Genomic DNA, 72,089 nt, shown 5'->3' on the forward strand with positions numbered 1-72,089 from the left:
TCAGAAACCTTAATGAATGAGAGCTGAAGAAAGAAAGGCCAGGGACCGTTACACCAAACACCACCTTATATCTGATGTGAGCGGAATTCATGACTGACAGATAAAACCTATGATTCTGACTACTCTGTCCCCAGCTTGGCTGCAGAGCAAATGCAACTGCTTGAAGGCTGGAAGTAGGGCCTAGGACCCTCATTATTTTCAGACTTGGGTCAAACTTATCTAAAAGAGAGCTAAAGTGATTTTTCACCATTGAAACCAAGCCAGCGTTGATGGGAAAAACAATTTCCTCTCTACTACAACTGCTTTAATTTCTCTATTTCCTCTCACTATAAAACTCAATTGTAAATATGAATGTTATCAACTTTTTGTCACTGTGACAAGAACTCAAGAAAAACAAGTGAAAGGAGGAAGAATTTATTTGGCTCACATTTCGAAGTTTTCAGTCCATGGTTGCTGTCTCCATTGCTCTAGGCCTGAGGTGAACTAGAACATGATGGTGGAAGGCTGCAGCACAGAAAATCTGCTCAGCTCATGGCAGCTGGGAAGCAGGCAGAAATAGAAGAGAAGGGGTAAGACCAAGGGACGAGGTGTAGTCCCCAAGGACATGTCCCCAAGGACCCACTCCCTCCACCAGGTTCTACCTCCCACAGCCTCCTAGACCTCCCAGATCCATCCCAGCTGTCCATGGATTAATTCACTAATGAGATCATGTTCCAGTGACTTCCCAAAATATCCCACTTCTGAACATTGCTGCATTGGGTTCCAAGCCCTCAACTCACAAGTCTTTGAGGGACGCTTGATATTTAAACCATAACACTGTGGGAGTATATTTGAATAGTGACTGTGCATATAAAATTTGGAGTTTGCATATTCCTTTAATTGAATATGAATTACTTTAATTGAACCATCTGCTTATTAATTACTTAATTATGAATGAGGCTCTGTACCCAGGTGAGATGGTACTATGGCCAAAACATGATGTTGCTTCTATTTTTATTTTTAATTTTGGAATGCTAAGGTATCTGTCCACAAACTCCCATTCTCAGGGTCTTGCTACTCAAATTGTGGTCCACATGCAAGTCTAAGGGTTGGTTCTTTCCTGCCCAGCCCTCTCCCAGGTCTAAACTTTTATGCCTGGCTCTGGTTCCATGTGATCATTTTCTTCTATAACTCTTAAAACCCCAAGAGTTGTCTTTCTACTGTTTGCGTTCAGGAGAGTGTCAATGAGGTTTTCTATTTTATTTCACTCTCTAATCAGAGAGGAAAACTACTAATCAGCCTGAGCAGTGGTGGGAAAGTTGCTGGAGAAGAGCTTTGTGCTGGGGAGTTTCTTGGGTCTACACCCAGACTCTCCACTTGGAACTTTCATGGCTGGAGTTTCAGAAGACCAAAGTTCCCCCAAATTTTGTAAGCTGTGAAAAATTGAAACTGTTTTTTTTTTTCTCTTTCTGCCCGTTTCCCAATAAAGGGCTTGGATAACCAGAAGAAACTAAAATAGAAACCAGCACTGTACTCTGAAATCAGAGGTCCAGAGACACATAGGCATTTACCAATTGTAACCCATTAAGACCTGTTGCAACACCAAGCTTGGCGTGGACACCACCCTGAACACTGAACGTGTGGTTCGGAGGAAGGGATGCATAGTGGGGGGTCTGCCACCTGGGAACTGGGAGACCCCAGTTCCAGCTGAGAGACTGCACCACTTAATCTCTCAAACTCAGTTCTCACCAGTGAGGCAAGGACCAGAGCAGTAGCTCCTCACTCTCACTGGGCAGGCAATTATCATCACCCCCTGGAAAATGGGGAGATGGTTGTCAAAGGAGACAGAACTTCTAGGACACGGAATTTGTAAGCCCTAGAGGTCTAATGTCCTGTGATTTATCACACTGTATTATGTACTGGATATCTGCTGAGAGTGGATCTGACATGTTCACACACACACACACACACACACACACACACACACACACACAGTAACTATATGGAGAGATGAATATATTAACAACCTTTATCACAATTATCAGTTCACTATGTATATGTATTTCAAAATATTACACATTGTACATACAATTGGACATACAATTTCAACTAATTAAAAAAAAATAAGCTGGGCATGGTGGTGCATACCTGTAATCCCAGCTACTTGGGGGACTGAGGCAGGAGCAACTTAGCGAGATCCTGTCTCCAAATATAAAATAAAAAGGGCTAGGGAATGTAGTTCAGTGGTAGAGCACCCTTGGTTTCAATCTCCATTACCATAATTTTTTTAAATTAACTAAAAACTATTAAAAATCAAAACCAGGCTTGATGGCACATGGAAACAGTCTCACCATGTGGGAGGCAGTAAGAATTGCTTGAATCTAGGGGTTTAAGGTCAGCCTGGGCAACATAGTGAGACTGTCAAAAAATGTTTTTAAAAATCACAAATAGAGAAGGCTGAGCCCATCCACACAGGTCTGCACTCTAGTATGGAGCTCAGGCCTGGGAGGTCCGAGCCTCACCTCCCCTGGTGACACACTGATTGAGTGTTTAGGGGGAGGGATGCATAGTGTTTCTCCAGGTTATGTTTCTAACGTGGAAAGTTTAAAATCCAGAGCCCCCAGGGCACTTCTCTGGGTGTGCTTTGGTGTAAGGTCTCCTGGGTGGACAGGCCTGGACTCTGGCTTACTGCCAGACCCTTCATCAGTGCGGGTCGGGGCAGCAAAGTGCCCTCATCTGGAACCCTGTCCAACTCCATTGGAGTGCCATTTCTGCTCTCCATTTGCTGTGTGACCTTGGGAGTTACCTGCTCAGCCTCAGTTTCCCCATGGATGAGACAAGAGATACCAGTACCTCCCTGTTGAGCTGTTATTAGGACAGAATGGACTCATGGTGTAGGTGAAGTGCTAGGCTGGGACAGGGTGAGGAAAGTGCTCTGTATAATTTCTCAGAAATGAGACCTTTGACAGCAGGGAGGGGTGAGAAAAGGGCCCAGGTGGGGCTAAGGTATGAGGGCTGCAGAGTGACCCACAGTTGCAGTGTAGGAAGGAATCTTGAACCCTTGCAAGACACTCTGGGTTCCTGACAGACTATTTAGAATCAGGGACAACTCCAGTGGTCTCAGTCTCTCCTGTCAAATTTTACTGAGATGTCTCTCTGCATTGTTTACCCCAAACCTGATTTTTTTTTGATTGGATCCAGAAATTTCCATTGTAGGTGCCATATGTGCTCTCTAGTCTAGCTTTGTGGCAAGAACATTGGCCACCCTCTCCATGGGCTGCATGAAGAGCACAGGAAATCAGACCACAAGAAAAGGCTCTAGAGGCAGATGCACAGGAAAGGGGGACAGCTTTATCCTTGGGGACAGACTGTACATATTTTTAAATATATTTAACCAGTTTAACAGTAAGAGAACAAAGACCTTTTAATTGCATGTAACTTTAAATATAGATCTGTTTTTTGTAGTTATAATAAGTATGTAAATTCCATTCTCTGTCACATACATTTTTATATAAATCTTTTCATGTGCAACTGTTCCCCATATTCTTTTCATAGTATATCATGATTGGTATTGCTCAGCTTTTCCTCTGAAAATTTCCCTGAGCATTTTGTCTGGATTCTCATGATTTCACTATGATCAGTGGTACAGGTGTGAACATCTTCGTGCAAATGACCCACACCCCCTGTGCGGTATGTTTCCCTCAGGTGGAGGACGAGGTCAACATTTAAGTTATTTTATATTTAACTAAGTTGTTCTTCAGGAAGCCAGTGCTGAGTTCATTGGCAACTGTACCAGTTTCTTCATAAAATATAAATGTAGGTGTTTTTTAAAATATTATTTGTCTTTAGGTCTCTTGGCTTGTTTGATGAATTTCTAGTGATTCCTTAAAGTATTTATTTTATTTGCAGTTTTAACCACTGAGGTGTTGCCCATGTATTTTTCATCTTCCCAAGTCTTTCACATACAGGTGGTGTTCTGTTCGCTTGACAGGGCATCTAAATTGGTGTTTTATCCAGCTCTTGTTAAAATGAAGGCTGACTGCTGCAGTGTACAGATGGGGGCATTGTCAAGTTGGATGTTTTCAGTGTTTGTTTACATGAGGCAAGTTTTTGGTGCAGACTGCATTTGCAATGAGTGGCAGATTGGAGGCTGGCAGGTGGAGATGCTTGTTCAAGGGATGTTTGTGTTGCTTCTATGGTGGTGATGGATGCACAGGACAGCACCTGTGCTGTTAGACCTGTGTTTGTGCTTTTGGATTTTTTAAAAAAGAAAAGTACTGAGTCTTCTTTTAACCACCAATTGTTTTGGGTTGTTTCTTTATTGTATCCTATGAGATGCCTTAAGAAAGCTCTATGCCTCTGACATTGCCACACCTATTAATAGTGTTGAAAGCTCACCTTTATTTCAGGGCCACATGGCTAGATGTTGATAAGCTTACAGTGAGCAGTTTGGGTTCTATCAGAATTCTGGAAAGCAGGTTCCTCTGAGCACTTCTTGGGCACAGAGACAGAGGCGCGGGCAACCTGAAGACTTAGGTTCTGTATGAATGTGGGGTAAGATGGGAAATCTGAGATCTGGTCCAGGCTCTGCCACTTAAGAAAGGAGGCCCTAGGCTGGCTGGCTTTATTGGGTCACTTTTTCTTATCCTCAAACTGGGAGGGACATCTGCCTTGGGAGACATCGGCAAATTAATAAGGGTACAAACACATTAATGGGTAACTGTCATTCAGTTGGCCTTCCATGTCTGAAGGTTCTGCATCCATGGGTCCAACCAACTGAGTATTGAAAATGTTTGAAAAAAGAAAAATACCTCACATGTACTGAACATGTACAGAGTATTTTTAACTTGTAATTATTCCTCAAATAAAAGGGTAAAACGACTATTGACATAGCATTTACATTATATCAGGTATAAGTCATCCAGAGGATGTGCTTAGCTTAGATGCTAGTATGTGCCATTTTATATAAGGGACTTGAGCATCCTTAGATTTTGATTATCTGCAAAGTTCTGCAATCACTAATCTGCAGATATTGAGTAATAATAGTATATATATATATATATATATATATATATATATATATATATATATATATATATCTCCTCCTCCCTTCTATCCTCTGTGTGTTGCATTTTATTTTAAACCTTGACCTGGTTAAAGAAATCAGACTCATCTTATTTTTTTTTTACATGGCAGCTCAATGATCATAAGAAATCTGTAATCCATCCTGCCTTCCCCAGACTCACTTCTCCTTTTGGTCTCAGCGGTCTGCATCCTGCACCAAGGTCCCTAGCTCCCAGGGATTCAATTTCCACACATAGAACACAGACTCTTAAGCCTCTGGGCCCTTAGCAGGCAGTGCTGAGCTGGGACTAAGTGTGCAAAGCCAAGGGGAATTACTATTCTCCTTTTCGAGATTTTCTAAAACCCCAACACTGCATTAATGTTTTGTTTTGGGCAGCCACATCACAGTGACTAACAGTGAGTTTACAGTTAGCTTTAACCCTGTTTTTTTTAAACCATACTGCTGCTCAAACCACATCTTCCTCATCAAAAACTGGGGAGAACTATATGTTGCTGTTTGCCTTTAAGAAGGCTACATTTATTCCATTTTCTAAGTTACATTTTGTTACATGGGAATGTCCTGCCAGCTTGTGAGGACTTCAGGGATCCTTTATTTATTGATTTTTACTTGTATATGGACAAACATCCTTATTTTGTTGATTTGTTTTTACATGGTGCTGAGGATCCAACCCAGTACCTCCCACATGGGAGGCAAGCACTCTACCACTAAGCCACAATTCCAGTCCCTGGAATCCTTCTTGATCCATGGCATGAGTCATTACCTCTCCCAATCCTTTACTCAACTTGCTGCCTCTCATTGGATGACCACAAACTCCTTCATACCAAGTTAAAAGGTGCCCACGAGGGGTATTTAGAACATCAGTCAGTCCTTAAGGTTAGCATGGATATTTTGATCAGCAGTCTTTGAAGAAACCATTCCACCACTTTTGAATTTTCCTGCTTATTATCTGGCCTTCTCCTTAACTTTTCAAGCAAATGGGGAAGAACTCAGTCAAAGATCCAGCCAAAGCATTGATTCATCATGGCACCAAATTTCCCTGCCTGACCACAAACTCTAAATTCTACTCACAGAGGGAAATGAGATTTTTTCTGGGTTTGGTGGCAAAAGCTGAAAGCATGATTCAAATTGGAGAGTCTAGTTTGGGGTTAGAGATGACAAAGAGTGTGGCTTTGAAAATTTCAGCTTCTAGGAGATTGGACAGAAGCAAGTTCCTTGCAGAAGGGCCTCCTCTTGAGTTGTGGAACTTCTGTGTCTCCTGTACTTCACTGTCTTGCAGTGCTGGGTGATGACACCACTATAGGAACAAATGGAAATCAAGGGTCAGATGCTGGCTGGAGACCAGTGACCCAGAAATCTGCACTCTTTGCCTGGGTTCTCTCACTGTCCTCGCAGTGGTGGGCTGTAACCACCTCTCATAAGTGGTTGGTGCCCATTTCTCTCCAATTCTGCTTTCAGTGAGGTTACTCTTGTAGCTTTAAATTGGCCAGAGAAACTTAGACCAGAGAAATTGGCCAATGCTACAAATTGAGGCCTCCCCTCTCTGGTTTGCCGGTGGCAAACATGCACCAACCTATACTAATGGCTTCGCTATCTCCCAGCTCACCCTGGTGCTCATCTGTTGCCAGATTTATAATTTTAAGATGAAAATCTGCTTTCCATCAGAAAAAAGCTCAAATTTCTTAACATACTGCCATCTTCTAGCCTTATTTCCCGGCAACTCCTCACCTATTCTCTTTCTCAGGCTGACATCGGGTCATTTGGTTTCCTCATCTTGCTTGGTCTCCAAGCCAGTCCTCAGCCCTGTCCTGAGGTCCTCTTGTGCCAGGCCACACTGTGGATGATGTGTGAGTGTGTCTTTTCCCTCTGTTCTGAATGAGAAGGGTCTGTCTGTTAGGCAGAGACCCTCTTCCCTCTTCTGATTATCCTTATATTTCCAAGCTCTGGCATGACTCCTGAGACACAAGAGGGTAGATAGGGAGAGAAGAGAGGAGAGGGAACAGGGGAAGGAGGGGAAGAATGCAGGAGGAAGGAGAAAAGCCATTCATGAACTGCCAGATAAAGAGCAAGGGGATTGTAAATTTTTTGAAGGGTCTGGAAAGCAGTGGAACCCAGAGATCAAACAGGAGGAGAGCTGAATCTGGCCAGCTGAGGGCAGAGGACTTGAACTGGCGAGGGAAGCAGAGGTCCCCTCAACAAGGAAGAACAGGGTAACATGTCTCATTGCACCCCTCCTGCCCTCCTGAGTCAGCTGACCCCTGGGTGGGCATGTGCTGGCAGCAGAACTACTACTGGTGGATAATGGGCCCCGGGGTGGGAAGCCAAAGACGTGGTAAAGTCTCAACAAATGCTTTTAGAATTGTTCTGAATTATAGCTGGCAGTAATCACAACCTTTCTGGCTCCTTCCTTCATGAGGTAATGGGGAGGGATGCCTGGAGAGAAGAGAAGGGATTAGCCCAGTGCTTGGGCTCAGGGGCTGGCAGCAGAATGCTTCCCTGCAGGAACTGGGGACTGAAAGGGCTTGGGCAGTGAGGGGGCACCACTTGGAGCCAGCAGGGCCCAACCTTGTCCAGAGACACAGGAACGGCTCCCTGACACTGCAAAGCCACTCACAATGAGTTAAGTGGCTGCACCCAGCAGGCCTATGTTCCCCATCATGTTGATGGGGAAATGGCAAGGGAAGTGACTCAGACAGAGTGGAAATCAAGTGTGCCTCTCGTGACACTCTGACTTCAATCTGGACCCAAGGGACTGGTGCTCTGTCTGTCTTCTGTGAGCTTCCTTCCACAGAACATGCTTCTGAGTGCTCAGGCCAGAGCAGCAACCTGCATGTGAGCAGAGCAGGAGGGAGAGTGACCTTCCTAGGTGGTGGGTGGAGAGAGGAAGGTGGGCTTTGAGGTGAACGGAGCCTCTTAGCTCTGGAAGCTGAAGAGGCTGTGGTGACCACCCGGTCCCGCACTTACAAAGCCAGGTGTTCTTTTAAGAAAGGGTCTCAGTAGTACATTTCCAGTTCTTTCTTCTGCCAATTTATAAGCATTTTTAAAACATATGAGCCAGGAACTTTACTGAAGTATCCTCTGATTCTCCAGAAAAGTTCTGAAGAATTCAGCCTTATGCCCCAAAAAGGAAACCAAGGCCTAGAGGGGTCAGTCACTTTGTCCAGATGCACAGCTGGTAAGTGGCAGACATGTCCAGCCCCAAATTACCAAAAACTATTTTTCTCCTTTCATCAATGAATGAGCATCATAAATACAGGAAAAGGTAGACAGCATAATGTTAGAATAGGACTGTCCTTCAAATTGAGCTTTATGATGAATTTTATGCAGTGTCCTTATTTTTTCCATTTTTCCATGGACATGTGAAAAAACGTCAAGGCCACCATCAACCTATCAGCCATTGTTGGGGAGCCTTATGTCTCCAGGCGTCAGAGCCAGTAGTGGCAGAGCTGTGACATTACCCCATAACTGTGGTAGCAGGACATGACACCTGCTCCCAGCATTTGGTAATTAGCATTAGTGAGAAGGGAGGTGTGACATCACGGAGAAGGCTGACACAGCTGATTCATTCAAACCTGGATTTAAAACCTATGTCCTCGGGGTCTCCATGACACATCACTAGGACATTACTTACTGTGGACTTTGAAGTCAGGCAAAATGTCTGCCACTTACCACCTGAGTGATCTGGACAAGACTGTAGGTCTGTTTCTTCTCTCAGGCATGACACAAATATGACCTACCTGCAGAATTTTTCTGGAAAATCAGAGATTATTTATGTGAACTCCCTGGCACACAGTACATGTTCAATAAGGCGTAGCATTACCCTACAATGTCTTCAAGGGCACAAATTCTCTTTTTCTGTGATGTTTACCCCTGTAGCCCTAACATCTTTTTCAGGCCAGGATCACCTGTGAAATCTCCAAGGGATGTACATCCTGCCTCAGTCGCCCCTCCTTCAGGCAGGTAAACGTCTTGCCATTCAGGAAGAGCAAAATTTATCTTCTTCCTGAAGCTTCTTGGACTCAGAGATTGAACAGTCTCCTTGAGTACCCATTGCAGGTTAGGGCCAACAAGTTCTTATAGCCAATCAAGACCTTTCCTGTTTTAATCTGGGCCCATTTCCTTGTGTTTGTTATTCTTTGACTGTGACTATGGCAGACCTGAGGGCTGGAAAGCAAGTTGGAGCCCAGCATGGCTCAGGGCCAGGGTTTTTGCTAATGCCACAGCATATAGGCACCTCTGACACCACTCAGTGGGTCTGAGGCAGACCAGGACAAGGGAGGAGCAGAAGCCAGGGCTGGGAGAGTCAGGAAAGAGGTCTGGAGAAAGGGTCATGGCTTTTGTCTCACACATTGAGGGTCAGAAGAGTGCAGTTATAGAAAGCCAGAGATTGGCTATTGATGAGAAATTCAAATATTCAGGCAAAATTCAAAGGAACAAGCAAGTTCGCTTATCAGGAAGAGGAGCTGGAGCCTTCTAGAGGATTGTGCTTACCTCTACCTGACTCAACTTTCAGTGATATATGTTAGTATCTTGAAATAAGCCATGGAGGGAATATTTACACCATGGAAATTGGCAAATGCTGGTAATCAGAATTTTTTTTTTCATTATAGAGAGCCATTGGCAGGAGGAACAAAATATGGGAATTGTTTTCGTCAGCTTTTTCACTGTTGTGACTAAAAGACCTGACCAGAAAAATTGTAGAGGAGGAAAAGTTTATTTGGGGCTCATGGTGTCAGAGGTCTGAGCCCATAGACAGCCAGCTCCATTCTTAGGGCCTGGATGTGAGGCAGACCAACACGGCAGAAGACTGTGACAGAGGTAAGAGGCTCACATGGTGATTGGGAAGCAGAGAGAGACTCCACTCACCAGATACAAAATATATACCTCAAAGGAACGCCCACAATGCCCACCTCCTCCAGCCACATCCTACCCATCTTCAGTTACCTCTTAGTTAAACTCTCTCAGGGGATTAATTTACTGATTGGATTAAGCTTCTCAAACTCCAATTATTTCTCCTCTGAACCTTCTTGCATTGTGTCACACATGAGTTTTTTGGGGACACCTCACATCCAAACCATAACAGGAACACATGCAAGATTTTAGAAAATAGGCAACTAATAACTGTTATGAGATTTGCCATTGAATTCTGTTAATGAACATCAATTTATGTTTTCTACTTCATTGTCACAACCTTTCCAAAAGGAAAACAGAGCAGGTAGCCCTGTCCCCATTGTATAGATGTGGAAAATGAGGCAGAGAGAAGTTAAGATACTTGTGTTAGGTCCTGTAGGTAGTCAGAAAGTGAGGTGGAACCCAAACACAGGCAGAGTGAGCATGGGGAGTGTAGAGGGGTGAGTTCTCCAAGACCCCAAGGACAGGTAGCCTGGATCTTTCTTGTGTGACTTCTCTCAGGTACTCTACTTCAGAGAGTTTGGGGAGTTCATTACAGATCTGTATCTACTAGTGAGAGTTTGGGGCACCCTTGAAGAAGCAAAGTGCATAGTTTACACTAGGGCTCACTCCTGATGCTGTACTTCCTATTTTTTGGACAGAAGCATAAATACCTGTATTCACCATTACATTACCATAGTGAATAGTTTCACTGCTAAAAATTCTTCATTATCCACCTATTCATCTCTCCCTTTCCCCTAACCCTGGAAACCATTGATCTTTTCACTGTCTTTATACTTTTACTTTTTCTGCAATGACATACAGTTGGAATTCTACTTTGTAGCTTTTTCAGATTGACATTTTTACTTAAAAATAAATATTTAAGGTTCTCCCATGTATTTTGTGGCTCCAAAACTCATTTGTTTTTAGTTCTTATATTTTATTGTATGGATGTACCAGTTTGTTTATTCATTCACCTACTGAAGGGCATCTTGGTTACTTCCACCTTTTGGCAATTATGAGTAATACTATTACAATTATCCCTGTGTACATTTTTGTATGGACACGTGTTTTCAGTCCCTTTGTGTAAATACTAAGTGGTGTGATTGCTAGATCTTATCATAAGAGCATGTCTACTTTTGTAGGAAACTGTGAGGCTGTTTTCCAAAATGGCAGCATCATGCTGCATTCCCACCAGCAGTAAAGGGGAGTTCCTGTTGCTCCACATTCTTGGGTCCTGTTTTCTCTTGAGTTTAAAAGCACTATCTGCTTTTGTACCATCAGCTGTAGCAGCTTAGGCACAGAAGCACATGTAGATTCTAATATCATCCCCTCAGACTTTGCCCTGTCCCTGTCACAGGCATGGACTTCTAACTGTCCCATACCACTGTGCTTCCACACTCCACCTGCCAGTAGATACATATAACACTGAAGATGGAGTTTCCCCAGATCCTACCAATGAGATCTCTGAATTATATAGACATTTTATTCCTAAAACATTCTCTCTCATATTCTTACCAGGATATTTTAGGAAGTCACTGAAGTGTCTTGTGTGTGCTCACTGGAGTATCACCCTTTGGTAAGAATGCTGGCTGGGTTGAGGTGACATCTCTTAGGGCTCCCAAAGCTTCAGAAACACCAATTCCCTTCATGAAGGCTATCTGGGAGCATGCGGTATAAGCAGCAGATATGGATACAATGCCCTTCTTTCCAGCTTTTAGAGCATATTCTTACAAGCATGACATTGCAGCATTCCCAGTGGCCATTGGGAAGCCAGGCTGTCAGCTTTCATTTTAGACTCCTAGAAGTTCTGTCTTAGTTTGGGCCATTATACAAAGTACCATAGACTGGGTGACTAGAACAACAAACTTTTATTTCCCACAGTACTGGAGGCTGGAAGTCAAAGATCAGGTGTGAGCATGCTCAGGTTCTGATGGGGGCCTTCTTCCTGCTGATACATGTGGCAGAAAGAGGGTGACAGAGTTCTCTTGGGTCCCTTGTAAAAAAGATCCTGACTGATCCTATCCATAAGGTCAAGCCACCAGCTCTGCATCTTTATTAAAGAATTTCTCTGTTCTCCCTTGCATAGAACTGACTAGAAATGCTGGGGACAATGGCTGTACGAAGCAGAGTCTAAATGTCCCAGGTCTCTCATGGTCTGGGTGGGTGTATTCTGTCAGGTGCCCGGGATTCCCAGCAGAATTAATTAAGCTGTTCAAGTGATCCCTCAACAGACAGCTTTTTGGTAGCTATCTTGCCTTCCCTTCACACATTCCATACTCTATGAGTGGTATTCCCTGGGATCACCTCTCAAATGACCTCCCCTAGATTCCTTGTGGCAGGTCAAGGGGAACTGAGATCCATCCCACTGCACAGCAGACACTGGTACCTTGACGTTTTCAGTGATGTTTGTGGGAAGATGGAGTAGACACTTCCATGATGCTGGGTGGATGGTGTATAGATATGTACATAAAGATGTACATGTATATGTAGCTTCCCTGAGAACTCTGAGCCTGGTGTGTCCCTTTGTCCATCTGCCCCTCAGCTGAGGGACAAGCTCTGCTTTTCCCCTCATCATTACAATACCTCTTTGAACCTTCCTAGTACACATTTGCTTTTTAAAATAAATGGTTCCTCAAATCTGCTGTCTAAATCTTTTTTTTTTAACTAGTGCCCAGCATAGTATGTTTAATTTTATTTTAAAATCATAGGCTGTAATTCCACTTTTTAAATATTTGACCCCACACTTGTTTTTTAATATGGCCAACTCCATCATGTTTCCCCCAACTTCTGGTCCAGAAATTTTCCCTCCATATCATAGTATCTTTTGAGATCTTTTTTCTGTAAGGGTAGATTTCACCATGAGAGCTGAATGTTAGGGCACTCCTAGAAATTTAAAGTATACTAGTGTTCAGACCTCAATAGCCCTTTTGTAGACAGGACCCAGAGTTAGTATTCTTTAAAACTTCCCAGGTAATACCAAAATAGAGCTTCAGTTGACACCATCAATCCAAAGCATTTCCATCACTTCTTTTGGACAACCCTGTTTAGACCTCTAAAAAGTAGGTCCTTGGAAGTCTTATTGGATCCAGAGAACAGGATCAGTTTGCTGAAATTTGGGGTGAACTACAGATTCATAGGATTCTTATAGCTTGATCTGCATCAAGCTAGGCTATCATGAGAACTGGAATAATCTTAGAGTTCAGCCCCTCCCACCCTACAGAATACACTTTCATAATACTGGAGAGAGGGTGGGAATTGTCCTTCGTGTGCTGAGGTATGCTCTATTTGATGAGTCCCTGTGGGATCCAGGCTTCCTATCATGAAAGCTCTGGCTAGCAGCTGAGGCTGTGGATGGTCAGGACATCATTCAAAAGCCAGGTTCACCATCTATCCCCTCTCTTGCCTTCTCTGTTCCAGGTCCCTCAGAGCTATTCATTCTCCAAATCTGTCTCTTTTCTGCTTTCTCCCCCTTGTCCCTGTTTCTTTTCTGCTATTTTCTCCTGCCCCACTTCTCACTTTTCTGCTCCACTGTGCCTTGGAACCAGGCTGTGGCCGCCTCCTCTCAAAGCTGCATTTGCTGTATGTGGGCCCCTTGCCTAGGAGCCATTGTGTGGGGAGAAATGGGAGGTAGAGGGGGCTTCCAGAGGAGAGGGCTAGCATGCTTGGAAGCTCCAGGTCCAGATTTTATACCTGAATGTTCATGCATCCCGCTTCCACCTGCTGCAGCTTCCCAAGAACATCCAAGAACGCTGGATGCCTTTAGGGGAGTTTTCAGGAAGAGGAGAATAGGTCATTTGCTTGGTAGTTGCACCTGGGGGGCTAAGGCATGAGGGATTCTAGGCACTCATTTCAGTACTGTCTCTCTGTTGTCTCCACAGGACTGAGATGTGCTGGTCCCAGCTGCTGTCTGAGAGGATGTCCGGGGTGTCCAAGCCCCTGAGCTGAGTAAAGGTGGGCACATTCGCCGGCCTGAGGGTCCCCCAAAGCCCATGGTGGTGGTACCAGTTAACATGGAAAAGGCAGATGTGTTCATCCTCAAGGTTTGCTTCTAAAGCAAATGGGAAGAATTTCAAACTGGTCAAATGCACTGTGCAGACAGAGATCCAGGTAAGCTGGAGACCTGTGCACTCTGTTTGTCTGTTCCACCCTCTGCTTCCTGGACAGTTGAGCAGCACTCCTTCATCCCAGCAGGCTCTCCTGTACTGCCTGGCAGAGGGAAGTTGGCATCAGGAGAGATGTTCTCAGCTGATGTGGCCAAACTCCTCTCCAGGTGTGCAACTCCACTTCCCTAGGGGTTTGGGGGACAGATGCTACAGCCTTGGTTTGAAACCCTGATTGTTTGTTTGGTCTTTGTTCAATTCATTTCAACTCGTTAAGTATTTATGACATTTAAGTCTCTGCAAAGGACTTAAAAGCCCCCTCAAATACTCTCCAATGTAATTGGAATTAGAGGCATATGCAAGTGATTACATTTTCAAAAAAAAGCTATCTAAGATTTCTGCTGGACATTTAGAGGATGGAGCTGGTGGGGCATTTAGAGGATGGTAATGAGCTACAAATGCCCTGGGCTAGATGGGCGTCACCAGGCTCTTTTGCCAGAGCAACAGCTCAATGGGCTTATTCTTACTTAGGGTCCTAAAATCTGTTAACAGATCCAGGTATCCACCTCATCAAGGCATCTAGATACCAGGAATTCAGTTCAACTTAACTAAGTCTAAATGAAATTGTCATTAAAAGCAGAGTTCCAATATACTGGCTGATTTCACCACCTACATGTATTGAACAATAGCTACATGGGAACAGTTAGGTGTGTCTTTCTATACTCATGATCTCATTAAATCCTCTAATGGCCCCAAGAGATGGATTCAGTGAGAATGCATCTTTCCTATGCCCAGAACATTCCTTATTGTTAATGGAAGGGAAAGTCAAATGGGTTCTCAGAAGGCTGCTTGGAGGATTTGTGATTTGAACAAGGAAGCAGGGAACTTGGAGGAAAGGCACCAACTCTGGGGCAGCTGCCTGAGCTCTTCTCCATGGCATTGCCAACCCTTCCTGTGTCCTGAAAACCCATGCCTCTCAACTCTGTGAGTGGCTTCTTTGGTTGGTGCTGTGGCAGCTTGGCCATGTCACCATCCCACTTGCTGTCTGTTACAGCATGCATCTGCCTCCGAACACCAGAGCAGAGTGTAATTGATTAGCTCACTATGTTGGCCAGTTACCATTGTTGATTCTGGCTCCATTGACTCCTTCTGTTTCCTGTAACTGATTTGATTAGGGCCTTGATTACTTGTCATATGGTTTCTGATATGGGATCATAAATGTGCCTGAATATAAGCCCTGGCCCCCTTCTTCCAGGGGACATTTTCCTATCTTCTTAACTGTCCATTTCATGAGTCTTCCTTCAGGTATGTCATTTTCATACATAGATGATGCCATCCACTGTGAGCCTCACTATCGTAATTTTCAGAAGTTAACCTGATCTTCAAGTTTGAGGAGCACTCATTGACCTTTTGTGCTGAGAAGCAGAGAACATCTGGTTGGTTCAGCTTGGGATAGGTTTTATTGAGTTAACAGTGAGAAGGGCCCTAAAAGATGGGTGGGATTTAAAGCAGAGACTCTGGGGTAAGAAGGGAGCAACACAGATAGAGGCTGGGAGGCTGCTGGATGGTGGGTAGTCTGGCTTTATGGAAGCATTGGATTTATTTAGAAAAGCATCTCAAGTCAAGGCCAAGGTAGAAATTGAGGGCAGATAAAGAGGCCTAGAACATCAGGTTAGAAATTTGTAGTTGGGCAGGCACTGGGAAACAGCACCTAGTTTTTAGGAAGGGGGAGAGAGATTTTCTTAGAGTTGTGTGATGGCCTGGTGGGTGTCTAAGGGGAGGAAGAGCAGGAGGCCTATAGAAAGGTCAGTAAGGCCCAAGCTCAAGAATGGCTACCAGTTCTGGGGGCATCATCTGGAGGAGTGTGGGGACAAAGGTGAGGCAGCAGCAACAACAGAAGGATGGAATTGCCTTCTAGGAGTTTCTATCCACGTTTTGACTTTTTCTGCTTCCAGTGTCTCCTGCTGGCTAAAGGTCACCTTCTAATGTCACTGATTATTACAAACAGCTGTGGCCATAAAGCCACTTGGACTTCCAGCCATGAGCTGTCCTACCCTTAGTGGTGTGTGGCCTTGGGTCTAAATGCTTAACCCATCTGCACTTCAGTCTTCCCCCTGGGGACCATGTCCATCTGCAGCCTTGCTGTAGGATTGGAGATGGCAGATAAAATGTATCTAGTGCACAACAGGGTCTCAAATAATTGGAAATATTGGTTGCATGGATGAGTTTTAGGTGATTACCCTGCTCAAAAATCTTCGAGGATCACTAAATGCCCAGAGAATGAAGTTCAAGTTGTCTTCTTTGGGTATTTATCCATTCATCTTTCTTATTTTCAAACTGAGAAGACAATCACATTAGTATTTTAAAATAGCACATGGTGTTCTGAAAGATGTTAATGAGGTTGCCCTGGAGAAAGGGTCTTATCTCAAGGAAGCTTAGAAGATAATTTGTTAAACAATTCTGAACAGATTCTTTTATAGCAAGCTTTCTCAGAACCTTTAATAAGCTAATATGCCCAGTGAGTCTTTGAGACAGGGGCACAGAAGTATTATTTTCTACCTAGCTGTTTCTTATTGGCCTAAAGAAATGCTCTTTTAAAAGTTGGTCCACTAGTCTTCTGAAAAATCATTTAGGGAACATTTATCCCCAAACCCTGGCAGCAGAACACAAAGGGTTAGAGAAAGAAGCTGGCAAATGGGATGTGGGTTAGGAAGTGGTGGCTGTTGTGTGGGAGGGAACTGATGAGGACCTGAACTAAGGGAGCGTCACTGGGAACAGATAAGTCAACCCATCTGAGTGTGTCTCTGGAGGCAGAGTCAACAGAATTTGATGATTAATTGGATGTAGGGAGGGAAAGAAAGGAAGGAGACAAGGATGACTCAAGCTCTTGCCTGGGCAGCTGAATGGGAGCTGGCACCATTCATTGAGATAGGAGCAGAGAAAGGAAGGGCCTTGAGATTCTAGCTCTACTTGTGGTGTGTTTGAAGTGTGTTAGAAGCACCTCCACAGCGAAATGTGGGCCTGGAGCTTAGGAGGAAGAAAGGACTTGGAGGTAAAGATTTGGCATTGTCATGTGATGGATGCCAAGCAAGAGGGCAGAATCATCCATGGAGGTTGAGTTGAGCAAGAGCAAGAGTTCCAGTTGGGAAACCTTGGGAAGTTAATTTCCAGAGGACTGATGAAGAAAGAGAAGCAAATGAAGGAAAAGAAGAGTCCAAAAAAAAAATGAAGAGAACTGAGAGAAGAAGACAGAGGGGCCAAAGGCCAAGGGGCTTTAAGGAAGGAGTGTTTAGCAATGTTAAGTGCTCAGAGAAGTCAAGTCAGGGGAGGGCAGAAATAGGGTCATTGCCTTCAGCCACAGGTGCCATGGTTGACTCTTTGCTGGGCAGTTCCAGTGGAGAGATGGGGGCAGGAATCATTGTACAATGATGGTTGAGTAGAGATGGTGAGAATAACTAGAATTTTACAGTTTTGACTATGAAGTGAAGGAAAGAGGAGAAAGCAAGAGAAACAAAGTCACCAGCCCAGACAATACCACATGTGGTAGCCCTTGAGTAGAAAGGTACATGGCAGGTTGGAGGCTGAGAGTTCCTTAAGATTGGCTTCTTAAAACATGTTAATAGTTTTGATCTTTACTCCATCCCTTGTGGGAAGATGCTGATGTAATTTAATTGATATCCAGAGACTGTAGGAGATGGAAGTGACAGGCTTTGGTGATGGATGGGAGGTGAAGGAATGAGGGATAGGGAGGTGTGAAGAGTGGCAGCTCTGGTTCAGGTGGACAGGGCCCCCTCCCTAAGATGATGAATACTGGAGGAGAGACTGGGTGGGGAGTGACGTGTTCCCCAGCGCAGTTAAAGATCTTTCAGTGCGATTGAGGTGCTTTAACACTTTCACATGGAAATGTTGAGTAACCGTTGGTGCATGTTCTGGAGGGGAGAACTAGTGTGGGCACAGACAGTCGAGTGTGGCCAGCCTCAAGGTGGTGATTGAAACCATGGCTGTGGATGAGGTCACTGGAAAGAGTCTTAAATAATTCCATCTTCCATTCCACAAACAGAGTTGGGTGCCCATGCCTGGCACCGCGCTGGCCATGGCCTGGGGCAGCAAAGTACCCCAAAACACAGGTATACTCTCTGCTTTCACTGGGTTTCCTGGCCAAGGGTGAGACCAAAATTGACTTAAACCAAAGAACAAATGATTACAAACTGAGGCAAAAGCTCTGACAGGAAGAAACAAGGCTTAGGAGAACAAATAACACAGAAGAGTTGGGTCTGAACATCAAGGACTAGCTTTGCTATTCAGAGCCCACTAGAGGTGTCCAGTAGGGAGTGTCCAATAGGGAACCCAGGCCTGGCATCCTTGACTGAGATTCTCCTGGAGAAAAACCTCCCTCTATCTACTTCCTGACAGCCTCCTTTCCCTAACTTGGCTTTGACTTCAACCAATTTTTCATATCCAGCTCCATATCTTCTTTCACCATCCTCCGAGTACTCAAAATGATGCCAGCACTTCCAGATTTGCCAAGCACATGTCCTTCCATAAGAACACTCCTGAAATTCCAACACCCCCCACTTGGCTGCATCTGATCAAATAGAAGCAATGGAGATTCACCCTGGCACAGTCCCTGCCGGGGCATGTTTCCAAAACATGGTTACTCCAGGCGTACTTGCTGACTTCGTAGAGTTATCTTTATTCCCAACTTACTTCTATGCAAATACAATAGACTCATGATGCTTGCCACGTTCAAAACCACAAAAGTACTCCCTGGATTTGGTTCCTAGGACCCCTCAGAAATCAGGTAGGTGCTGGAGAGACTCAGCAATGTGACAAATGAAAACCATACTTGGCTCTTCTTGATTTTACACTTCCCTTTGGTTTGCTATTCAAAGGAAATTGTGTTTGTTTGGGAGCTTGGAATCTCTGTAGCAAGCAGAGGCTTATATCATTCTATTTTCTCCTAATGTGCTAATTTGCTTGTCTGGGAAAGAGGCTAAAATGGCATTCTGAAAACAACTTGCAGAGCATCACCCAGACGTGCCAACACGGGGTGTCTCCTTCATGATCGCGATTACGTGCATGCAGCCCCCATCCTCTCTCTCTCCTTCTCCCTCTCCTTTTCTTCCCATTCTCTTTTGGGTGGGAGGGCTTACTATATGTCCTGGTTTGTCTCAGTTCCAGCTTACACATAATGTCCAGAGATAACCATTAGGAATGTCCCTGCCAAGCCCCAAAGTATGATGCATGTGAGGTTGAATTGTTTGGTCACCTGCTTCTAAGTGCCATGTTCTGTCCTCCCCATGCCTGGCACACTGATTGCCTGTTTTGTGGTGTCTTCTCTCTCTGGCTGTCACCAGCAGACCCACTCTCTGTGTGTGTGCATCCCTATTATCAGACCATCTGTTTTTCTCTCTCAGGAGGGTAGTAAGAAAAAATGGGCATTCGTCCATGATATGGTGCAATGCAGAATTGCCAGCAGGACCCTCACTCCTAACCTATCTCTCAGCCAGCCTCCACTAGGCTGAAAAGCCACATTTGAGATACATCTTCATTTTTTTCCTGAAGTGTCACTGCACTGGGAATTCATATTTGCATCCCCAGGAGGGACAGGAACTAAAGCCATTTTGTGTCCTTCCTGTCCTTCCAGATGCATTCCGACCACCCACAGCAGAGTCTCTGCATTGCAGGTGTGGTCTCTGGGTGTGGCTTCCCTGGAACGGGATGAGGGCAGAGTCCAGTTTCCAAGTGTGCCCTATGCTTGTGTGACACCATCAAATTCCCATCCAACTTAGCTTCAAGCTTTAACCACTCACCTGATGTGGCACAGTGTGCTATGGACTGGATGTTTTTTGCTCCTCCCCAATTTACATGGTACAGTCCTGGCCCCTGATGTGGTGGCATTTTGGAGGAGGGGTCTTTGGGAGCTACTTGGTCAAAAGGCTACATTGGACCTAATACTGAGTGTGACAGCATCAAAAGCTGTGGCCCCATGAATGAGATTATTGCCCTTACAAAGAGGTTGAAGGAAGCACCCTCTTCAATTCTCTGCCGTGTGAGGATGCAGCAAGAAGGCACCATCTTGGAAAGACAGTGAATCTGGTGGTACCTTGATCTTGGACTTCACATCCTCAGGGTCTGTGAGCAGTAATTCTCTGTTGTTTATAATTATCCCTCTTAATGTATTTTGTTATAACAACAGAAACAGACTAAGATAGGAGGTAATTAGATTTAAATAAGACCTTGAGGGTGGGGCCCCCATTATAGGATTAGTGCCCTTATAAGATGAAGAGAGGCCAGAGCACACTCTGTCTTAGCCATGGGAGACACAGCAAGAAGGCAGCTGTCTGTAAGCCAGGAAGTGGACCCTCACAAAGAACTGGCACCTTGATCTTAGACTTCTCAGCCTCCAGAACTATAAGAAGTTTTGTTTAGGCTGCTCTGTCTGTGGTATGTTGTTTCAGCAGCCCAAGGGACAGAGACACCTGGCAAGCAGCTCCCTGAGTTTGGAGGAGCAGTCTGGCTTTCAGACCATTGGTCCAGGTTCTTGGTTTCCAGAGCATTCCTGCTGCCCTCATTCAGATGCAGCTAGGGCACAGCCTCAAGTTTGGGATGCAAGGTTAGGGTACAAGAGGAAAGGAGGGGAGGGCTACCTGTACTAAAAGAAAACCTACCCTAATAAGAATAGATGAAATTATAGAAGGCCAGCTTCCCGTGCATGAGAACGTCACTGGCATAGGAGAGGAAAGGCTCAGCCAGGAAGCCACAAGCTGGTACCACACAGACACTCAGAATAATATAGAAGAGGCACACTCACAGGCCTCCTCCTTTCTGCACCCTCCCCATTTCCTGTGAGTGCTCCTGGCCACCCACCCACACAGACACCTACTGAGGCAAGCGCAAGGCAAACATGCAGAGTTCTGAGCCCCTTTGTTTATCTGTATGCTTAGATTCATGACAACGACAAATTAGCAGTCAGGTGTGTATCTTTTTATTTTTAACCTGGTGGTTGCTTTGCTAAATGTCCTTGTTAGAGGCTTTTATCACCTCAAACTGAATGCTTTCAGAGTGAGAAGTTATGCTAACTTTTATTATTTTGTTCTTCTATCACTTTTTTGAAAATTATGCCTTATGTGTTGAGGACATGGAACTCAGATGGCCTTTGAATCTGTTTCCTATTTCAGTCATAATATATTACTACAAACCTGGGGCTTCAAAAACATAGGGATGGTTCCTTTGCAGTTCTGGAGGCTGGAAGTCCCAAATCAAGGTGTCAGTGGGGCCTTGGTCTCTCTGAGGGCTCTAGGACAGATCCTTCTCTGACTCTTCAGCTTCTGATAGTTCAGGTGTTCCTTGGCTAATGACAGCATTGCTCCAGTCTCTGCCTCTGTCTCCACACACCCTCCTTGTCTTTGTGTGTCTTTTATATGAACATTGCCATACAGGTTATGAGCCAGAATGACCACAGTCCAGAATGACCTCATCTTGAAATTCTTAACTCAGTTACATCTATATAGACCCATTTCCAAATGAGGTCACCTTGAGGTTCTGGAGGTTAGGACATAGGCATACTTTGGGGGACCCCATTCTTCTACTTTTGATAGCTGTCTCTCAGTATCACTGTGTTTGTCACTGGTTTCTGTATGTAGGCTAGCACAGACCAGGACATACAGATGTACAGACCTAAGTGTGAGCTTTCTGCACACACTCCACCCAGACACACAACTGGCGTTGGAACTGACCTTTGAACATGGCTGACACAAGTCTACCCCTCCTCTCCACTTCCCAGAATTCTCAGCTGCTGGCCACCTGCAGGTTGTGTGCCCTAATGTGAGGCTTCCTGTGATGTTGCCAAGCATGTGACCCCCTAGGGTGTTGCCTTGTCACTCTTCAGGTGATCTCCTCCAGTTCCCCTACCTATGATTCTAACCTTAGTGGTGCCATATGTGTACTTCTAACTTCAGTCTCCCATGACTCCCAGTCTCTTCCCCACCTGCCAGGTTGCCATCTCCACTGACCATATGTGCAGAATCAAACATCACCACCAGTCTTCTCCTCAGTCTTTTTCATTACCTGGTGCTCCACTCTTTGCCAACCATGTCTCAGGCCTTAGAGCTGTCATGACTTCATTCATTCTCTCAGACTCTATTCAGTCCACTAGGAAGTCCTGTCAGGCTCCACCATCACAAACACCCAGATTCTGACTCCCTTCGACAATCCATTGCCTCTTTCTTGGTCCAAGCCATCAGCATCTCTTGTCTGGAATAACTCATTTGCCTGCTAACTGCTCTGCCCTTAGACCCACATGCTCCACCCTATAGGCAGCAGCTATGGTGAATTTTTAAAACACAGGTCAATTAGAGGGACATGTTTAAGGCATAGCTTAGATCATATCATTGCTCTGCTTTAAACTCTCCAGTGGCTCCTTATCTCACTTAAAATCTACAGTCTCACCTTGGTTCACAACAGGGTTTACAAGCAATTATTGTTTTCAGGCCAAATACAGCTGGTTGCTCTCATTTTTGTAAATACAGTTTTATTGAACCACAACCACACTCATGTATTATCTATAGCTCTTTTGAGCTACAGTAACAGCGTTGGGAATTTGCAACAGATATCCTATGGTCCACAAAGCCTCAGATATCTTCTACCTGACCCTTTACAGAAAACATTTGCTGACACCTGGCAGAGCCTCCCTGACCTTTCCTCCTATCAGTTCCCTCCATGCTGTCTCCACCCCAGCTCCTGTGGCACCAAGCACACTGAATCCTCACATCCTCCCACCCAGGGCCCTCCATAATTTCTAGACCATTTGTCTGGAAGGCTCTTCTACAAAAAAGCAGCTCTGTTCCCCTCTCTCTTACTTCCTTCATTTCCCCAATTTGCTGAATTAATTAATGGTCCTTATTTAATGATGGATGGACCAATGGGTTCCAGTTATAAAGCCCAAAGAGAATGGCCACAAATCCACATTGTCGTCACTGTCACCACAATTGGGGTCTGGGGCGTGGCTGTCAGTGGGCTGTAGCTATTGGTGTAGAACAGACCCACATGACAAAGAAACTTCTTGCCTCAAATGTTAGTGGTGCCTGTTGATACTCGTTGATGACAATTGTGGAGCATTATAGTAAAATGGGTGCCTGGGACCCATCACTGGACATGAGAAAAACCTGCTTTACCTGGACCCTGAAGTAACCCACGTCACCCACCCCTCTTGCTGAGGCACATGCTACATGTTTACTTCATAGTGAATTGGAAAGTCATTACTTTAACAGGCAGAAATTTTTGAAGAAATACACCACCTGGTACTTTTCTTTCTAATCTTTATTATCCATCATTATCCATCATTCCTCCAAAACTTAGCAAAAGGCCCAAACTGGTGGTATATTAGCAAATCTGATTATAGATAGAATGGTTTTACCTTTAACAGAGTGTTTTTTTTTTTGGGGGGGGCACCTCTCATGCACTGTAAGTCAGCCACAGAGAAGCTCTTGTTCCTTCTTCATGGCTTCCTTGTGCCTACTTCTGGTCTCACTACAGAAGGGAAAAGGGAAGCTGCTGCTGGGCTGAGTGGGGTGCTGGGGCTGAGGCCCTTCATGGCTCTTGATCTGAGCAGAAGAAAGATTTTTTTTTTCATTCTTTCTTTCATCCAGGTGGCATGGCTGCATCAGCTGTGACCATGGCCTGATTGTCCCAAAGGATCATTTATCATTTACCACCCTTCACCCACCTCTGCTGGTACTGGCTTCAGCTCGCAAACAGCCTCGGGTCCTTTTCTTTCTTTTTAATATTTATTTTTTAGTTATAGGTGGACACAATGTTTTTATTTTACTTTATGTGGTGCTTAGGATTGAACCCAATGCCTCACTCATGCTAGGTGAGCACTCTACCTCTGGAGCCAGAACCCCAGCCCCACTCAGGTCCCTTTCTAAAGACTGTTTTCTTCAACACTGCACCCCTTCCTTGGAGCTTGCAGGTATTGAGTGACTGCATCCCACAGCTCTGGGCCCACAGCTCTGGCCCCTTCCTTTGGCCCCTACCTACTGGGTTTCTGCCTAGGCACCAGCTCCCACTCACTCAGGCAAAGCCTGAGCCATTGGAGAGATGCTCCATCCCCTGGTCTCAGACTTCCTGAGCCAATCAGTTCAGCTCTTCAGGTTGACTTGACCTTTGGGCCAGGTCAAGCACCTACTGTATGCCAACCACTACACTAAGCTCTCTATGTATCTGTGATCCACATAAGGCCGGCCAGTCTTAGTTCAGTGTCACACTCCAGAAAATGTTAGTCTGACATCTAAAAATAATTGGAAATATATTTAAATCTTTATTGTCATCACTTGGAAAGGTATCACTGGAAGATCACTGTTAATATAGGTAACAAAATTTCTTAAAATTCTCATAACCATTTACCAATTAGAACTAAAATGATAGTTGGTGTTTGTCTTATCAAAGATCAGACCTAGACTGTGGTTTTAGTTCATATTGAAAAATGTCTTCATTAGTTTCCCAGGGCTGCTATAACAAAGTCTCACCAAAAGGGTGGTTTAAAACTATGAAAATGGATCATCTCACATTTCTGGAGGCAGGAAAGCCAAGAGCAAGACCTCAGCAGGGCCACGCTCCCTCTAAAACCTTAAGGGAACCCTCTCTTGCCTCTCAGCATCTGATGACTTTCCAGCATGCTTTGGTGTTCCTTGGTTTGCAGATGTGTCACTCAAATCCCACATCTTCACCTGGCACTTCCACGGCGTGTGTTTCTCTCTACGTTTCCAAATTTCTCCCTTTTGGAGGATACTGACCATATTGGATTAGAGCCCATCCTAAAGTTTTCATTTGAGCTTGAGTAGTCTGCAAAGACCCTATTTCCAGATAAGGTCACATTCTAAGAACTAGAGTTTAGGACTCTAATGTGTCTTTTTGCGGGAACAAACTCAATCCATAACAGTTTCTTGCTGGATTCATAAGCAAAGTCCTTTGTTATCTCAGTGATAAAACAAGAGCTCTGTCAAGGGCAGTCTGGAAGGGATTTCCAGAGGACTTAAGTGTGGACTGGGTCCTTAAAGGATACCTGTGATGACTGGGAGATCTCCAGGAGAAGTCAAGAGACAGAGGGAGCCAGGCAGGAAGAAGATGTAGTCAAGCACAGAGAAAAGCAATGGCATGCTGTGGTGAGGGTGGAAAGACCAGCCCTGGGGCTAGGCAATTTGTGGGTCAAGAGGGGAAGACAGCACTGGGAAGAACATATGGAGGGACATTCCAAAGGGCCTTTTAATCCTAATGCTAAAGAAAGTTTGGTTCTTATTCTCTTTTCATATAGAAAACAAGGAACCAATGGGAATTTTCAACTGAAGTCACTTGATTTAAATTTGTTCTCAATCTTAGAGTGACACCTTTTTGGACAAAGTTGAAGCAAGACTCTCTTGAACCAAGGCTTAAGTAGATCTTATTCATTAAAGGTTGAATTCTGTTATCTTTAAAAAGAGGATCATTTAGTCTTGGTAGGGCAATGAGTAAGGAGGGTGAACTGAATCAAGCCCAGAACATAGTCTACAAGCCAGAGTCCCAGTGGGACTCCCAGGAGGCAGACCCAGCTTGGAGGCCTGGGTGGAAGAAGTGTGGACGAGGACTCTCACAAGATGCACCTGGAACAGGAGATGCAGGATCGGCTGGGGAAAAGCTCGGCTGTGACACAGTCCATTCCACATGGAACTCTGGATCTCTGGAGCTAGGGCAGCTCAGTGACATTGACCCAATCAGGATGAAAGGACAGGCCTTGATGACTATCTATTGACCAATCACTGTATGTGAGCCATCCCTCATCAGGGATGTGACCTTAGGCAAGGACCATTTTTTGCAAAAGAGTGGAGGATGATGGGGACCACATTTATCACATTGTTTTGAAAAATCCAGCCACAGACATACAGTATGTCTAATAAGCTCAAGGAAAACAAAAAGATTAGGTGTTGCCTAAAAACAGATGAGCCTGAGAAAATAGACCACAGAGATTACAGGGGAAGTACCTCAGTGTGATTGATGTGGTTAAAGACAGAGAAAGTAAATGGAGAAGATAAGTGCTTGGATGTCTTTTATGTTTGGGAGCATAGTCGAGTGTCACTCAATGACAGGAGAAATACATCTCGAGGTGATTTCATCCTCATGTGAACCCTGTAAAGCACACTTACACACACATCTGATGTCACTAGATGCTATAATCAGAGTGACTGCTATCCTATGTGTGGTCCATTATTGACTATGTAGTGCATGACTGTAAGTTTTCCTGCTCTTAGAGACAAGACACCCAGTCATATTCTTTCTTTGTTTGTGACTTACAAGAGGAAAAGCCAGAGAATGGGGAGATAGGAGAAGTCTTCTGGAGGAGGTCTTCACACTATTTGGTAAAGAAAATAAATCATCATTAGCCAAATAGAAAGAGAAGCCCTGGAAATGCCAATGTTTGCAAAAAAGCGCCAGAAGGCTTCTCACATCCAGGCTGTGCACCAAGGGCAGGCTGAGTGCCTGGAAGCTTCATCCAGGGCAAACAAGGCCTTCTTGCAGAAAACAAATCCTGGGCTTATCCAAAGAGCAACTGAGAAAACTAAGACCATTAAAAAAATTCATGTTTCATATGGCAATTGAGTGAGTAGTATGCATCTTGTACTATAATTTTAAAGGAGTGATTTATGAATAGAGAAAGAAATATTGACTCATTAGTGACAGGTGAGGACAGTGGGTAGAGCACCCATGTTGCTGCTTCCACCATTTGAGAAGCTGTGCAGGTACCAGAGAGCAGCAGGGAGCACAGAAGACAGGACCACTATGGGAGCCAACACAGGGAGGGTGGCCCCAAGGCCCTGAGCTTGTACTTCTCGGACTCCTCCCTGAAACTCAACCACTTTCTTCTACCTACAAAATCTAAGTTCCTCCACAGCTGAGGGCTCTGCATGCCAATAATGGAGCCCCTCATTTGCTCTGCACGGTGTGAATGGGGTCGATATTTGCTGATGGTTTGAAGGAAGACACTTTCTGCAGCTCAATAGAGAACAACTGGGAGAGGACTGTCCTATCTTGCTAAAAGTGTGTCAGAATTGGATTCACACCTTGCAAATCACTGGTTTGAGAAACTCCAAAGTTACTGTTCTTTTTGTGTCACTTGTGGTCATCAATCTTCTTTTTTCTCCCTGCTATGCCTAATGGATCAGCCCATTTGTAATGTAAATTCTGCAGTCCATATAGTCTTCACAGGTTGGGGGCATAGTCCACAGGACACCCCTCCCCTCAGACCCGAGATGCAGGCTCCAGCATTCTCAGACCACCAACACTTTTGATCAACTGACTATGGATGTGGGAGTTCCCTCTATTTGCTTAAGTTTCAAGAAACCAACTCATAGAACTCAGAAAAGTGCCATACACATGAATGATTTTAGTTTTGACCAGTCAAAGGAAGAAATGCATAACACAAAGTCCAAGAGGATCCCAAATATGAAGTTTCCATGTCCTTAGGATGCATCACCAATCAGGAAGCTCACCCGAGCCCACAAGTTTCCAGGGTTTTCTCAGTGTTTATTATGGGGGCCTGTTTAGATGGTTGATTGAATCATTGGCCACACTGAACTTAATCTCCAGCTTTCTTCCCTCCTTCAAGGTAAGGCCATCATGTGGCTCAAAGCTCCAACACTCTAATCACAGAGTTGGTCTTTCCAACTTGAAAGCCTGAAACATGGTTGACCAGGACCCATCCTGAAGTCATCTAGGGTCCCTCTCCGTTCATTAGCATAGATTCAAGTGTGGTCCAGGTACCCATCATGAATTTCAAAGGCAATCCTATCACTTGGGAATTCCAAAGGTCTAGAGGCTCCTTCCCCAGAACGAAGGTCATAGAATAGCCAGATTCTTCACCATACAACCTCAGTGACTAGTGGTAGTCATGTTGGTAGTTTCCCTGGAGCATCAGGTTTGTCCCTGATAAGAATCTTCCCAGCACTGGACAGCCTCCCAGAGAGTGTGTTTGAGCTTAGAGAAATCCCAAGTTCTTCCTTTCCTGGGGCTGAAATCTATCTTTCTATGAGCATCTGTTAAGCAAGGAGTTATGAATTTCCACTCCAAGGATCTAGAGTTACCCCACTATCTTCTCTACAGAATCTTTCACTTCCAAGAAAGAAACCTGGAAATTTATTGCCCAGGGCAGGTCCTAGAAAGTTTCACCAACCATGAAACGGAGAGCTGGACTCTGTCCAACCCCTCTCAGATACCTTGGAAAGCAGCAAGGCTCTGTCTGGCCTGACAGAAGTTTTATTTATCCCCTTGATATAGTATTTTTCTTTCACATGTCCTAGGTCCTATAGGAGTCTCTCCTCTCTTTTTATTTTGTAATTATTTCAAATTTAACAAAAAGTTTGAAAAAGCAGTTCTAAGAATTCAAGTCACCTTCACTCTGGTTCCACAGTTTTTCAATGTCTTCTGCTTTATTTACTAGCTCTTTTTCTTCTTAAGCACATTCATTCAAGCATGCCCTTCATCTTTTTTTAAAACTATTTGAGGGCGAGTTGTGGCAATGCTGCCCATTATTAAAATGCTCCAGTGTTTATTTTCCCCAAACAAGGGCACTCTCCTGCCAAGTTCCACTACAGCCATGTAAATTGGGAAGTCAGTGTTATTCTGATACCACCACACAACTCACACCTCTGACACCATCATTCAGCCCATATCCCTGATATCACTGTGCAACCCACAAACTCCATCTGACTGACCCAGCCATGTCCATGTCCCTCAGTCCAGGAGCATACATTGCTGTCATATTTCTTCCGTTTTCTCCAATGTGGAAGAGATCCTCAATCCTTTGTTCCACAGGAACTCTGGGGAGACCCCTCACTCTGGGTCTCATCACCAGACTTGGGCCTCAAACTCTTGGCAGGAACATCTCAGAAGTGAAGCTGTACTTTTCTTGTCACATGGAGGCAGGAAGCGCACCAGAGCTGTCTGTCCTAAACTGGGAGATGCTAACCTGGACAACTGGGCCTTTCATGCCTGCCAGGTTTTCTTTTGTATTTGGTTGACATCTGAGGAGCAATGCCCTGAGACTGTCAATCCTCTGCCCACCATCAGACCTCCACTCTCCAACTTCATCATCCTTTGATGAACCGTGCACTGATTAACCAACACTGAGCTTGTTGCCAAATGGTGATTTGTATTTCCATCCTTTTCATTACATTTACTAATTGGCCTTCTACTAAGAAGAGAAGCATTCTCTTCTCCCCCGTTTATTTATCTATTCAGAGTATATTTTTTCCATTGGATGTAATTCCTATCATTATATGTTAATACTTAGGTTTTCCCAGATTTGGCCATTCTGTGTCCCTTCAAGCTCATTCTGTCTCATTGTCATATATTCCCAACATCCTCTAAACATTTTCTCTTTTCCTGGCACAAAAATGATGTTTCAGGCTCATCTTGTACTTTTCTCTTTTCTTCTGCCCCAGCTCTGGAATCACCCATTTCTCCAAGGAACCTTAGATAACTTTCAGTGAAGAAGGGTATTTATCTGTAAACTAAGACTTGGGTGGTTGGTTTGCAAATCACTAGGGAATGTCCTTGCCCCTAAGCCCTTTCGTAAACAAAGCTCAGTCTCTTTCTCTCTCTTTGTCTTAAACTATGAGTCAAACACTATTTCTAATTCCAGTTCCTTATATGGGGTCCTCTATAGCCTTCCCCTCTCAATAGTCTGTGTACTCCTTCCACCAGTAAAAGTTTCCCAGCATCCTCATAGATTTCTTCTTTGCTCAGCCCCCTGTGTGGAGCCAATTTCCTAATCACTAGCTGACTCTGCAATGGGCCCTCAGCCTCACCACTTTGACCTTTGGCCGTGCCACCACCTCCTAGGGAAGGAAAAAGAAAAAAAAAAAAGAGGAGTAAAACAGGAGGCTCCAAAATTTTGTTTTCCCAATCTAGTTTATGAAGCACCAGACTTTGCAAAAGGTTGTTGTTAAAACAATGTTTTATTTGTTTGTGTTTTTAGTGTTTACCTTGAGTCAAGTGATAGTCTAAAGAGTTCTAATTAATTTAATTCTCACAAAACCATTCCAAATACTGCCATTTTCCCCATGTTCTAGATTTAAAAACAAAAAATAAAGAAATAAAGAAACAAAAACGGATTCCAGAGAGCATCAGTGTTGTCCAAGGACATCTAGCTGGGTACTGGTGAGTGGTTGGGCCCTGCTAGAGTGGCACCAGGGCTTGCTATTCCTGATATTTGCTATGTTGCTGTCTGGCTGTTAGTGCCTTGAAAGGAGCTCTCAGCTACCCAGGCCTCTTCCATTTTCAGAGGACACAGATTTGTTCATAAAATAGCACAGAGATTTCAAAAACAGTGAAATAGCTTGGTTGGACTCATCTTCTTGCAGGTAACAATGATAAAACCAGGACAAAATTTTAAAGCCATCTCTAAGGACTGAAGAGTGTCTACAGCAAGCAGAGACTAAGAAGGACATCAGCTCTTGTGACATGGACTGTGATGAATGAGTGGGAGTGCCTGGCTTTTCTTTGGAGGATACTATCCAGTCTGGGAGGGGCACAGGCAGAAAGCAGCAGCCTTGCTAGCCCAAGGTGTAAGTGGTTAGAACCCAGGGCCGGCAGAGCAGCAAGAAGGGAGTCACAGAAATGGTGAGCAAAATGAATAATCAACTTTTAAAAATCCCAATTTAAAAAAGCATCGAAATACACCAGCCACTTAGGACTAAAGCCTATAACTGGAAACTATAAAGCATTACTTAAAGAAACTAAAGAAAATCTAAAGAAACAGAGAGATACCATGTTCAGAATTGGAAGACTCAGTACTGTTAAGAGATCCATCCCTGCATCCCCACCCCATTAAACTAGAGATTTAACACAGTCCCAATCATAATAATGCTACAAAGTTCTGGAAAAGAACAGGGAAAGCTGTTTTTAAAATCAATATGGACATGTGAAGATCTAAAAAACCAATAATCTTGGGGAGAAACAGAAGATTTATCCCATTTGACTTTAAGATCCCTAAAACTACAGTAATGTGTACATTTATGGTATCAGCGAGGTGTGAAGAAAGATCAATAGAAAGGAGTTAGAATTCAGAAATAGACCTAAACTTAGATAGCCAACTAATCTTTTACAAAGACAGGAAAACCATTCACTTCGAAAGGAAAGTTAACAACCAATGCAAATGACTGTAGAACTATATGAACAAGTGTTTTATCCCTGCTTCACACCACACAGAAACATTCATTTAAAATGCATCAAAGACCTAAAAGTAAATATTAAATCTATGAATCTTTTTAAAAATATTTTTTAGATGTAGGTGGACACAATGCCTTTATTTTTATTTATTTATCTTTATGTGGTGCTGAGGATCAAACCCAGTGCCTCACCTATTCTAGGTGAGCACTCTACCACTGCTCCAAAACTATGACTCTTATAAAAGAAGACACAGTATATCTTCATGACCTGGAAGCAGGTGAAGATTTCTTAGGACGCAGAAGGCACTAACCATAAAAGGAATTTTTGATAAATTATAGATACCGAGACACTAATATGGAAATGATTACAGATCTGGAGAAGATAGTAGTAAAACAGATCATACAAAGTACTTTTAGCTAAAATGTATAAAGATCTCCTAAAACTCAATCACAAAAACACAACATAGAAAAAAGGGCAGAAGACTTGAACAGACACTTCATAAAGAAGGAGTGTGAATGGCCAATACACACATAAAAATGTGATCAATGTCGTTAGCCATCGGAAGGTGCAGATCAAGGCACAATAATATACTACTAGCCCTGCCCCTCAAGTGGTTCCCACACTGATCTGCTAATACATGCATGCCGTGCCTCAGTTTCCCTACTGAGATGACACATATTAGAAAGATGACAGCACCCAATGTTGGAGAAGGTGCAGGGTAACAGAAGCCCTGTGTCATGGTGGAAACACAAAAGTGGAACAAGCATGGCAGTTTCTCATAAGGCCACACAATTCTACTCCTTGGTGTCTATTCAAAGGCCATAAGAGCATCTACACACAAAAATATTGTAAATTAGTTTTCACAGCAACTTAATTCATAATGGTCAAAATTAGAAATAGCCCCTATTTCTAAGAGTAGGGGGATAAATACACATATTGTGTTTTCTTTATAAAGTAGAACGTCACCATTAATAAAAAGAAACACATTACTGAATTATACAACAATGTGGGGAAATTTCAGATATTTTTCTCGGTGAAAAAAACTGTGCCAGACACAAAAGAATGGCACCTATAAAATGACCCCACTTATGTGAAGTTCTGGAGGGGGTGGTTCCTGGGAGGGAGAGGTTGGAGTGAGCCACGAGGGATGACTGAGGAGGGAGAAGAGAAAACTTTCCAGGGATCTGCCTTTCTTAATTGGTGTGTGGGTTTCACAGGTGCATTCATGTTTCAAAATCATACAGTTAAAATTGTGCATTTTAATTTATATAAGTTTTACATTAAAAGAAGAACCACAAAATAAATTAATAGTTGAGTCACAGTTGGAGAGTAGGGGGTGGCACAGATGAAGCAGGAGGGGCAGAATGTTGGTCATTGCTGAGGCTGGGTTGTGTGTACAAGGGAAGCTATTATGCTTCTCGGTTTACCGTACATATGTTAAAGATTTTCAATAATAAACAGCACAGGGGCCCAGCCCTAAGGAAATTAGACATTACCCTAATGAGTTTTAACTGGGGAGAGGGAATGCTCTCAGTTTAAACACCTCAACTGGGAACTCCAGATGGGGCTCAGGAGGGAAAAGGGGTTGGGTACCATATCATGAGGACCTTGTGGACAGAGTGGTAAAGATGAGTGGTATAAGTGGGTGGAGAGTGACGAAACTGTCTACTTCACATCCTCTTACCCATGTCCCTCTCCCAGTGGGTACCCTAGGTCATTGCCCTCTTCCACATCCTGAGCGTCAATTGATTCCCATGCTGATTTGTTACAACTGATGACATGTTCATGCTATGCCTCAGTTTCCCCAGCTCTCTCACAGATCAGTAGTCAACTTCTCTGCAGTAGTCAACTTTCTCTGAGGGGAAAGGGAGGTTTTAGGCTGAGGGTCTTCTAGCATCCTGGTAGGAGATAGCTGGACCCAGACACATGTGTGCTTGGGCAGATGAACAACTGGGCATTTATTCATAATCATATTATTTTAATATTAGTTTAACATTCTCCTAGTGGAGATAGAAAGAAACAGATTTTCTTCTGAGAAAAAAGATGTCATATCTCCTTCTTTTTGTTCCAATTAAGAGATTAGCTGCATTTTATTTACTAAATTAGAGAATTTCTTGGAAGGCATGGTAAAAAATAGCAACAACAAAAAAATCATGAAATCTAAATAATAAACTGCCTCTGCTCTTCCTGGTCAGAACAGCAACTGCCTGGGCATCGATCCATCTGTCACACCACCAAGCCATCCAACAGGATAGGTCAGTGCCTGCGGGCTTCTAAGTTTGCATCTGAGCCATCTCTCTGCTGTCAAGAGTCGGCTTCAGTCACCCATTACGTGTGGAACCACATAAGAGGCTTGAGGAAAAATGTTGCAAAAGTGATGTCAGAACAAGGGAAGGCCTCAGAGGTTCACATCCAGGCAGCCAGCTGCCCAAGTGGCCCTCCTGTCAATCCAGCCCTGGCTCTGGCCAGGAAGCTAGAACATCAGGCTGTGGGCAAGTGGCCCAGTTAACTAGAGGCCACCTTTCTTGTCATATCTTCATTTCCAATGACTATCCTTCTTGTGTAGGGACTGTGCCACTTGCTCCCTTGAGGTGAGTCTTGTCCTTCTGTATTGCCCTCTCCATCATCCCAGTGAATCAGCTTGGCCTAGTAGAAATCTAGAGTCCAGCAGGCCAGGGTTCAAAAATCCCAGCATAATGCCATGGCTTGTGTGACCTACATCAGTTTCCTCTTTGTCACACAAGGACAGTGACACCTGCTTATTTCCCCATGTTGTATAGATTCAGTGAAATCGTGTGTGTAAAGTATCTAGCAGTGCCTGGTCCGGTACTCAGTAAGGATAGTGAACTTGGGAACCATTACGAAGGTGCTTTTTACCTGGCAGGTGCTCAGTGAGTATTAACTGGTTCAACTGGAATGCAGTGCAGAAGCACAGCACCTGTGCTGTCTCCTCAGTTCTGTCTCTGTCTCATTTTGGCTAAATGAACAGCATTTGTTCATTCACAACATACAGCTCACTGTGTACCACATCTTGCACTAAGTGCTAGGGAATCAGAAACAAGTACATCGTTAAGGCAGAATCCCACCCTAGAGAATCACACACCCTGGGGAACCCAGTAAGGAACACCCCTGAGTTGTGTCCCTCTCTTCTCTGCAGGAGATCATCACCTCCATCCTGCTAAGTGGGCAGATTTGGCCCAACATCCAGCTGCCTGAGTGCTATGGACTGAGGCTAAAGCACATGAAGTCAGATGAGATCCACTGGCTACACCCCCAGATGAAGGTGGGTGAGGTGCAGGACAAGTATGAATGTCTACACGTGGAGGATGAGTGGAGGTAGGAATGTGGGGTGGGGAAGCCCTGGAGGTCCTCCCCAAAGCACTCCCCATCCTCAGAATCTTCTAGAAAATCCAAGTGGCATCCTAGACTTAGACCTCCTACAATATCTAATGCATGCATTTTCAAAGCCTGACGTGGACTCACAGTAAATCTGTATCCAGAAATGTTCCCAGTTGGGATACTGTAGTGCTATGGTGAAGGGGAGCAAAGGATAGGGAGGATGGAGGGACCCACTTTCTCCTGGAGATTCGAGCTTCCCTGCATCACCCAGAGTCTGACCGCCTATCACAGGTATGACCTTCAAATCCGCTACTTGCTGGAAGACTTCATGGACAGCCTGAAAGAGAACAGGACCATGCTGCTTTATTTTTACCAACTGATAAAAAGTTTCTCCAGAGTCCCATTGCACCCTCCAGGCCAAGTGTATCCATAGGATGATGGAAAGACAAAGCCCAGGTTTGTCTTTTTTGCTATGCCTGAGGATCATTGTCAGTTGTTCCAACCTTGGTGCAGACCAACCTGTTCCATAAGCTCCCAGCTCCTCCTCCCAGCTCCTTGGCTTCCCAGGTGATTGGGCTGATGAAGCAGAAGCAGGTTAAAATACAGGCCCTGGGGTCTTTCATAACTGGTTTTTAGCCAGCTCTGCCATTTACTAACCTGGTATTCTCAGAGACTTCATTTACCTGCATGAAACTGTCTCCTTGTCTATAAAATACTAATACCTACTCAATGGGGGCTATTGTGAGGATCAAATGACATCATTGGCACTGTGCAGGTAAGCTGTCTCTGGGAAGATGAGACCCCTGGTTTAGAGCACCTGCCAATTCCCATGGTGTAAATGCTCCTTCTAAGACCTGATTCAAGCTACCAATGGGATATTCACCAGTTCACAAAACTTCTAAAGATGTGATAACTGGCTCTCTTGAACAATTGCCAAGCCTCTTTGACATGCCATAGCATTAAATAAGTGCCCAGCACCTGTGTGAAGATGTGCCAAGGAAGAGTGAGCTACTTCCATTATTTTCCAGCTGGTCTCAGCTGCATCTCCCCTCTGGTTTCCTGGACACTAATCTAGACAGAGCTTTGGAAAAATTAATGACTCCTCCCCAAATATGGGGGGGTCGGTTCTCTCCAAATTGGGATGGGGTGAAGACTCTGAAACAGGAAGAGAATGTGTATGAAAGTTCACCTGTGAAGGGGCTCAGGGGCCCAGGGGCAGAGGCAGAGCTGAGAGGGAGCTCCCATCCTGCTCCCCATCCCTGCTCAGTGCTTGTCTGTGGCTGGGTGAGCATGAGACAGCTCGGAGGCAGAGGTGTGTCACCTCCTGGGGCCTCTGCTCAGGAAAGGGGACAATGAGGGTGTGAGTCTGAACTGTGATCCTTCTCTTTCCAGCTCCGGAGTGACTACATGCAGTGCTATGCCAGCAAGGTCAGCGAAGGCATGGCCCTGCAGCTGGGCTGTCTGGAGCTCAGGTAAGTAACCTCAAGGTCTCACCTTGGAGAGCTGGGCCAGAGGCTGGCCTGGACTTTCAAGCATCTAGGGTGGAAGTGGGAGTAGGCATGTGAGAGCTGAGAAGGGGAGGAGAGGAAGCCAGCAGAGTGGGCCTCTGAGGTGCTCATCATCTGGTCCTTGGAATAAATGGGAGAGAAGGACCAGCTCCCTCTGATCAGTCCCCACCTCCTGCCCTGCCCTTGCCTCTGGGATGCCTGCTTCTCCCTCTGTCCTTTTCAAGTGTTTCTGTAAATGCTTCAGAGCACAAGGCCATGCCCTGGGGCTGTTGGAATGTAGGGGTACCCATCTTTGCTGCCCACTATAGCACCGCAGCTCCAGGAGGTACTCTGTGTGAAATTAGCACAGCATTCAGCGATGTCCTCGAGCTCACAGTGTTTAGGAGGTGACAGATTTGTACACAATTAATCATAATACAAGGCAGAACGAACATGTACCGCTTCCAAGTGAAGCCATTAACCTTGCCTGCAGGCAGCAGGGAGAGGGGATTTGAACTGCTCCTGGAAGGAAAAAATACCTCTTGGTTGGCAGATAATGGCACCCAGTGGGACATGCATTCTAGCCCGCCCAGGGATGGAGGAAGAAAGGCATAGACTAGAGAATGGGGGTGGGGTGAACTTGGAGAGCGAAGATGGCTGGCATGTAAGAGGCCATGATAATGGCAGGCTAATGACATCATTAGGACAACAGATACCATGTGCCTTGTCCTGCCTTCCAGGAGTCCTGCAGTCCCTATACCATGCATGGCATCCTATAGTCTTCCCCTCTGGAGTTAGACAGTCCTAAAGAATTTATCTTTTCCTTTTTGTTGGTGGATCTCACACTTAGGGCTGTGGTATCACTTGGAAACTCCAGTGAATCACCTGTCAGTCATCACTTAGTGAAAACAACCCACAGGGGGATCCATTTGCATTCTACTTCACATTTTTACATCCTCCAGTCATCCCCAAACTGTTATTGGTTGTGGCTTCAGTGCCAGGGCCTGTGCTAAGAGGCTGGAGGACGAGGCTCTGGAAGAGAGTGTGGTCAGGAATAGGTAGGCTAGAGAGGCTGCTCTCTGATCAGCCAGGATTGCTCCCAGGTCTGTTTCCTGAAAAGAAACAGCCTCATTCTCCTGAGTTTCAGGAGCATCAGATAGAGTTTCCTATTCTTACCAGTGACCCCTGAGGTCAGGGGGTGTGCTGATGGGGAAAGGGCATGGGAAAAACCTACTTTGTAAAACTGATAGAAGATTTTTCAGGTCTGATCATTTTTAAATGAAAAGGGTAGATGGAATGTGGTTTTATGTGAAGTTGGGCTATTTTATATTGAAGTTTTGACTATTGTCATGAACAGAGTCAGATATGGTTCTGAAAATCATACCATGAAGTCAACTCTTCCAGGGATGTGACTCTTGCTTGAAAATCATGGGTAACAGTCTCTTGTCCTGTTAACATCACAGATTATACACTTTGTCTATGGCTAACGACATCACCAGGAAAAGAGTATGCATTGTTTCTTGGTGTAAAAAAGAAGTATGGTAGGTGCAGCAGACATGAGATTAGGGACATGAATCCTCTGTGGACTCAGATCAGATCCTATCTGGAGAATTGGATATAATGATGTACAACACAGGTCAGAAGCTGGGCTTTCTGGGCATGCATCCTGAGGCATTGACTCTGTTATTCTGGGCAAGTCGTCTGATCTCCCTGTGCCTCAGTTCCTTCATCTGTAAAATTGGAATGATGGAACAACTTCACAGGGTTGTTAGGAGGAATTAGTGAGTTACTATATTTCAAGTACTTACAACCATGACAGGGACTAAAGTGTTCTGTAACTGTGTATTTACTTGGCTGACATTTTTCTCTCAACCCTTATTTTATTTACTTTTTTGTCTATAATAGACTTTTGTTCAGAGAAGTTTTAGATTTGCAGCAAAACTGAGCAGATGGCACAGAGTTCTCTTGTGCCTCCTCTCCCATACCTGCACAGCGCTCCATCATCGCCACTCTGCGAGTGTGGAGCAATTGCTTCGATTGATGCGTCATTATCACCCAAATGCCACAGTGCACATGAAGCTTCTCTCCTGGAGGTGCACATTCTCGGGATTTGGACAAATGCTTGCATCCACAACTATGATATCATACGGGCTAGTTTCACTGCCCCAAAAATGCTGCATGTCCCCCCTCTTCATCCCTCCCTCCCACTTACTCCCCGCAACTGCTGGGCTTTATATTGTCACCTTGTTTTGCCTTTTGCAGAATATCATATAGTTGAAGTGCAGCCTAACTGATGTTTTATTGATCTAGTGGAGATGCTTTACAAATGCCAACTACATTATTTAATCTAAATCTCCTGCTCTAAGTTAAAATGTGAAACTCATGGCCTATATGCTAGAAATAAGTTTGAGGAACCAAATGATTTGTCCCCCTGTGGCATCTTAAACAGACTCAGTTTTCCCCAGGTAGGAAGACCCCCTGTCTTACTGTGCCTGGAGTTCAGTGGCCTCCATTCACTGGGTAGCTCCATCCCTGTGTCTCCCAGCATGCTTATTTTCTTGTGAATGACAGCTACTTATGTTGCTTGACAATATATTCAAAGACACCATTTATTAAAAATTGTTCAGGACATAATATTGTATTTTTATGCTCCTATTGGGGTTTTTTTTTCTATAGTTTCATGCTTTAGATGTTCTTGACCCTGTGATATGAAAATATTTTCCTAGATTTCTTTTTCTAGCTTTATAATGGTTTTATTGCTTATATTTATCTGTGTTTAATCTATATCTATATTTATCTATATTTAAAAAATAAATATTCTAGATAATAGTTTGAGGTGAGGATCCAATCTTCCTATTTTCTAAACAGGGTGAGCAGTCTGAGCTCATTGCTTTGGGGTCATAAGTTACTTGCTTCTCTCTGCTTATAGTATTAGTAGCACAAAACTGGTCCCAGATGTCTATAGGACACCTGGCTTAAAGGATTACTAAGTTATTATTTTTTTCTTCTTGGTACTAGGGATTTAACCTAAGGGTGCTTTATCACTGAGCTACATCCTCAGCCCTTTTTATTTTTAATTTTGGATCTCACTAAGTTGCTGAGGCTGGCCTCTAACTTGAGGCTCCCCTGTCTCAGCCTCCCAAATCACTGGGATTGCAAGCATCAGTTACTTTAATGTAAGATTGGACAGTGTCTGCAATAGTCAGTGAAATGACTAGACACAGCAATCCTGACAGGGAAGGGAGGCTGGCATATGCAGGGACATTGGCTATTTGGTCTCAGCTGAAACCACCATTGCTACAAATAAATATGTCAGTCATGCATCAGTTACTAATGGAGATACATTCTGAGAAATGCATCATTAGGTAACTTCATTGTCACACTAACACAACAGAGCCCATTTACACAAACAAAGACAGCTATGACTTTGGGGGTTTAATCTTATGAGACCACCATGATATCTGTGGTCCATTGTTGACCAAAAGGTCATTATGTGGCATCTGACCATACATACAAGTTTTCATGAATGCATATATTTTTAGGAGAAATGAGACTTGAAGAAGATGTGTCATATATTAATAGATGCCACCTCTGGTGGTAGGATTATGGATTATTTATATTTTCTTTTACAAATTCAAAAATTTTAACATGTTTATTTAATAATTGTTTAGGTGAACACACAAACATATGCACACATCAGAGATAGCAAATAGGCAAAAAAGAAAGTGCCCAGGAACCCAGGACCTGAAGGTGCAGGTGGTGTTCCTGGCCTCCTGGGCTTGGCCGCCATCTTCTTCCTCAGCCTCAGAGCCCACAGCCCAGGAGCTGGGTCTCCCAGAGCACGAGGATGTTGCCTTTCTGGGAACAAAGTCTGGGGGATTTCCTTGTCCTCACTGTTTTCTGAAGATCCAATTTTACCCCCCTGCCACCTTGCTCCCTCTCCGCAAATCCCACCTCTGGCAGGGGAAGGGCCTCCAGGCCAACTCCTGGACATGAGTGCCCTTTTATTTTATTTTATTTTATTTTATTTTACGGCCCTGATGGCCTTCTTCTCCAGTTACCGAGTCTCCCCTTCGTAACTCCTTTCTCTCCAGGCAGTTCTTCAAGGACATGCCCCACAACGCCCTTGACAAGAAGTCCAACTTCCAGCTCTTGGAGTAAGTGCAGGGCTGCCTCCTGACCTGCCTCCTTTCCTTCCCTCCAGAGCCTCCTTTCCCACTCAGCTCTGGACCAGAGCGGGGTAGTCAGGGCCTTTCTCCTTGTCCCCAAGCCCTGGTACCTCCTCCAGACTAGCCAGAAGTTCTGAGCTGGAGAGAAGGAGAGTCAAATGCTGCTTCTATTTCCCTGTTTTCAGAAAGGAAGTGGGACTCGACCTGTTTTTCCCAAAGCAGATGCAGGAGAATTTAAAGGTGAGAAAATCAAAGGGTGAGGGGCCCAGAAAACCTTCTTTTTGCAGATCCCCTGGGCTAGAACTACAAGGATTGGGCTGGGGATCCTCAAAGAAGCTGGGGCATCTGTGCTGTCTTAAGCCAGGACATTGGGCCACTTCTGTGGTGGAGAATCAGGATGGGCTGCACTTGGCTCCAGCCTCCCAAGAGGCAGCCTGAGCCCTGGGAGGCCGACTTCCCTGCCTCTCGCTCAGGGTTAGGGTGGGCCCCGCCTGAGACCACTGAGTGTGTTTTGAGGAACAGGTCAGTGTTGCTTTCACGGCAGGAGCCCTGGGGGCATATTCCAGCATGGGCATCCTCCCAGTGAGACCTAGTGGAAGGACAGGTGCCAGGAGGGGCAGGGCCTGGCTAATCACTGCCAACCTCTCCCCAGCCTAAGCAGTTCTGGAAGATGATCTAGCAGACCTTCCAGCAGTATGCCTCACACCAGGAGGAGGAGTGTGTCATGAAGTTTTTCAATACCCTGGCGGGCTTTGCCAACATCGATCAGGAGACCTATCACTGTGAACTTGTTGTAATGACCACCCTCCTTATTCTCTCTGGGCCTGGGTTCTGGGCCTGGCAGGCTAGGGGCCAGGGAGCCATTTGGGGCCAGGAACAGTGTTCAGACAGCAGGGCCTTGCTGTTACCTGCCTATGGCAGAACTCATGTTAATCCATGTGCCAAGCAGGGAGCTGAATGTTGGCCTCCAGCTGTGGGAGGTGGGCAGGTGGGCAGTTATCCAGAGGGGTGAGCTGTATAGACAGTGGTCCCTGTCTAGCCTTTCTTAGAGTGTCAACACACCAGGTGGCAGAAGAGAGATAACAGTCCTCTCTCTCCTCTATTACAGCAAGGGTGGAACATTACAGTGGACCTGGTCATTGGCCCCAAAGGCATCCGCCAGCTGACAAGTCAAGATGCAAAGGTAGAGAGCACTGAGGCTACGCCAGCCCCTGGCTCAAGGTCTTAGATTTCTGACTCCTTCTCTGTCTGCCCAATCATTCATCTTCCCCCATTCCTGAGAGCAGAGAGCCACACCCTTGGTGTGAGCTCTGTGGACAGTGTTTGGGGATGGCAGCTTGGGCAGATGGCTCCTTATTGCAGACATAGGTGCAGAGAGAGAGAAAAGGACATGCTTGACATTCTCCTGATACAGAGAGAAGAGTAGCTCTGTAAGTGGCAAAGGGAGGCAGTTCTGGGTTCAGTTCTGATTCTACTGCCACCTTGACGTATAACCTTGGGCAAGTCCTGCCTTTCTCCACACCCCATTTTCTCTTCTGTAAGGTGAGGGGCTTGGACTTGATGATCCTTCCAGACTTTCTCCCTTCATCTGCAGAGAGACTCCCAGTCGCTCCTCCCTCCCCCTCCTGACTCATCTGTATTGCCTGATCCCAGCAATGGAATGCTCTTAAGGCCCCCTTCTTCTCCACAGCCCACCTGCCTGGCTGAGTTCAAGAAGATCAGGTCCATCAGGTGCCTCCCGCTGGAGGAGGGCCAGGCTGTCCTGCAGCTGGGTATTGAAGGCACACCCCAGGTAAGCCTCTCTGGACACCTGGAGTCTCTTCAGGGGTATCACTTTGGGTTAGGATGCCCTTGGGTCAACATGACTGTGACAAGCAGGAAGCCAGGGCTTCAGTGGCTTTGAGGATCTTGTTAAGAAAACTGCACCCATGCCCTAACAAGGTGCTGGGATGATGGTTTGTATTTTTATTTTAATGTCAGGAAAGAAGTAGGGTCTAATATTGACCAAGTAAAAATGACTTATAGGTCAAGATCCCAGGGATGGGGGGATTTCATGGTGGAAGAATCAGATACCTCCAACTGCAGAGCATCTATCTCTGCTCTCACCAGTCTGTCCCTGCTCCACTCTGTTTTCCATTTTTCAGTTTCTCCTTTACATAGGGAACACCCCACATGGTACAAGGCATCCTGCTTTCTCACTAGTCTTCCCAGAGCTCAAGGTGGTCAGTAGGAGGGAGCACAAGCACACCCACTAGTGGCAACAGGGAAGGCCAGCAGAGATGGGAGGAAGTGTGGGTTGGGGTTGGGGGTCCTGCAGCAGGGTTGGAGATGAAGGTCCTGCAGCCTCTCAAGCAGCACTAGAGGGTACAGTGTAGCCAAGTCTTGAGGTCTCACCTTTGGCTGGCTTTTTCTCTGCAGTCTTTGTCCATCAAAACTTCATCTCTGGCAGAGGCTGAGAACATGGCTGACCTCTAAGATGGTTATTGCCAGCTTCAGGGGAAACATAAAGGCTCTCTCATCATCCATCCCAAGAAAGGTAAGTTTCTCTGAAAGGCACAGTGGACAGCTGCACACTGAGCCAAGCCTGCAGGGTGATGTGGAGGCATGGGGGTGTGGAGCCATTGGCCCTTGAACAAATGCGTTCTTCAGGGGTGTGAGGAGGCACTCAAGCAGCCCTGCAGGTGCTTCCTGTGGGGCCATCCTGGGTCGCCAGCTACAGGTCCTGGTCCTGGACAGCCACCCCTGGTCCTGCTAGTCAGAGCTTCATAGAGGCCAGCTTCTGGAAGTGCTGTATTTGTAGTACCAGGGAGATCAGAGCCATTGCTAGGACATGGGTGGACCTTCCTCATTTTGGGACCAGGGTCAGCAAATAGGTCTGAGATGGATCACAGGGTGCTGGCAGGAGGAAGCCTACAAGGAGGATTCTGATTCTGGTCTAAGGCCTACATAGCTTCCACCCTGATGCTGAGAGGGGACAGAAGGTGGGGAGGGGTCTCCTTGTGGAGCAGTGACAGGCCCTCCATCCATCCCAGACTCTGTGTCCCTGGCTCCAATCTTCCCTCCTGTCCTCTTTCTCCAGATGGTGAGATGCGGAACAGCCTGCCCCAGATCCCCACCCTGTGAGTACAGTGGGGATTTGGAAGGGCCCTGAGCTCAGCCAATGTGTGCTGGGAGGAGGATGAACAAGCAGGGTGCCCCCACCCCCTCATTTTTGAGAGAACTCTAGACCCTGGCCTTTCCCACAGTGTGTTGCCCTCCATGCAGCCCCCTGGTGACATCCTGGGAGGATTGCTGCTGAGCCCCATCCCAGGCCCAGGCCATGCCCCAGCTTGTTGCAGCCAGGTGGGCTACTTCTGCTATCAGGCGGTGGATGAGGGGGACCAAAGCTCTGGGGGAGCTTTGCAAGCTCTGGGTTCATCTGCCTCCTGCCCTCTCACCTCCTGCAGAAACCTAGAGGTGAGGTGGTCCCACCTCTCAGAAAGCTGTAGCATAGGTAAGCCTGCCCACCCTGCCCACGGCCTGTGCCCACCCTGCCCATGGCCTGTGCCCACCTCCCCATGTTTGGTCCCTCTGCCTGCTCTTCTGACCATTCCCTCCAAGTTAAAGAAAACAACCTTTCCTATCCCTTCTCAGCGCTGGCTTTAAAATATCGCCAGTTGTAATAGCTAGCATATATTGAGTAGTCTGTACACATACTGAGTTTGTCGTAATGAGAGGTGGCTCCAAACAAAATCCACAGACCACATGACTACCGATAGACATTGATTTCTCACATTTCCAGAGGCTGGCAAGTCCAGGGTCAAGGAACCAGCCGTTTCAGGTGACTGCCTTATCACTGTGTGCTCCTGTGGTGCAGAGAGAAGGAACTCTGGTGGCCATTCCTCCTCTTATAAGGACACTAATCTTGTAATGGGGGCTCCACTCCCTGACCTCATCTAATTGCCCCTCCAAGCTGCATATCCTAAAACCATCAAATTTTGAGTCAGTGCTTTGAGACACAAGCACCCAGTTCATAATGGTTTTAAATGGGTGGTAGGTATGTTTGAAGGAGATGGATTTGCCCTAGATAACAAAACAGAGACTTGAGCCAAGATACCCCAGGCTCAGTGGCTGCCCCAAAGCCTGGGACAGGAGCCACAGACTTGCCTAGCTTCCCCTCCTGCAGCACCCTGACCTCTGACTGTGCTGGGCTCCAGGTGTGAGCCACACCCAGGTTCCTTGCCTGATGAGACATCTCACCCATGTGCTGGGCATCCTCCTGTCATTCCAGAGTCAGACATCTATGCAGAGATTCCCGACGAGACCTTGAGACCTTCGGGAGGTAGGTCCTGGACCCCGCCAAGGTGACCAGTTAGGGGTCTGGGAAGTGACATGATGAGGATTCCTGGGACACCACCGTGGATCTTCCTGCCCTCCCTTCCTCCTGCCCCAAGTGTGCTCAGGAAGCAGCCAACCTGGGATCCTGTGGGTTGAAAACTGAGGTCCTCCCCTGATGGATTGTGTGCTTTTGTGTGTCTGTGGGATATGGGGGTTCTAAGAACATGGACCTGGGACCCAGGAAACGGGTGATGGCTCCTCCATGGATCTGAGGCAGTGGAACATTCTAGATCCCCTTTCCCAGCCCAGCCTGTGCCTTTTGGCTGAGGTGTTATGGGGTTCTGGGGCACCAGGGGATGCCAGCTAGTCTGTGTGCCCAGAGGCTGTGTTCTCCATCTGTGCAGGTCCACAGTATGGCATTGCCTTCGAGGATGGTTCTCAACCGTATTCTAGGAGAAGGCTTCTTTGGGGAGGTCTATGAAGGGGTCCACACAAATCACGTGAGTCCCAGACTCTTCCTGACTCTTTGTCCACCTGTGTAGGGGTGAGGCTTTGGTAGGAGAATACACGGAGGGCAGGAGGGTGGACCCAGCCAAGTGGAAGTTCATCTGGGGCACCTCTAGGTGGACAGGCTTCACCTTTGTGGCCATGCTCAGCAAGCCTGGGGAGGGCAGCGCCGGGGTGTGGGCAGGGAAGGAAGGAAGCACAGTTTGAAGCCAAGTTTAGAGAGAACAGGGCCAGCCAACCTGCATTTCATGAAGTCCTGGGGTCACCTGCTAACCAGGGCAGATCACGCGGCCCCTCATCTCAGCATCTTGGTCTGAACAGCTGAGCTTGAGCTCTTTGATCTCCAAACCTCATTCTGGGTCTAACCCAGCCTGGTCCAGAAGAAAGGGGAAGAAGAGGAAGAGAAGGGGAAAGGGGAGATAAATGAAAGAAAGGAAGGGGTGGTGTGTCCTGCAGAGGCCAGGTCGCCTTGCCCCTCAGCAGTTGGCAAAGTCCGTGGGAAGGACCTGCTGAGGCAAGGGCGGGAACGGTTTCCTTTGAGCACTAGGCTGGACCAAGCTTCCCTAAACCCTCTTGTTGCATAAAGGGGATAAAATCAATGTGGCTGTCAAGACCTGCAAGAAGGACTGCACCCTGGACAATAAGAAAAAGTTCATGAGCGAGGCAGGTAGGCACACCTGGGCGGGGCCCAGACTCCCTGGCCTTCTAAGGAAGAGGAGAGGGGAGGGTTCTCCTCCGGCTTTCCCCATTCCCCTGTGTGACCTCCTGCTCCCACTTCAGTGATCATGAAGAATCTCGACCACCCCCACATCGGGAAGCTGATTGCATCTTCGAAGAGGAGCCCACCTGGATCATCATGGAACTGTACTCCTATGGGGAGGTGAGCTGGAGGAAGCAGGCCAGGCACCCTGAAGATAGCTGGGACACCAAGGGAGCAAAGGACACTTCTCCCAGTTTCCTGCCTTCCATACTCAGCAGAAGCAGAGGCCCTGTTGATAGAGGAAGTCGCCAGAACATCTTGCTGACTTGGGGTTTGCCCCAGAGGAAGGGGAGGGTCAGTGGCTGCCAGAAGCCCTGGTTCCATGCTGGGGTCCTAACAGCACCTCCCTTACAACAGCTGGGCCACTATCTAGAGTGAAATAAGAACTCCCTGAAGGTGCCCGCCCTTGTCCTGTATGCGCTGCAGATATGCAAAGCCATGGCCTACCTGGAGAGCATCAGCTGTGTGCACAGGTGGGTACACGGAGACAGCAGGAAAGCGAAGCCCATCCCTGACCCCAGAGGAAACTGAGGATCAGGGCCAGAGTCCCACAGGGAGGAGCTGGAGTCCCTGCCTGGGCTTGCACCAAGCAGCTTAGAGCACTTGAGCACCTCTACAAAGTGTTTTCTCACTAAAAAGCCAAAACAGTTGTGTGGGCCTCAGAGAACTGTCACTAGAAGTAGCTTCAGAGCAACTCCAAAGCTTAGTGTCTGACTGTAGCTGAGACCTTCTGCCCCTCCCCTTCAAAGCCAGGAAACCTCCCACCCTCTCAGAGCTTCACCTCCTCCAGCCTGCCCACTTAGCTGCCAGGGGTCCAGGAAGAGGATCTGAGCTAATAGAGCACCTGAAGATCCTGAGGTTGAGGCCCAGCACCACCCTCATTCCCCAGCCCCTGGGGCTGTGGAGCTGTCTCTTCCCCACCTGGCCTTGTTCCCATTCCCTAAGAGGAGGCTACTGCCATGGGAACATAGCCCCAGGAGACTACCTGGGCACTTACCAGGTGCTTCCCCACCACTGACGTGGCCTGTGTGGCCTTGTGCCTGACCCTATGCAAAGCCACACAGGAAGCATCCATTCATTCAGTGAGTACTATGGAGCTCCTCCTGGATGCCAGGCACTGTCCTAGATTCTGGGACAAAGTTGTCACCAAAACAGACAAACCTTGTCTTTGTGAAGCTCATGTCCTAGCATGAACGTCAGGTAAACCCTGTCAGTGGCTGTAAGCTAAGGGAGTGGAATGATGGGTCGGACCCCTTGGGGAACTTAAGCCTGCATGCTTTCATGTCAGCATTTTAACAACAGAAGCAGACTTTTTGGAGCAGAGCTGCCTGTGAGAAGGCCAACATGCCCACTGGTTTGGGGTGGGGAGCCATGCTAGGACCAAGGCCATCAGTACCAGTAGCTCCTCTAGGAGGCTGGAGCTCACCTCGCAGGAAGCTAACTGTATACAACCTCTTCCTTCACTCACCTGCTTGGAACCTTCCTTCAGCTCTCCCACCTGCCCCAGGGTCCTAGGCAGTGCCTCACCCTGGTATCCACATCCTTCTCTAGGTATATCACCGTCTGGAACATCCTGGTGGCCTCCCCAGAGTGTGTGAAGCTGGGGAACTCTGGCCTTTCTTCATACATTGAGGATGACACGTATTACAAGGATGAGGGAACTTCCAGCCCCTGCTTTGTCTCTGAAACAAAAATCTCAGGAGCCTACAACTGGGGATCCCAGACCATGGGCTTCTGGACAGTAGGTTGTTTTTCTGGAAAGTTCTAGATCTTTCTTCCCTTAATAATGCCTGTAAACCTCTTTGCCCACCCCAAGCCTCTGTGACTCGTCTCCCCATCAAATGGATGTCCCCCAAATCCATTAACTTCTGCCGCTTCACGACAGCCAGTGACATCTGGATGTTTGGTATGAGGCAATTCAGGAGAGTGTGGAAATGGGCTCAAATTTTCTTGAGGATCATCCTCAAGAGGAGGATCATCCCTGAACCCAAATACCCCATTTCACTGTAGCCACTGAGAAGTCCCAGAGGTGGGGAGGTGGTGGTAGAGTCAGAGATGACATGAGCCAAGGACTGGCCTAGAAAATCTGGGTTCATCCTCCTGTAAAAGGCTCTGATAAGCATGGACCCCACCAACCAGCTCTGAGGACAAATATGGGGATGCCTTGGAGGTGAGCTTCAAACACAAAACTCAGGTTTTTCATGAAAGGAGAAGCAGGGAGTGGAGAGTGCCTAGCTGGGTGTGAATGGGCAACCTCACCAAACACAGCACTTCAAGTTACCTGCCAGTTCTCCCACAGCTGACTATAGACCTCATCATTGTTACCCCCATTTTCCAGATAAGGAAACTGAGGCTCAGACCATTAAGGGGCTTGCCCATGATCATACAGGCTGCAAGAGGTGGTGCCTGCCCTATTATTGTAGCTCCTAACCTTCCCAAGAAGGATCTGGTGGTTCCAACGTGGGCCACCTCCTGAACCTACAGAATCCAGCCAGCTCCATGTTGAGAGAGTCAGGAAGGGGAAGCCCTGGTTCATGTACCACAGATGTAGGTCATTGGTCCCTTGAGTGGACCACCATGGTGGGTAAGACCCCAGTGGCCATAGAGGGAGCTGCAAAATAACACAGACGCTCCCTGCTGGGACCAAGTGCTAATGGCCATAGTGTCCCCGGGGTGCCCACTTCCCAGCAGGGTGCCTGACGGTTTCCCCTCTGCCCTCAGCTATGTGCATGTGGGAGATCCTAAGCTTTGGGAAGCAGCCTTTCTTATGGCTGGAAAACAAGGATGTCATTGGGGTGCTGGAGAAAGGGGACCGGCTGCCCAAACCTGACCTCTGTCCACCTGTTCTTTACACCCTCGTGACTCGCTGCTGGGACTATGACCCCAGTGTCTGGACCCACTTCACGGAGCTCGTGTGCAGCCTCAGGTGAGCATGGGCTGGGGAGCTGGTGTGGGGGGCATTGGCTGGGTTGCCCCAGAGGCAAGCTGCTGCCAGTGGCACTGAGAGGTTTACAGCTAAGTCAGTGCTCTCAGGGGCTCCTCAGGCCTATGCAGCAGATGGCCCCATTCCCATCTGCTGAATGGAAGAGTTCAGGTTCAAAGTCAGTGACTTGCCCAAGGCAGTGACAGGAAGGCAGGACATGTACCCAGACCTCCCTTCTGATCATCTCTGAGCCACATGACCACACAGAATGAGATGGTCCTTGGCAGAGGCATGATGAGCATTGGGCACTCGGTACAGAAGCAGCTCTGTCAGGGGCTGAAAGGCTGAGGCCAGGTTCACTGTCAGATACTAGTTCAGAGACAAGGTGAGCCTGGGGAGGCCTTGCTCATCAGGGCATCTCCAACCCAGCCCTGTGCCTTGCTCATGCTGTGCCTAGAAGGTATTTTCTCTATTGGAATAAAAATATGTCTGGTGCAGCCAGACATGGTGTCACACACCTGTATCCCAGCAGCTTGGGAGACTGAGGCAGGAGGAATACAAATTCAAAGCCAGACTCAGTAACTTAGCGAGGCTCTAAGCAACTTAGGTGAGACTCCATTTCAAAATAAAATATAAAAAAGGTCTTGGGATGTTGCTCATTGGTAAAGCACCCCTTGGGTTCAATCCCTGGTACCAAAAAAAAAAAAGATGGCCCAGACACCTATGGTCTTCAGAGTTTGGCTGGAAAACACCTGTCTCCTGAGTGGGGTTAGGAGTCTGAAGCCTTATCTTTCTCAGTGCCAAGACACTTGTTCCCCTGGTACTGGAAGGTCACAGGTAAAGGGTGTTTCCATTTCAGAGGTCCAGGAGTCCCCAGTTTGCTTGGTGGAATGCCTGCCATCAGTGCTCCCAAGGGTGGTCCCCTTCATTAGGAATACTTTAGCAAGGAAGTCAGCTGACCTTTTCTGTAAAGGACCAGATAGTGAATCTTTGGGGCTTCTGTCCAGTCTTCTCATCTCTGTCTCCACAGCTTAAAAACAGTCATAGGCAGTAGTGAATGAATGGGGGTAGCTGGGTTCAATAAGAACATCAATACCATAATTTTTATGTGGCATACAATATCATTTTATTTTTATTTTTTTCAATTATTAAAAAAATGTGATAACCATTTTTAATTTGAAGCCATAGAAAAATAAGTGGGAGACCACATGTGGCCTTTGACCATGGTTTGCTGACCTCTGTTTTAGGAGATCTCTTGCTTAGTTGACCTTTAACAACATTAACATGTTGTTAATACTACTCATTGATATCATATAAACATATTGGCAAATTTTAGTGAGGGCAAGAAAATTACCCCTACAAACTGGCTGGTTGAAGGCCACCAAGGAGGAGGCTGGGAATGCCCAGGCAGGGGGCAGCAGGGATGACCGTGCATTTATTTGTGGGGCAGGGTCCCCAACATAGTCTGCAAAACCTCTAGCTTAAAAAGCTTCTCTGGATGGGTGTGGTATTGCACACCTGTAATCCTCTTTGGCTGGGTGTGGTATTGCATGCCTGTAATCCCCATGACTTGGGAGACTGAGGCAGGAGGATTGCAGGTTCAAGGACTGCCTCAGAAATTAGTGAGACTCTAAGCAACTTAGCAAGACTTGTCTCAAAATAAAAATTATTTTCCTCCTTCATTGGCTGTCCTGATTAATTCATCTGCATTGTCCCTCACAAGGAAGATTGAAGAAGCCAGGGAGTTCTGGGAGAAATGTATTGAAAGCTGTACTTTGAGAGGGCAGAAGTTCTGAGTGAGGACGGTGTGGTCTTAATCCATTATGGGATCTGGAGAACCAGGGGAGCATGATGGGGTGCCTAAGATGAGAGGTGTCTCCTTCGGAGGCAATGGGCCAGCCACCCCCCCACCATGATGCAGTTTAAAGCAGGCTTCTCTGATGCAAAGAAGGATACTCAAAGACCCAAAGGACCCCAGCTGCCTACCTCAGTTCACAGTCCCTTCTTTAGGGGAAATAAAGGTTTTGATTATTGTTTCCCAATCTTGTAGGGTAGGAAGGGCTGTTTTAAAGGTCAAATTTGGAGAATTCTTCCATGTAATCGTAATTTTAGAATCCTTTGATTGGCAAAATACATTGTGTTTGAAAACACAGTACCAGGCAGTATTCAAAAGTACATAACACTCTGGGGCTGGGGATGAGGCTCAAGAGGTAGCGCGCTCACCTGGCATGCGTGCGGCCCGGGTTCGACCCTCAGCACCACATACAAACAAAGATTTTGTGTCTGCCAAAAACTAAATATATATATATAAAATTTTCTCTCTCTCTCTCTCTCTTTAAAGAAAAATAAAATAAAAACAAAAGTACATAACACTCATACCCATTTGAAAGTGTGGATTGATGGGGCCTCTGCAGTAATTCCAGAGGCCTCTGGGGTCTGTGATGCCCAGGTTGAGAAGCACTGAATTGGGGCAGAAAGGTGAGGGGCACTAGAACGGCTAACAGGTGAGGGTTGGGGGAGATGAATCCACAGCCCATTTGCTCACATCAGAAACCAGATGGTGAATTGTTTAATGACAAGTCAAACCCAGGCCTTCATCATGAAGTTGACTGGGACACTGGAAATCTAAACAGGGTTGGCACCAATAGCAGGCACAGAAAAGCAGGAAGTGTGGGGAGCTGGGGATATAGCAGGCTTCTGCTGACCTGTTGGGTTAAGTCTGGCTCTCCAGGGACCTCCTCCCACCTTGGACCCATCCCTGTGGTCCTCCCAACTTGGTGCAGGGTGCCCTCAGGATCCATACCCCAGCCTGTCTCAGAGGGGTTCCCCAGGTCACTCTTCAGAAAAAAACATAAATGAAAATGGGATCAAGGCCCTTGTCCAGGCCTCTCCTAGTTTCAATGTCGTAGAGAGGAGTGACTCGCTTTGGCCCTCTCACCCTGTCTGACCTGCTGCCTTGGCAGTGACATTTATCAGATGGAGAAGGACATTGCCATAGAGCAAGAAAGGAATGCTCACCTAAAATATTGGAGCCCATTGCTTCCCAGGAACCCCCACCCAAGGTAAGCCACCCCTGGCCTTGCTATTAGTTCCATGAGCCACAACAGAGCCAGTACCTGTGTGACCCACTGCCTGTTCAATGGAAGCAGGATGCTTTCCTACAATCCTCTCTCAGTTCTGCAACTCAGCTACTTATCAATCACCCCTTGTCATCTTCATGCCCTGGCAGGTGTCATCTGAGACAGCAGACACCTTGTGGAAAAGTCATTTCTCAGAACTTTCCCTTGGGAACCTGGGCACTTTTCTTCTGAGAGTTTCCTAGGGCTAAGTTAGCTCTCCCTGAGGATACATGGATGGAGAGTATCCTAAGTCCCCAAAGTCCATTCTCTGTCCATGCTCTCCATGACAGCCTTTGGCTCAGGAGCCAGAGCCCAGCTGTTCCACCATCAGGTGGGGGAGGGGTCCAGAGACCATGCCTGTATTTGTCAGCTAGAGCTGCCCTAAAAAAATCCTACAGAATGAGTGGCTTAAATCATTCACTTATGTCTCTTCTGGAGGCTGGAAGTCCAAGGCCAGGCTCTAGCAACTTTGGTATCTGGTGAGGGCCCCTTCCTAGCTTTCAGATAGCCACCTTCCTAATGTGTCCTCACCTGGTGGAAAGAGAGAGAAACCTCTGGTCTCTCTTCCTCTTCTTATAAGGGCACTAATCCCTTTATGGGGCCCTATCCTCATGAACTCATTGAACACTAATCACCTCCCAAAATCTCTGCCTCCTAAACCATCACACTGGGGTACAGGACTTCAACATATGAACTGAGGGGAACACAAACATTCAGTCTATAATAATGCATAATGTGGACCAAGGTCTTTTCTCATTGTTCCTCCTGCCAGGCATGTGCTGCCCTTTCCCTAGGGCCCAATGCAGCTTTTATCTCCATGAAGTTTCTGTGAGTCCCTGAGCCCTCAGTGACCTCCTGCTCTGAATGTGGCTATCCATGGCTGTTTTGTCAGGCACTCCCACATACAGGGAGGCTGCACACACAGAGGTCATTAAACCCCCAATTAGCCGTAGCCCAGGTGGCAGAGGCCAGCCCCTGTGACTTGCCATCTCTCAGCATGTAACTGGTGCTCAGAAGTGGATGCAAAATTATTTTAATGATAACCTTGTCCACTATTGCTCCTTCATTGTGAATACGGCTGAGCTACATTCAACCTGATGCTCCCCTTAGTGGGCCAACTCATTTATTAATGGGAGAAATGCAACTGACACTGCTCTATATCCTGTTTTCCACCCCAGCCAGTCCAATGACCTCTTGCTGTTTAGACCCCCTCCACAAACCAACCTGCTCGCTCTCAAACTACAGTTCCAGGTAAATGTGTAACCAGGGGGCTTGGAATGGCCAGGCCCATCCCTTGTCAGGTGTTTCTTGAAATTCCATTCCTGTGCCATTAAGGAGTAGCAGCCATCTGCTCAGATGATAAAGATAGCTGGGTTGACTCTTCTTTGTTTCTTTGTTTGGCTCTTTGATGTGAACTTGAACTCACATCAAAAGAATAGCAACTCAGTCCTGCCAGACTGTCCTCAGCTAAGCAGACCTTCCTGTAGCCTAGTCTGTCTGTCTGCAGTGTCTGCTGCTTTGTGTACCTGCTTGTAGCTCCCTCCCCATGTCCAAGACTTCCCTGGCCTCCTACCCTGAGCAGAGCCTCTGAGAAGTAATCCCTAGGAACTGGGGAAGGATGATGTCTCCAGAGAATAGAGTGGATCCCTGAGGCTCCCTGCAGAGGTCCTGGCCAGGACCTGGGTAGCCAGTGAAGGGAGAAGGGTTCCATCTGAGCCTTCTCCACCTCTGTCACCACCAACCATGTCTCTCACCAAGGCTGTAGGTCCCTGACTCAGAATGCCTCTGTCCTGAGTCCTTTTTTGTGTCTGGGTAAGAGGGAGCCCGGCTTCATCTCTGTCCTTCTCTTTCATCCCCCAATCAGTGTTGCCATTCAGAACTGGAATATCTCAACCAATAGCAACAATGTCAATTTACTGATGCTCCTTACAGGGGGCTGTTCCCCAGGTTTGTGTATCTCCTCCCAAGGAAATGCCCTATGCCTGAGTAAACCCAACCAAGAACCAACAGATAAATCCTTTTTTAAAAGAGAGAGAGAGAGAGAGAGAGAGAGAGAGAGAGAGAGAGAATTTTTTAATATTTATTTTCTAGTTTTTGGTGGTGCTGAGGATCGAACCCGGGCCACACGCATGCCAGGCAAGCGCACCACAACTTGAGCCACATCTTCAGCCCCAGATAAATCCTTTATGTGAAAATAAAATGCTTTGATTCAGAAGGTGGAAGCAACGTCCTTAAAAACTAAACATAATTAAAATAGTGATGTTATTTAAATTTAAATTAAATTATATATAATTATTGAAAATTACACATACACACATACACACACATGCACACACACACACACACACACACACACACAGTTGGCTTTCCATATTCATGTGTTCTGTATCTATGGATTCAACCAACCAGGAATCAAAAATATTAACATAGGAAAATAAATCTCATTTATACTGGATATGTACAGACTTTTTTCTTGCCATTCCCCTAAAATTACTGTATGCCAGCTATTTGTGTAGTTACATTACATTAGATGGCAAAAGCAATCTAGAGATGATTTAAAGCATACTGGGAGATATATGTACATTACATGCAAATACCATGCCAGTTTGCTCAAGGAACTGGAGCATCTGCAGATTTGGGATATCTTCAGGGTGTCCTGAAATGAATCCCCCTTGAATATGGAAGGACAACTATGTGTGTGAGAATTTATTTATCAATGGACTAATCATATCTGTCAATTTGTAACATGACTATGAAACATAACTGTTTGGAAAAGGGCCCAAGGGAGGAGTCATGGTCTCAATAGCAGCCTGCATGGACCCTGTGTGTGCAGAATACCACTAGGGGAGTGTTAGGCAGATGAGAGGCCATGATGCTCCACCAGGTGTCTCCAACAGGGCCAAGGAAATGCCACACCACATTCTTCAGCAACTCTGAGAGAGCAAGTCTGTGTCCCCCATGATGCTCTTGTATCACTTCTTTGTGCTCCTGTTTGTAGCAGCTGATTGTCCACCCCCTTGCCTTGTCCTGTGCCTAGTGCTTCTTTGCTTCTCCTTAATAGGTCCCTGAGGGTCTGTGTCCAGCTCCCCTATGCTCACCAGCCCTATAGAGTACCCATCTCCCATTAACTCGCTGCGTACCCCACCTCTCCACCAGCACAATGTCTTCAAGCGCCACAGCATGCGGGTAAGAGGGCACTGCATGCTGAGTCCCAGCCCGGACTGAGGAAGCTATTGGAGGGAGGTGGCCTGGGATACTAGGAACCCCACATTCTCAGCCTCAGCGGGTGCCCTCCATGCTTCTGTGTGCCAGTCAAGTCATCAAGGTGTTCTGTGACTCTTCCCTTTGCAAATATATCAAAGTTGGGATGAAGTTAGGCTCTGCTCCTGGGGACACCAGTTGGACACCAGCTGGAACTACCCTTGTCCACACTGGAGCTGTGGCAAATGATGTAAAATTCCCTTCCTTTTCTGAGCCCCAGAGGCAGATGCAGTGCATTAGTGTGGAGGCTGGTGGGTGGAGTGCAGCCAGGCCTGGTGATGCTGGAGAATAAAAGACCCTGGATGTTCTGCCCCACTCTGCCATCCTGCCTGATTGCTAAATCTCTCCTCCATCAGAGGAAAGAAAGGCTTCCTGGCAGCTGCTTCTACTGCTGCTGCTTTTGTAAAGGTGTTGCTGGGTGGGAAGGAGCTTAGAGGGTATTGTGGTTACAGGCTCATGAACTGCTAGAGAGGCTAAGCCACCTCCCCATTGATCGCTATGTCATCAGCGACTGTGAGACACTGAGTGCTTTGTGGAATATCTGTTGATTGTCAGATCTTATGTAACAAAACCATCTTTGCTTGAAAGCAGATGCTCACTTGCCACCAATCATCTCCTTTAATGCAATGACCTCTTGCCATTTGTTGCCATGAAATCTTGACACATTTTACCAAACTGGGTTACAAAACAGGCTAAACTCACTATTTGAGCTCTAACTTGTATATATGTCTAATATTTCAGGCTCAACATATATGTCTCTAAAAATTTGGAGGCAAGGAAATATGTGTTTATCATAAGAGATTTGGAAATTTTGGGCAAGTATGTTGACATATATCTGTACTGTTATTCTTTATTTAGTAAAAATTTGAATGCCCATGGTAGCTTCAAATTCCAGGCTGCGAGATCTATTGTGAAATAAATTCTCCCCAACCTACCTCGTTTTTCTCTCTCACATTAATTTAAACAATTTCTGTCTTTTCATATGCATAACAATAATAAAACTATGGTTCTAAGCATGTACTATAATTTAGGCAGTATGCAGTTTCTCTACCCTTCTGCCCTCGACTCTTTATCCATAATTAAGTTTTAGGGAGCTTTACTTTAAAAATTGTGCTTTTAGAAAGAAGCTGTTTTGTATACGTGAGGGGCTGCATGGCCTTTGTCTAAGCCCTGCTCCACTGGGAGGATTTTGTTCCATTCCATAAAGACAGACTGTGCCACAGAAAAAAAAGACCTTTTGTGTCAGAGGTTTAGAAGTAATTGCTAAGAAAAAAATCTGCCTGAAAGAACATAATGAGCACTTCTTTAACCAAACAGAAAAGATTAAAAATATAGATCAGAAACACTGAGAAAATTCTCTCCCAGGCGAAGTGCTGACGAGGTTCCCTGCAAGGCAACTGGAAACATTAAAGCAATGCTCAGAGATGGTAACAATAATTTTCCTCCTGACTGGCCCCATGGCCTGGCTCATCTGGGAGCCTGTGGGATGCCTCAGAGTCAGGATGGCAGCATCTCCTTTCCGGAGTCTTCACAAGTCAGTACTGAATTTCCACAGGCCACAGTGGGCCTGTGCACTTGCGGGTGCTGTCCAGGATGCTGAAGGAGGAACACGTGGTTTTGCTTTCAAGGAGCTTACAGTCAGTCAGAAGGAGCAGGTCAAGTGCAGGTTCATGGGTAATGTGAGCCAGAAAGTTGTGGGGGACACGTAAAGGGTATTCAGAGGGGAGAGTGACTCCTGCCTGCTGCTGGCTTTCAGTGGGGCCCTGAAGGATGGAGAAAATTTGGAGTGGAAAAAACTGGAATGTAGGGATGGAAGAGGCAGGGGCAAGTGGTGTGGTGTTTGAGCAAGGAAGGGTAGGCGGCGGGGGTAACGAGGCTGGCAGGTGTTGTGGCTCATGAACATCATTTTAAAAGACAAAGGGAGTGTTAACTGTCCATGACCTGGGAAGAATACCTAGAGTGTATTTCAGAAAAACCAGCCTAGACATTCAAGGTTGTAAAGTCTCTCATTTTTTTTTCCTTTGGTCTTACTACGAAATTGAAAGACTCATTCTGTTGAGTCTTCTAATATTTGTTCGTTAAAGATTTGCTAAGATTAAGCTTGGAACACACAAAACATGAAAGTGGTGGCATTTGTAAAATTATACAGTGTTTTCTGGACTCCAGTAACTCATATTTTCTGCATTGAATCTTTCTCAGTCTGTGTATTTTTTTTTACACCTAGATATTCTTATCTCTGTATATAGAACCTCAGGCACTTAGTTCCTTTTTATCACTATTTGTCAATAGTATAAAATTGTATGGGGCAGCCATACCATTGTGTTTACCGGTATTGACACTTAACCAAGGATATTTGTGGCCTCAAAATTTGTTCATTTTGGAGTATCAGATCTAAGCTTCAATTGCTTAATGAGTACTTATTCCTTTTTGTGTGGCTATAACAAATGCCTGAGGCTGGATACTTTATAGAGAAGAGGGGTTTGTTTAGCTCATAGTTTCAGAGATCCAAGAATAAAACACTGACCTGTGCTTAGCTCTGGTGAAAGCCTTCTGGCTACATCACAGTCTGATGGATGGCATCACGGTGGGAGCACATATAGGAAGGAGAGATCACATGGCAATACAGAAAACAAGATCCCAAGAGGATACATTTTTCATAGCAGTCCCCTCTCTCAAGAATTAATGCACTCCTTCCACACACGGCTCACTCCCATGAGAGAGCATTAAACCATTTGTAAGAGTAATCAAGTAACATTATACAGTTAGTTTTAAATGGAAATAAAACTACCATTATATGGGAAGAGGGAATTGAAAAAAGAAAGCTGGGAGAAGAACAGGGAGATGAGAAAGGAGAAAAGAAATAAGACTGAGCTTTGGATACCCTGCCTCTGAAAGTCAAATGAGAGGACAAGACCCTGAAAGGAAAGCAGATTAGACAGGGAGTAGGAAGGAAAAGAGTGATCATTAATTCACTCAAGCATTCATTTATTTAACAATTTTTAAAATGCTCATTATAAATATATGCTGTGCTGGGTGTATATACCTTAAAGAGCCTCCTATTGTGGTTGGGAGGTAAATGAGTAAAGCAACAATTATGTGAAAATTGTAAGAACATGACAAAACTGTACTGGGATGAAAATGAGAAGAAAGAACGTTAGTTCAGGTCTGGTCCTTGGAGAGTGGAGAGGACTCTCCAAGGACCAGACCTGGATTAAGAATCCCAGTGACTTGGTTATGTCATAAAGACTGAACAGAAACTATACCAGTATATAAGTGGCACATGAAACATCCCAAAGTTGTGATATCACTGCCCTTGTTTGGGATTTAAAATATCATTAATGGCTGTATCAGTCAAGATCTGATAAAGAAACAAAGATTCCTCAGTACATTGGACAGTGAAAAGTTAATATAAAGAATTTTGACTTTAACAACACATCATTAAGGTGAGTGTTTCCAAGTATTAAGAGAATTGTAGAGGAAAAAGTATTAGCAGAAAGCACAGCCACTAAGCCTAGGACCAAGACAGATCTCATCCCCCACTCTAGCAGGGCTGAGATCTAGATCTTGCTGGAGAGGGCTTGCTTATGATCAATGCCTGGCAGAAGTTTCTGAGGTGCTAACACAGTGGAACTGACCAGAAATTTACCCTCAGTAAATTGCTAGAAATTGGCCCTCCAATTTCAAAGAGATAAGTAACTACAGAAAGAAGTATGAGGGAGATGCTGGGTGCTATTGACGATTGTGTACTATAGGAACCAAGTGTTGAAAAAGCTCTGCATGTTGCAGAACTAGCCACTTGCTCCTCAGGAATCAAATTCTGGAAACAGAGCAGGAGTGAACAGGCTACATGATTTGAAGGAGGAGCCCAGAACACCAATCCAGAAAGAAACCCTTCTCTTCCAGTGTCCTTCCACCGCCCTCTGCTGACACAATTTAACATTACACAAACTGGCAAGGAAAAAGGAAACCAGCTTTATTTTCACAAAGCAAGTATTAAAGGATGGGTTTAGAGTTGAGGGCTCATAAATTGATGACTGTCAAAATGGATTACAGGGTACTTGGAGGTATTTTAAATGGGGTAGGAGGAAAAAAGGCAGTTAGGTGCTTACAGACATATGGAAGGGGCAAGGACTTCAGAAACAGCGTAGTCCATATTCTCTAATGTGTGAAAGGATATTGGCTCTGTATCTAACACCTATGAAAATATATATTCAACTGCTATTTTTTGTGCATATACTCTGGAACTATATAGAGAAGAAAACTTGGGAAGAGAGTTTATGGAGTTAACTATGTTTTCCTTTAAATATCAATTCATACAGAATCCTCAGTTCCTTAGAACCATGTGTGGCAATATGAATTTCATATTTTACTGTGACCTAGGTCATGGTAAGTACTATAAATAAAATGATAAAATGTTAAAGGTGTGGTACTGTCAAATTTTCAGAGAAGCTAACTCTCATTCAACAATCCTTGCAGGATTTCTGTCTTGCAAAATATTCTTTCAAAGCTGTTTCCCCTTCCTACCATTTATCTCATTCTTTAAGTGCATATTAATGGGCAGTAGTGTTTGATTGAGTCTGTATTGCCCACTTAGCTGCAAGCTTCCCATGGATAGGAACTGTTTACCCCATGTTATTTTCTGAGTACTTCACCAATTTCTAGCCCAGAGTAGTATGTCAATAATAATATATTAAAGAAAAGTTTCTCAGATGAATAACTGAACATATCATCTCAGGTTTTGCTAAGATGGTATTGACAGTCCAGGGGAATTTCTGACTGTTCTTCTTGATGCCACTGAGAGGTAATAACGTTTCCATCAACCTCATTTAGGTAAGAAGTGCTTCTGATACCAACAAGTATGGTATCAGTGTATTTCCTATTTACACTTTCATATTACATATGAAGCTCCCCACCCTTTTGCTCAGAAATGCTATAATTTTTCTTTGCTTCTGGAGAAAACTACAGCACTGCCTGGACTCCTTTTCCAGCCACTTTGGTTTGAAGCCTGCTACTTCAGATTTCTGACTTCACTGACTCATTCTCTTCTCAGAAATCAAATAAAAGGGAGGGGGGATGAAGCCTTGATTAAATTCTCATTTGAAAAATATTTATATACTGCTGTAACCTATTCAAAATGTACATACTCAAAATTTGGGTGAAGTGTATTTTTGTCTTGACAAACATGCTGCCAATAGAAATATATATCTAGTATGAAAATTAATACCTTGAGCTATGGCTGTCAAAATTCTTTGAAGTAATGGGCCCTTACAGAGAGTACATTATTCAGAATAGCTTAAAACATGCAAACAATCTACAAGGAGATTCATAGGCTATAAAATTATTCTAAGTCAGAACAAAATTTCCCTGATCCTTAAAGGAATTTAGCTATTAATTTTTAAATGCTGAACATAGTTGACATTTCAAATTGAATTGTTACTGAAGTAATCACATCGAATCTCTTGGTTAAATGTTCAAAGTACAGCCCATGAAATATGCATGTTACCAAATCAAAAGCAAAGTCTTTCTTTAGAATACATGGTTTTAAAAAATAAAATGTTAAATGATTTTCATTTAAAATCATCTCTTCATAGTAAGATGCAATTACTCTTCAAAGAAATTTGAGTACGTATAACTGAAGAGATCTGTGCATGTATATTCTGTAATTCAAGCTATTGATTATCCATTTTTTATTAAGAAGTGAATTTAAAAATTATTAGACATGATTTCTGAAATCAAGATGCTTAGAGTCTAACAGTTAAGATTGGGAAATTAAACCATTTCAAGGCAGTGCTACATGTCACAGGTGTTTCCCAAAGTGTGGAATCTATACCTTTGTTGTCACAATAAATGAGTTTATGTGTCATGTGGGCCAACATTTTCATTTTAGTTTTGAATGGTTACCTTCTATTTTATTCAGAAAATCTGAAATGGTTTATTTTTAGTGACTTTGTAAAGTTTTCTTTTTAATTTTTGTAAAATCATATTGATTGTTTAAAATTCATATGAAAATAACAATACATAAGGAATACAGATGTTCAGAATCTCATCTAATTATTGATGATTGAGGAACATGCCTAAAAAGAGCTTTAAATCTAAGTTTGTAACTGCTATTTTTTGTAACTACCTTCATTTGAGGTTCTAGGAACCCAGAGTAGGTGTTCAATAAATATTTGTCTAATAAATGAATGAAGTATCTTTTAGAAATTTATAGTTCACATAAATAATATCAAGGGGTATATATATATATATATATATATATATATATATATATATATATATATATATATATATATATAACATTTATTTTTCTATTTAATTCTTTGTCAGTTACTTCCAATCCAGAATCTTTTTCCATGTACCATAGGCTTATAGAAGTATTTGACATTGTTTCTTTTTCTGGGAACTTCTCTTCTCCCAACAGAATCTCCTTTACAGAAACTTTCACAGAAGAAAATATAACATTTACAAAGCAATCCCCAAAATGCCCATATTTTTTCCTGAAAACTAGGTACAGAGATTGCACAACATATGAATTAAAAAAACTTTTTTAATGCAGTCGACTATCTAAAAGTCATTTTCACTATTGAGTTCAGTTATAAAATAGGACATACGTCCTGGAATTTCTAGGTTTTAGGGACCTCAGCGAACAGAAGAGGTTCATAAAATATTTTCAGAAGTCTTGTAGAAGACATACTAGATCCAGATGGGATGAGTTCTGTTGGTAAGACTCAAAAGAAGCAGAGGTATATCTTTTCAAAACAGATGTCTATGGCTACTAACTTTTCCTGCATTTTATAGCAAGCTGCCTCAAGCTGAGGTTTTCCTTGCACAGTAAATATACAGTGAGTTAATTTAGTGATGATGGAGATTTTAGGATATCCATTACTTACCTACAAGTATAAGTTTTTTATTTTTTTGCTTTACTGAAGTTAAAGTGAAAGTCAAGTTTTTCTATGTCTGAGTTCTAAATGTTTTCGTGATTGTACCCAAACCAGAGTAATAGCTGTCAGAACCTATTCAGGGATAATTTCAAAGAGAAGAATCTTTGTGATAATTTGGATTCATCTGAAGAAGCAGACAGAATACAGAAGCAGAGACCAGTTTTAATAACTTAATAGATGATTAGGGGAAGTTTGTCTTTACAGAAATCTGGGTATAAACTGAGGAGTGGGATAGCTAGATCAAATGGCATTGTTGGGATTCATGAATCCTAAATTTTTCTCTTATTTACCTTCAGTAAAAAATGGTGATTTTCAGTGTTTATTATTTAGTTTATGCTGCCTACCGGTGTCCTTCTGGCTTAAGCAAAAATCTAAATAGCATATTTTACATTTTAAAATTCACAACATATTATGAGTTGAATATTAAATTTGTTCAAATATTCATTTAGTCTTTACTGTGAAGTAGATAGTATTGTTTTGTATTAGAAATACAGATGTCACTAAGGCCTACTTTATGGTCTAAGAAGCTTCAGATTTAGGTGAAAATCCTAAAATTTTCCCTCATGGACATTTTCATTAAATATAGATATAAAAATCAAAGTTGGTAAATGAAAGATGAACCTTTATATTTGATGCTGAAAAGAAAGTCTAGTTAAAGTATGAAGTTTGAAATCAGAAGGCTCTAGGTGGTGAAGAAAGACTGAAATTATCCAGGAAAACTTAATATATACAGAAGAGAAGCAATGGGTGAGAGAGGAAAGGGAGCAAAAAGAGAGAAAGTGAGAGAACCCAAGTATAGCACCATAAGCAAACCCAGGGAGGTCAGTGTGACCATACAGGACCACAGATTTTGGAGAAGCAATGAGGTTAAATAGACTGAAGACAAAGCATAACACTGAAAACTCATCTAGTTAAAGCCGTCTTTGAGACAATCATTTCTATAACAAGGGAAATGGGTTCCATGAGAAAAGAAAGCTTACAGCAATATGTAAATATGCACCAGTTCATTTAAGAGTAAGGGATAAAGAGAAACTATTACTTTTTAATTCTTTTAACAGCATAAGAATTGTATCCAAGTGATTTATGAGCTGATGGGGGGTGGGGGAAACATAAACAAAATAAAAAATGAAAACCTTAAGAAAAAAAAGGAAGAAAGGGTTGGTATACAATAGAGAAGATCAACAGAAGTATTAAGTGAGTTAAGAATTTTTTTCAAAATTTATTTATTAGATCTAATTTGTTATACATGATAGCAGAATGCATTTCTATTCATAGTACACAAATAAAGCACAATTTTTCATTTCAAAGCAGAGTCACACCATTAGGGTCTTCATACGTGTACCTAAGGTAATGATGTCCATATCATTCTACCATCTTCCCTGCGCCCTTGCTCCCTCCCTTCTCTTCGCCTATCCAAAGTTTCTCCATTCCTCCCAAACTCTTCTCCACTCTCCCCCACTCCTCCTCCCATTAAGAATCAGCATCCATTTATCAGAGAAAACATCTGGCCAATGGTTTTTTGAGATTGGCTTACTTCACTTAGCATGATATTCTCCAAATCCATTTATTAACTTGCAAATGACATAATTTTATTCTCTTTTAATGCTGGGTAATATACCATTGTGTATATATACCCCACTTTCTTCATCATTTATCTATAGAAGGGCATCTAGGTTGGTTCCACAGTTTAGCTATTGTGAATTGAGCTGCTATAAACATTGATGTGGCTGTATCATTATAGTATACTGTTTTTCAGTCCTTTGGGTATAAACTGAGGAGTGGGATAGCTAGATCAAATGGCATTTCCAATCCAAGTTTTCTAAGGAATCTCCATACTGCTTTCCAGATTGGTTGCACCAATTTGCAGCCACACCAGCCATGTAAGAGTTTGTCTTTCCCCCCACATCCTCCTTAACACTTATTGTTGCTTATATTGTTAATAACTGCCATTCTTATTGGAGTGAAATGAAATCTTACTCTACTCTTGATGTTTATTTCACGATTACTGGAGATGTTGAACATTTTTTTTTATATTATTGTTGTTTGAATGAATATCTTCTTTTGAGAAGTGTCTGTTCAGTTCTTTAGCCCATTTATTGATTGGTTACTTGTTTTATTGGTGTTAAGTTTTTTGAGTTCTTTATATATCTTGGAGATCAGTGCTTTATCTGATGTGCATGTGGTAAAAATTTGCTCCGTTCTGTAGGCTCTCTCCAACTCACTGATTGTTTCTTTTACTAAAAAGAAACTTTTCAGTTTGAATCCATTCCATTTATTGATTCTTGAATTAATTTCATGTGCTTTGGGTGTCTTGTTAAGGAATTGAGGACCTAATCCAACATGATGAAGAATTGGACCTACTTTTTCTTCTATTAGGTGCAGAATTTCTGGTTTAATTCCTAGGTCCTTAATCCAATTTGAGTTGAGTTTTGTGCATGGTGAGAGACAAGGACTTACTTTCATTTTGCTGCACATGAATTTTCAGTTTGCCCAGCACTATTTGGTGAAGAGGCTATCTTTTCTCCAATGTAGGTTTTTGGTGCCTTTGTCTAGCATGAGATAACTGTATATATGTGGATTTGTCTCTGAGTCTTCTATTCTGTACCATTGGTCTACAAGTCTATTTTGGTGCCAATACCATGCTGTATTTGTTACTATTGCTCTGTAGTATAAAGTCTGGAATAGTAATGCCACCTGCTTCACTCTTCTTGTAAATGATTGCTGTAGTTATTCTGGGTCTCTTATTTTTCCAAATGAATTACTGTTTTTTCTATTGCTGTGAGCAATATAATTGGGATTTTGTTTGGAATTTCAAAAAATCTGTATAGTTCTTTTGGTACTATGGTCATTTTGACAATATTTATTCTGCCTCTCCAAGAACATGGTAGATCTTTCTGTCTTCTAAGTTCTACTTTAATTTCTTTCTTTAGTGTTATGTACTTTTCATTGTAGAAGTCTTTTACTTCTTTCATTGATTCCCAAGTATTTTTTTTTGTTTTTTGGGTTTTTGTTTTGTTTTGTTTTTGAGGCTATTGTGAATGGGGTAAATTTCCTAATTTCTCTTTCAGAGGATTCGTCACTAATATAAAGAAATGCCTTTAATTTATGGGTGTTGATTTTATATCCTGCTACTTTGCTGAATTCATTTATTAGTTCTAGAAGTTTTCTGTTGAAACATTAAGGATTCTCTAAGTATAGAACTGTGTCATTGGCAAATAGTGATAGTTTATTTTTTTCTATTCATATTCCTTTAATTTCTTTCAACTGTCTAATTGCTCTGGCTAGAGTTTCAAAGACTGTTAAATAGAATTGGTGAAAGAGGGCATCCCTGTCTTATTCTAGTGTTTAGAGGGAATGCTTTCAATTTTTCTCCATTTAGAAAAATGTTGGCCTTGGGCTTAGCATAGATAGCTTTTACAATGTTGAAATATGTTCCTATTATCCCTAGTTTTTCTAGTGTTTTGAACATGAAGGAGTGATGTATTTTGTTGAATGCTTTTTCTGCATCTATTGATATGATCATGAGATTCTTATCTTTAAGTCCAATCATGTAATAAAATACATTCATGATTCCCGTATGTTGAACCTGACCTTGCATCTCTGGAATGAACCCCACTTGATCATGGTTTACTCTATTTTAATATGTTTTTGTATTCGGTTTGCCAGAATTTTAGTGAGAATTTTTGCTTTTACGTTCATTAGAGATATTGGTCTGAAGTTTTCTTTCCTTGATGTGTCTTTATCTGGTTTTGGAATCAGGATGATTGGCCTCATAGAATGAGTTTGGAAGTGTTCCCTCCTTTTCTGTTTCATTGAATAATTTGAGAAATATTGGTATTCTTCTTCAAATGTCTTGTAGAACTCAGCTGTGAATCCATCTGATCCTGGGCTTTTCTTGGTTGGTAGGCTTTTGATGGCATCTTTGATTTCATTCCTTGAAACTGCTATTTAACTTGTATATATAGTCCTGCTTCAGTTTGGGTAAATCCTATGACTCTAGTAATTTGTCAATGTCTTCAATATTTTCTATTTTACTAGATTACAAATTTTCAAAATAGTTTCTAATTATCTTATATATTTCTGTAGTGTCCATAGTGAAATCCGTGGTGGATAAAGAAATTTGAGTGTTTCCTCCTTCAAGACCAGAGGAAGCTGTGAAAGCCTGATGTTATGGGCAACTTTGGAAGTCAAGAGTACGAAGCTAAGAGAGAGACAAGGCAGGGAGCAAGACACTGATAATAGAGGTTACAGGTTTGAAATAAAGCCACAAGAATAAAAAGCCAGAAAGTTAGACGTGAATAAATGTCTTTACCAGACGCACCTAGAATATGGGTATATGCATTCTCACTATTAATAGCTTGCATGTAAAAAGAAATATACCATGCCTGAAAACAAAGGCAGCTGAATTTTTATGAGTACATAAACCCCACAATCATACTTTCACTTACACACATACACAAGCACAAACCCCGCAATGTACTGAATGTTTGTATCCCCCAAATTTGTATGTTGAAATCATAACCCCAGTGTGATGGTATTAGAATGTAAGGTGTTGGGAGGTCATGAAAGTGGAGCCCTCATTATAAGATTAGTACCTGTAATAAAAGGATACCTAAAGCTCTGTCATTCTGTTTCCACCATATTTGGACATAGGAGAAATCATCAGCCCCCAAACCATAAAAGAACCCTACCATAACCTGTAGCTACACTAGCATGCTTGTCTCAGGATTCCACTTGCCAGAAATGTGAGACATAAATTTCTGTTATTTATAAACCACCCAGTCTATGGTACTTGGTTATAGCAGCTTATACACATACACTCGTGCGCGAGCGCGCGCGCACACACACACACACACACACACACATTTTCTCTCACCGATTATTTATTTCAATGTGTCATTTAAAATCAGAAAAATAAAAGAGAACTCCTCTTCTTTTGCAGTGCTGGGAATTGAACCCAGGACCTCATGCAGGCTAGCACTTTAAAATTAGGAAAATTTTACTTCTAAGTATTTCACCACATTAGGAAAGGAGTTCTAATTTTTCATTAGGAAATAATTTTGTTTAAAGTTTTCCCTAAACAGCATCTATTTGGCCGTCTGATGATGTACCATTTAACAGCTGTAAACACAATTAAGTGTTTCTGGCAAAATAAGCATGTATTTTGAATTAAATATGATATTAAAAATATTGCTCTTTTACTTGCTCATTCTTAGAGTTTGAACCTTTATAGCAATTACTAATGGGCTGTGCTTTATGGTTATTAAATCTTATAATCCAGCATATAATTAAATAAAAGGAAAAATGAGGGGGAAGTGCCTCTTAAAAATACATTTTCTACTTATAAATGTGGTAAGAATCTGGAATACTTTGTTTTGCCACCATCCCTGACTTCCTCATACCATTTGGGCTTGCTGTGGCTGTTTTCTTCTCTTGTTGCTCTGTCACAGATGCAGCATGGCGAAATGTTCTCAGCAATACCTTCCTTGATTCCATTCTAAAAGAGCTTTCCATCTGCTCCACTACTCACTCTTTGTATCTCATTTCTTTCTTTTTTTCCCACAGCTTTTAATACTAATCAAGGTTATCTTTATCATCTGTTTGTCTAATTGTCTTCTGTTATTATCCCTAACATGTAATTCTTCAAGGGCATGTACTAAATATCCAGAACATAGTCATTAATAAATAAATATTCCTTCATTAATGAATGAGCAAAACAAAATAATACACATGTTCTATATTTTCTAATTGGCAGTGTACTTTAATAAATACATTGAAATATAAAGCATTCTCATAAAAGGGGGAGGTAGAGATGAGAGACTGAGAGCTATCAATAGTGCTCATACTCTCTAAGTCAGAGAAGCTCATCTGACATCTTTATGTTCCTCTTTGTCTATGTCAGTTGCACTAAAATCAATGTATACTAAATAGAACATTACTAAAGTTTATGAGTAATTTTTTGTAACATATTGTAAAGTCAACATTATTTCTGTAACATTACTCACATATTCTTTTATGGGAGAAGAAGAGACATTATACTTAATTGGTACAGAGACATTGAGGAATGTTAATACAGCAATGATTTTGAATTATTTAGTATCTTTACCATAATTTTAAAAAATTTTGTTAACAAGTTTTCTTTGTCCATAAGAATATTTTGTGCATGCTACAAGCATCTTGCATATGTGCCCAAGTGGAAAGTAGTTTCAGAGCAATTGCTTAAAGTGACCTCTGTTGTTCATGCAAATTAAAGAATACTATTACTACATACATTTTAAACTTAGATCCTTTTCCATATAGAGTATACCATGTTTTACATCACAAAGATGACATTTTGTTTTGCCATTCTTCCTCTCTATGGGTGTTCTGGTAAGTCTGTCACCTCAATTACAGTCTTTTTGAGGGAACAGAAGGTGGTTAACTTGTCTTTGTGCCCTTGTGTCTTGTACCTGATATCCTGGATATGATCTCAAAATAAATTAATGAAATAGATAAATGGTATGATTCAGTCAGCTTAATAAAATGCTAGGAATTTTTTTGCCACCAATTCATAGAATTAACACTTGTAATTCTAGACTATTACAGGCTAGTTATGGTAATTCTTTTCCTCAAAATACACTATCATTATATATTAGGCATCTCCCATCCGAAAATAGGAATGGGATCCCCTATTTGTCAGTGATTCAAAAGGTGAGGGAACTTTTTTAGCCAGTATTGTGGTTTCTTACAACCTAGGCCATTCTTTCCAAACTTCACATATCAGCTACTGTTTCTTTTTCATCTTGGAAAACTTTCCACTCCCTACCATTTTCCACTCCCTCAATAAAAAATAATTGATGTAAGTGATGCCATTTATAGGAGTGTCTTTTTCCTCCTGAATTTAGGGACTGTTACAGTTTAAAATGTATCCCACATATAGTTATTGAAGTGTCAGTTCCCCATACCTATGAACATAACATTAGTTGGAAATAGTATTGAAGATGCTCAAATTAAGATCAGATTATTAGGCTTGGCCCTAATACAGTGTAACAGATATCCTTATGTAAAAGGAAAAGGGTAAACACAGAAACACAGAAAAGACAATGCAAACAGGCAGATAACACTATCTGTGAGCCAAATTAAGAGGGAGGCACAGGCCAGCATGATGGCACACACCTGTAATCCCAGCAGTTTAGGAGGCTAAGATCATAGAATTGCGAGCCCAAAGCCAGCCTCAGCAAAAGGGAGGCACTAAGCAACTCAGTGAGACACTGTCTCTAAATAAAATACAAAATAGGGCTGTGGATGTGGCACAGTGGCCAAGTGCTCCTGAGTTCAATCCCTGGTACCAAAAAAGAAAAAAGAGGGAGACACAGAATTTTTGCTTTCAGAACTATGGGACAATACAATCCTGTTTTTAATGTACCAAAACAATAAGTTTTTTGTTTTTGTTTGGTTTTCTGTTTGTTTCACAGCAGCATTAGGGAATTAATACCAGGACATAAATCAATTAAGAATCATGTGATAGATGATAATTACTGATTGAACAGTTTAAACACATATCGTTGGTTATTCGGGCTTAAAATAGAAAAGAGAATTTTAAAATTATTATTATGCATTAATAAATAAATATTTCTTCATTAATAAATGAGCAAAACAAAATAATATACATGTTCTATATTTTCTAATTGGCAGTGTACTTTAATAAGTACATTGAAATATAAAGCATTCTCATAATAGGGGGAAGTAGAGATGAGAGACTGTGAGAGCTACCAATACTGATCATACTCTCTAATTCTAAAGGGAATTTTAAAATAGAAAAGTGTAGGATACTGTATGTTTTCCCATAATCTAAGCAACCTTGAATACTATCAAATATTTTTAGATGATCTATTAATGTTAAATAGTGACTTAATTAACAATGTTTTAATTTTTAAATATATGAGTAAGCTTGGACTTGAGATATTTTAGGTTATTTATGGTGTATGTGTGTGTGTGTGTGTGTGTGTGTGCGCGCGCGCGCGCGCGCGCGTGCGGTCACCCACATGAGAATGATAAAATCTTCAAATTACTCATTATTATATAAACTACAGGCAATGTTGCCCATTGCTTATGTTGACCTTTGCCTGAATGTTAACTGTTATCAAACACTTCTTAATCTAACCTTAGATTTTCCCATTAGGTGTGGTACAAATCAGAGCTTAATTTAACCATGCATTTTTTCCTAGGTTCAGGAGCCTACTGAGAGGTGCATTTTACTCACAGCATGTGGGTCTTCCACTCCAGGCTTCAGATTAACTTCTACATCAAAAGCTGTATAACTTCCTGTACCATAGTTGAGAAAGTGCCTTCTTCTATCCTATTTTCTGTTATCATTTTTATGAGGAGAGTCTGCTTTCTCTTTTACATATGGCTATTCACATCACATGTAACTTAGATTTACTCTAAAATAAGAATCTATGGGTGTGCTGTATGTATAGCTGAGATATGAGATTGCTTTTACTTTTTTTTTCCCCCCCTCTCTCAGGATAGAGAACCTGTGGCATCCAAATGGTATAGTTTGCATGTAATTCATCCCTTCACCCTACTCCATTTTTCTTTCTGATCAATGTCATATGACATGAAAACATTTCTTTATTGAACAATATTTTGACTAGTTCTTTATTTATTCCAAAATAATGTTCCTTTTGAAAATGGCCTGTTTTTGTATGTGTGCATGTGTCTGAATATTTTAAATGACTGTTGAGCAAGAGGGGTTTTAAGAAAATAATTTACAATTATTTCCTTATATCATAGCTAACCCAAACACTCCATTGGGATTCCTACTTTTTGAAAGATATTTTCACTTGAAGGTGAGTTCTCCTTGAGAAAGATTTAAGAAACCAAGACAGGAGAAAAATTAGGTTGTTCAATCTTATTATTCCACTTTCTACATTCACAGTATTAAGATCAGTGACCAGAAATAAATAGCCTTTGGGAAATAATCTATGTATATATGTTATATATGAAAGATTACTGCTGTTTTTGTTTATGGATAAATATTTCTCTCTTTTTTTAGAACTTTAAATTATTAAAACAAAATGTATGCTATTTTCAAAAAGAATTAATTTATTCTAAATTAATTTAGAAAAATCATGTTTTCAACATGCTTATTGGCAATATATTTTTTAAATTTATGAATCATCTCGCTGTATCCTCTATTCATTTGCTACTCCTGATTAAAACTTTCTGTTGATATGTGAACAATATATGCTATCTTATGCAAATTGAAGAATACTATAACCACATACATTTTAAACAGATCCTTTTCTGTGTTGTATTCCACAAAGGTGACACTACTTGTTTTGCCATTCTTCCTCTCTGTCCTCTCATGGCATTTAGATGGTCTCTTTTCTTTTCTGGTCTATTGCAAGCAGAAAGTCAGTGTACCTAACATTGTGTATTTGCGGTACTTATTTGATTTAATATGTAAAATATCAATGAAATTAAAATTGGTATGTTAATAGGAGCTTACACTTCATATTTTTTTACATATTTCCAACTTTCTTTTAAAAATTTGAGAGCAGTTCACACCCTTCCCTAGTAGGGTAGGATACTGTATGTTTTCCCATAATCTAAGCAATCCTTGAATACTATCAAATATTTTTAGATGATCTGTTAATGTTAAAATAGTGACTTAATTAACAGTGTTTTAATTTTTAAATATATGAGTAAGTTTGGTCTTGAGATATTTTAGGTTATTTATGGAGTGTGTGTCTGTGTGTGTGTGTGCATGCGTGTGCGCGTGCGGGCGCGCATGCGCACTCATCCACATGCACACTGCCATTTAAAGTGAAATAAAGATTCTTAAACGTTTCCTTTTAATAATGAGTCCTATAGTATCTTTGGATTTATTTTTATTTTACACATAAGTGAAAAAGCAGCTTTGATTTATCTTTACACCGTGAAGAAATAGAAATAAATGTGGTTACTAAATCAACAAATAATAAAAACAATAAAGTGGAGGACCAAACATAGAAATTACTCTCTG

At 43.6% G+C, this 72,089-nt stretch overlaps 1 pseudogene; it reads left to right on the top strand.

The window, feature by feature from the left end:
- The first annotated feature begins 13,870 nt into the window (after positions 1–13,870).
- LOC143388833 (protein-tyrosine kinase 2-beta-like) lies at positions 13,871–56,848 on the top strand (annotated as a pseudogene).
- Positions 56,849–72,089: the final 15,241 nt, after the last annotated feature.

The sequence above is a fragment of the Callospermophilus lateralis genome, unplaced genomic scaffold (assembly GCF_048772815.1).
Source record: "Callospermophilus lateralis isolate mCalLat2 unplaced genomic scaffold, mCalLat2.hap1 Scaffold_45, whole genome shotgun sequence".
In the NCBI taxonomy this organism is placed as follows: domain Eukaryota; kingdom Metazoa; phylum Chordata; class Mammalia; order Rodentia; family Sciuridae; genus Callospermophilus; species Callospermophilus lateralis.